The following is a 72,089-nucleotide window of genomic DNA, read 5'->3' on the forward strand; positions in this document are numbered from 1 at the left end:
TTACGAAATCTGCATCGACTAAGTTGTTCGAGTCTGCACTAATTTCCTCATCCACTAAACAAAAACAAAACTAAAAAATCTTATGAGAAATATTTGAAATACACCAAAAATCTCATGAAAATTATTAGCATGGAGTGCATTATATAATCAAAAAGGGGAGGATGTAGTTAAGGAATAACCAGTGGACTATTTAGAGGAGGGGAAAGATGTCTTTCTCAAGTCCATCTTCAACACTAGGGATGAACCTTTAGAAAAGTTAGAAAGGATATAAGGCCTATATCAAGGAGGTATGAGAATGTGAAGGAGAGCTTTAAGACAATTGGAAAACCTTAAAGAAAATATCTTTGAGTATCCTACAGATGTGTTCATTAATTGTCAATGAAGGGGAGCAAATATATCAAAAGATATCAAAGGAGGGAAAAGAGATATTTTAAGTCTACAAAAGTAGGAGGAAAACATATTAGGGCAAGCATCAATTCTACTAGGTTAAAGGAATGGAGCTAATTAGTAACATTAGTACAGGGGGGAAGAGTTGAATTTTCCTTAGGCCCTAGATCTGGTATGAGGATAATCACGCACACAAACACACTATAAACACACAACATTCTAGGACTTTGCACAGTGGAAATCTTCAACAATGAAATCATTTTAGTACACAGAGATTTGAACCCAAAGCTCGATTATTTTATTAATCCATCAATAAAAGAATCATGGGGCTCCCATGCCCGGGATCATGGCCCTCGATCACTAGTACAACTTGAATATCTGTTGCTTCATATCTACAATATGCCCACAAAATGTACAAGGATAAACAATCTGACTGACTTACTTGTTGGAGAATCCTTTCTCCTTCAATACTTTCGGTCCACATTACCCTGTGTTACACACAACTTCTCATAGTAGCTTGATTCATCAAATGGACTATGTATTAACCCATAATATCTCTTCTACTCAAAGTGGATTTGCCCTTCATATCACTGACTATTAGCCCTCCAACAATCAACTTACTCACAGTAGATATTGTCCATCAACCCACTGCATACTAGCCATCGAAATGCACTCTATTCTCAACTTCATTTGTGAACAAACTTTAGGACAAGCTCAGCGTCCTTCTAAACTTCTCCTGGTAGCATTCTTAGACATGGGCTAAACCCTTCTGCCCATAGATCTCTTGCTACCCATTAATGTCTTCCACATCTAGAGTTGATCAAACTTTCGAGAGACCTCATAAGCTAGCAATCTCACAAGTCTTTTTAGCAAGCTCCTCAACAAGACTAGCACATAACATATCTCAACAAACTTTGTCCTTGCCCTTGTTCTCACTATAGTCTTCCTTTACCACTCTTGGATTGCACCCACTTTTTTTGACCTTCAACTCTAGGCCTTGACCTTCACAAATCTACCACTATTTAGGCTACAAGTAGACTTTTCTTGGATTGTTCAAGACTCAGCTTTACTTTTGGGATCCATTACATTCTTGAACAAGCCCTTTACTACCATTCACACCTCGGCGATGTTCTTACTAGCTGTGACTCCTCGAATTTGTCCTTAATACCCTTCGTTCCATCCCTTAGCAGACCTCCCATAGACATTGCCTTCTCCCCGTAATCTCTTAGGTCCTCGGCTTAACCAATAGACCCCTCTTTCTAGTGCTCAGCACCTGATGTAGGTCTCAACTGTTAAAATCTTAAAGTTCTATGCATAAATTTTAAAAGTCTTTGCATAAACTTGAAAGTTCTATATATAAAACTGAATGTACTTGCAGAAAATTGAATGTACTTAGCAGAAAATTGAATGGAACTGAATGTACATTGTAGAAAGCTTAATGTACTTTACAGAAAATTGAATGTACTTTGCAAAAATTTGAATGTACTTTGCAAAAAATGGATTGTTCTATGTTGTTACGATTACTTAGAATGCAGATTTCTTCTTCACAACTTTTCAAATCAGCAATTGTAGATAGAACATATAGTTAAGGATCATATGAAGAAAACCAAGCACAAATATGAAATGCTGAGAGTTAGGTCCCATGAGCTGGGCAAAACCCACAAGGGTAAACCCCAAATGATTCTTCTTCTATTAGATTACTTCAATTGTTCAACAGAATACAAAGAGAGAGAGAGAGAGAGAGAGAGAGAGAGAGAGAGAGAGAGAGAATGATGTCACAAATGTCTTATCAACTTGTAACTGAGTGTTCTTGTTCTTTGCTTGAAGATCTCCTTCTCTTGATCAGATCTTGTCCTTCACACTTGCTCCAGCGCTTCCCTTGCTCTTACTCTTCACTTTCTCTCACACTTCTCTTGCACGCACTCAACATTAGCTCTCCTTCTTCACAATGAACATGCTACTCTCAACGCTCACTTGATCTTGCTTAAATAGATGAGAAATGAGAGAAGTTACAATACGAATTCATTCCTTGAACCAATAATAGGAGAATCGAATTCCATGAGGGCAAAGTTACTTGAGGAGAAGTGTAACTCATCCCAAGAGTAGAAAGAAAAGTACACTTGTCTTGAGGAGTTAGAATTTGAATTAGGGAGAGAGAGAGTTACACTTAGACATGAGAGAATATTTGTGAGAGTTACAAATCGAATTAAATGAGGGAGTTACAAGTGCATTTAATGAGGAGGAGTTACACTTTTGCGAAACATTGAATCAGTGAGGGAGACTTACATTCTCTTAAGTGTGGAGTTACTATTTTATTCCAAAAGAGATTTGATTTGCCAAGTTAGAGATTCTCAATTCAATTTACTTATTCCATGAGAGAATTTGTTTTTATTAATCCATTAAAGGTGTATGACTTTAGACTATTTTATAAATAATAGTATCATAATAATAATAATACTAGTAAGGATAAAAATATTAATTCTTGAATTGTATAATCATGATCGATTTGATTTTAAAATGGATTCCTTGTGTCGAGATCATCCTTGATCATTTAGACATGACTTTCTATTTTTGGAAAGTCATTTCCCAATTGAGATGTGACTCCTTTTGGAAATTCATATTAGAATTGTCAGATATGAAATTTTATTATAGGTGGTTCAAACAAAACTAAAAGATATAATTTCTTCTAGGAGAAATTCATCCCTGAGCTGCCAAATTTTAACATCAACCTACACATCTACGTCATGTAGGTCTTGGCCCTTCATTTACTGCCTCGAATCAAGTCTCTTGTCATCCGCAGCTAGACCCATTTTGCCCCTTTTTGCTACAAGACAGGCCCTTTGTAAATTGCGGCTAGGATCTTGATCTTTGTTGCGGCCTACCTCTGATTTCATCCATGGATCCATCTTCCCTTGCACAGAAGATACATGGTCCTTACTATAGAAACCCTTGGCCTCTTTCATGGATAGACCTTGGATTCTTTTCCAACCCTACTCAACCTCTGACTTGGTTGCTCTATGGCTACATCCTTTTAACCTTCACGCACAATGAAGTCCTTCTCATTGATATGTCTCATGAGCCTTGTAACACCATCCCTTGAAGGACTAGATGTGTTAAGCATTTTAAGTCTATGGACACAGAGCTAATGAGCTAACGTGATGTGCCATGGGTACCACTTTGCCTTCTCCTTGTAGTCCTCCTTTACCACTCTTGGATTGCACCCACTTTGTTCAGCCTTCAACTATGGGCCTCAACCTTCAAAAATCTACCATTGTTTAGGCTACGAGCAGACTTTTCTTGGATTGTTCACGCCTCGGCTTTACTTTTGGGCTCCATTGCATTCCTAAACAAGCCCTTTACTACCATTCACACCTCGGCCCTGTTCTTACAAGCTGTGACTCCTCATATTTGTCCTTCAAACCCTTCTTTCCAACCCTTAGCAGACCTCCCACACACTTTGCCTTCTCCTTGTAGTCTCTTAGGTCCTCGGCTTAACCAATAGACCACTCTTTCCAGCCTTGAGCCCCTAATCTAGGTCTCAACCTACAAATCTACGTCATGTAGGTCTTGGCCCTTCATTTACTGCCTCGAATCATGTCTCTTGTCATTTGTGCAATGCTGCTAGACCCTTTTTTCCCCTTTTTGCTATAAGACAAATCCTTTGTAGGTTTCGGCTAGGATCTTGATCTTTGTTGCAGCCTACCTCTGCTTTCAGCCATGGATCCACCTTCCCTTTCACAAAAGATACATGGTCCTTACTATAGAAACCCTTGGCCTCTTTCATGGACAGCACTTCGCTTCTTTTCTAGCCCTACTTAACCTCTAGACTTGGCTCCTCCATGGCTACATCCTTCTAACCTTCACACACAATGAATTCCTTCTCATTGATATGTCTCATGAGGATTTTTGTAACACCATTCCTTGAAGGACTAGATGTGGTAAACATTCTAAGTCTATGGAGAGTAAGCTAATCAGCCAACGTGATGTGCCACAGGTCCCTCCCTACCCCATAGATAATGGCCTTAGATGTCAAATGGCGATGACCATGTTGAATATGTGAAAGTTGCCTTGCATACTAGCAACTTTCCTTCTGTCTACATGTAATAAACAGAGGGATTCTCAAAGCAAGGGGATTGCCTTATAATGCCAATCCTACCTGGTCATTATGCATGCAACCCATTTTTTTATATGATTTCATGGGGACTGCTCTGAAATCTATGTGAAGGATAATTATTTTTCTGGTGTGTTTATGCTTTGGGTAGTTGCACTAAAACCCTCAAGCATGGCCTTTGGAACCCTTGTTTGGGTCTGAAAAGCTGTATGGCAAACCTTCCCCCGTAATCTAAAACTTTTGTTATGAATTTCTCTCCAGTTGTCAAGGGTACCTATCAGCGTATCAGTATGGTGGTCCCTCTTATACACCTTAATCGTAGAATTGTCCTTCATGGCCTCATTATCCTCAGTCACTAGCTACTTAATCTGTTGTGATGACTCTATTTGCTTGTGGAAATCTGATTTTGGTCTGCTTGGTTGTGACAATGGTGGAGTTAATTTATTTGTACCAAAAATGGTTTATGGCATCCATATGGTGGATATGACTAAAATATCAACCAACTCCCCTCATTGTAAGAGAATATGCCACAGAGTTTACATCTAATACATTAACAATCTGACCTCTGATGAAAATGTTATATACTAGCAATGCAAGCATCCTCAACTAGCTATCTTTCCCATTCACAGGATCACATTTCTTATGGATATGTTAAACACCACCAATGCCTCGACCTCGTTTTTTTTTCTAGGTGTATTAAATGGTTTGGTCCTCTCTTTCGAGTAGGTTTCCCTTTATACCTGGGGTACTTGCCCTGTAACACCATTCCTTGAAGGATTAATGTGTTAAACATTCTAAGTCTGTGGAGACTAAGCTAATGAACTAGCATGATGTGCCACGGGTAACTTCCTGCACCATAGATAATGGTGCTAGATGTCAATTGATGATGACCATGTTGAATATGTGAAGGTTGCATTGCATACTAATAGCTTTCCCTCTACCTACGTGTATTAAACAGAGGGATTATTAAAACGAGGGGATTGTCATTAGTGTTATAGGGTTCAAATCGGACCGGCTGGTTCAAACCGGTCCAACCATTTTGGGGTAAAAAACGGTTCAAACCGATGACTTGAACTGTTTTTTGTTCGATTCGGGACGGTAAAGCCACGTAGAATGCAACAAGTGGGTCTTGTTTCGCTTTTTTTCTTTTAATGTTTGTCTTAGTTGGGTACTAGCCCATAATAGGTGCCTAATATTCAAGCATATTGATATGGCCCTACTATTGCTATGCATTTCATGGTAATGTTTAAGATCCCTTTACTTAATTTTTTATCATTACCATGATATAACTCAGGGTGTTTGAGAGTGGTTTTGACTTCATTGGATTTCATGTGGAGAAAGTAGAATTTTAGATCTCACTCAAAATCTAGCAGACTTAACAGTTTTCCAGGATTTCAGGATTGGGGGGATTGCAACGCTACATTGGATTTTCTCATGTACGAGGGTATGGAACTAGTATATAATCAAGAGCACCAATCCCTCTATGCACCTTGATGTTAGTGGCATTGGTTGATGAACTCCTCTATCATGAGCCTACTAAAAAAATACACATCACTCAAACTAAATCTTGACTTGACACGTTATGATTTTTCTATCTTATTTTAATGCTTAGAGGGTGACTGTGATATTGATGATGAAGATCCCAATATATTCAATGATTTTGATGATATGTAGGTATTTGTTGTAGCATAATTTTTTTTAATGCTAGAGACAATGTGGAGCTTGTTTGTTGATGTATTTTTGGTTTAGAGATGGATTGCACTTGGTGTTATTTTGGTTATGTGCACCCTTACATGCTATATAAATGAGAACTTTTTCTTATTTGTGTATAAATGGTTTGGATTCATATGGATGCACATGAATATATATGTTTTTCTAAAATTTAAATATTTTGTGTTTTTGGTTCACCGTTTATTTGGTCCAGCGTTTTTATTGGTTCCCGTGCGGTTCTGACCGACTCTAGTTCTAGGGGGTCTACCAGTTCAATGACCAATCTGGTTCTGATAGCTATGATTATCATATAATGCCAATCCTACCTGGTCATTATGCATGAAAACCATTTTTTATATGATTTCATGGGGACTGCTCTGAAATCTATGTGAAGGATAATTTGTTTTCTGGTGTGTTTATGCTTTATGCAGTTGCACTAAAACCCTCAAGAATGGCCTTTGGAACCATTGTCTAGGCCTGCCAAGGCTATATGGAAATGCAATTTGAGGCTACAAAAATTGCATAGTCTTGAGTTTCTCTTGTTGTCTATGTAAGACAGTCAAGTATAGCTACAAACATTAATTTGGTATGGTCTTCTCTACTCTGTTGTACACATATGCAAGAGAAAACTAACCACGGCAATGTCCTTAGAAAAGCATACATAGATAGAACAAAGTAACAAAGCAAATTATCAGTTGCGTCGTCCTTAAAGAGGGCATAGCATAATTTCTAGGAACAGTGATAACATAATCTCTGGGGACAGTGGTAGTAATAGCAGAACTTATACAAGGAAACACCAGAAGCATACTTATAATAAGCCACAGTCATAGTATAGGTCAACATAGCATATACAAGGAAATACCATGAACAGAACTATAATAATCCACTATCAATAGTATATGTCAAATTTGTGCATAAGACAAGCAATGTCACTCTAGATGACTTCGATACACTGGGCATTCTTCATATGAACCTCATGAATTGTATTTCAGGCTACTAGGGAAACTCCACCATGACATTATGAGGTCTTTCAGAGTGCCAAATCGTGGTACTCGGTGGCTCAATCTTAAGGAGACCTGAGGTCTTGCATCATATTAACGTTCCCTAAGAAGCATAATGTCCCAAAGGTTGAGTAAACCATCCAACTTGTGGAAGTACCTTTGGCATATGGGTTAATAACAATACCTAAAGGTATAGCATTATCCATGACTACAAGATCCATTGATTACCTCCTACCATACAATTTAGGAAGCACTGCAATCTTGTAAACCTAGTATATGGTGAATCGTTCAAACAACTACAGTCAATAAGGTACCTCATAATGGGCATTGGGATAAAGTTCAATATTTTACTCCCAACCATTGACACACTACCAACAATGCAGCTGCTACCCCTTAGCTTGCGAAACCTATCCCAATGACCAGACCAGGGATTCCAGAGATTTGTCCTGTTGTTTTTTGACGATCTTGGTGTCTGGGATAGAATCATAAATCACTGATGCTACCAAACCAAAGATCACAACGGAATGTAAATAGCAATGAATCTACTAGTGCGCAAAATATGTACAACTTTTAACAATTTTCAACCCAACTTCGTTATATTAATCAACATATAATACAACAGTCTAGGGCTCTTGTACCAGGGATAATGGCTCTCGTACATCCACTAGTACAAGAATACAAAACTAGGGCTTGGTTTCAATCCATCGACAACCAATCTACCCTCAACAAGATACTCTGACCATCTGGCTGATGTAGTCGACTTCACAGCTTCCCTCGATCGTACCTTGTACCTTCCCAGTCCTTCGACTCCCGATCTGCAACACTGCCTCTATCAACGATCCAAGTCCATTTGGCCACTGAACCTCGGCTATCAATCTGCTCACTAGTTGTGACTTAGTCTATCAAGGGCACAACACATCGAGACCTCTGTCTAGTTGTTCACAGCTCCACTTGTGAACAACTCTCAATCTGCCCACCACTGCTCAGCTACTCAGGGACTTCAACCCACTATGAAGACTAACATAGGGAACAGAGGGTTGCCACCTATCACTGCAAGATGTCCATCTCCCACAATGAACATGGGCTAGGAGGACTGCCCATCATCTTTTGTAGATGTCCTTCTCCACACGACAAGTCTTGGGCTACTCAAACTACTACTGGTTGATCAAACCTTGAGCACAACTACTGCCACTCTAGAAACCATCTAAATCCATGAAGATGGTGCACACCGGGCACCAACTTGGGCACTATCATGCTGTCCTCCAACAAACCATAAATGCCCAATCCGCGTCCACACTTGGTCCTCTCACACGCTTCCCTCCAACAGATAACGAGTGACCAATCCTACTGTAGCATCTGCTCCTAGTTAGGGCATCCAATCATCTAGGAAACCTCTCCTCTTGGCTGCCTATAGACTCCACCAATCAATCCTCTCCTAGGACCCCCATCCACCTAGCATCCAATCATCACCAAGAGACCATCTACAACCCCATGCTATTGCTCTCTTGCCTAGGGTTCTATGCATGTACCAAACTGGTCTGGGCACGCTAACCGCCCTAAACTTCTCCAATCAGGCTATTTCCTTCAGCTATTGGTCGCAAGGTATCGAAGGTGTAGTTGTGGGCCTTGGGCACCTCCACAAGGCCTCCTACAATGCACAGCTTAGACCACAACTAATATGCCTACTCCAACTCCTGCAAACAAGCCCAATACAATAGGAGAATACCCATGTTTTCCTTCACTGCCCTTAGAGGAGACTACGGCCTGGTTAGAAGAGCCTTTTGGCCCTACTTCACCTCCCAACTGTTGTTGTAGCAGCCCCTCACTGCGGCCTTGTAAACAGAGATATACACACCCAAAAACATACACAAAACAGTCACATAGCTCACTTAAATTTTGTGATCTGATCTGCAAGGTAGGATTGCACCATTGTGGTCACAAAACTTCCCTCAAGCCTCCATACTGGTAGCCTTAGAGCTGCGGCTCCTACTAAGAAACTCGCACCCAAAACAGAAAATGATCTCCACAAAAACTCGACTACCTGCCTCAGCCTCTCTTGCCACAGACTCGCACGATAATTAAGAGCTCCTTCTGATGATTTTATGCACTTGTGATGGCCTCAAATGACCTCACATATGACTTATATTTTTACATGTGTTATGTGGAACTCTAGCCCACTCTTGGGCTCTCCAACAACAAGGTTGACTTGTATTATGGTGCCCAAACCCACATGTAAACTTCAAAAATTAATTTATCTTCAACGACAACTCGGAATTGGACGATTCTCTATGCGTTGGATTCATGTCATCATCTATGATCATCCTCATCCATCACATGTTGCAAACTCATCACGGTTTTGGCCCAACAACTTTGGGTGCAAAACCCCAGGCTTTGGGTTCAAGCCCACAAGGCCACTTGTGGAGCTCCTTCCTCCAAACCCTCGATCCTCAAGACTTGGAGTACCTCCCAAGCTACAAAAATCAACATGTCCCACCTCGACCGTACATATAGGTGTTCAGTTGTATGTTTGTACATGGATTCCAAATGTAATTCTCCTTCACCCATCAACCAATGAGGGACTCTAGAGACGAAAATCCCCACACCTCACTTATTTTAGGGATTCCAGGGATTATTTTAGGGATGTTGGGAATCCAAAGTGTGCTAATTTTGAGCATTCAACAAGGAAACTAGCCTAGGGCAGCCAAAGGCCTCCGCCCTTTAGCTTCGAGGGACTCCAAAGATGGAGATCTCCACCCTTAGTCAATTCAAGTACCCCAGAGAATTTAAACAATAATTCCATCGACAAAAATAAGGAATTTAAGTCTATAGTGTAAAGTCATGAGGCATAAAGGTTGACCCAATTGTTTTCCCACCAAACCAGCTAGAAATTAGTTAGGTCAAATGGACATGACTATAAGTCTTTGCTCCCTCAATGGTAGTGACAGTCAAGCAGTAGCATTAATACTAGTCTACTTGCAAAAAGGAATTAACTATAGGGTTTTCGCCCTCTAAAGGATAAGGACAATCAAACAATCATTTTAACAAAGTGTGTACGCAGGTATGAATACCCTATAACCAAGTTACATCAGGCAATAAAATAGCAATAAGGGATGACATCACTCTGATAGCTTAAGTCGTGTTATTCACTACCTGTTTCTCAGTTAACCTAGTTTCAAACAAAGCAGTCTCCTAGAATACACACTAGCCTCTAGACACTAAACTATTCACAACAGATACCTCGGTTAACCTAGTTTCAAACAAAATATTGTCTGCTAAAATAAACCCTTGCATTCAGGTACAAAAACAGTAATATCACATAATTCTCCGCGGGTTCACTGTGACTAACCTCCAGTGTTGCAGGTTCCCCCTGTTGCCCTCGTCAAGTCGACCACCCAATTCCAAACTCGTGCCTCTCCTTCCTTGACAATGAATGCCCTGAATTATGCTCTTTAGATGCTTATTCAATATTGACCTTCTCTCCTTGTTTTTCCTGCTATTGTTTTCTTCTTTTCCTCTCTTACTGCACTTCCATTGTTCGCATCTTCTAGTTCTCTATGTATTCTCGTGTCACGTCCTGGTTTGATCTCCCCTTCTTTTCTACCGTCCAAACACTCCCCTTGGTTGGTTAAGGCCTAATCCCTCTAGACCACCCAAAGGTGTTCCCCTGTCACTACAACTGAGTTTTGTAGGCCAATTCGTTTCCTGCCATTTGCCAACCTCCCAGAGCCTTTTCTAGAATCAGCAAGGTGTGAAGAAAAATCTCCTCAACCATGTGCTAATAATCTCGTAAATATCTACGAATGTGTTTGAGGGATCCTTGAGTACTTACATATTCACTTACCATACGAACATCAATGCCTATAATCATATATGGGTTTATTTGGTCTCGTGTAGCTTCTTCAGGCCCAAAGTGTCTCCACTGTACTTTAACCTGCTCCATTGCTCGGTTCCGGAGTGTGAACTTCCTCTGTTCTAGGATGCGTAATGGTTCTGGCTGGAATTCCCCCTCTGGCTCCACATGTAGAACAAACCAATCAATGACATGATTAGGATCATGCACATATTTCTTAACCAAGGATTCATGTAAGGTATCACGAATTTTTACTGAAGGAGGTAAGGCCAATTTGTAAGCCACCAGCCCAATCCTTTCTAGTACTTCAAAAGGTCCTCAAAATTGGGGTGCCAACTTCGCACATAACCCAATCTTTAGTGAGCTCTTGTTGGGTCTAATGCGCAAATATAGACGTTCCCCAACTTGGAACTCCTTATGCACTCTATGTTGATCCGCGTAACTCTTTTGTCAATCATGTGTCACATTCAAATTTTTCTTAATGGCCTGCATTTCACGTTCCAATTCCCTCAACATTTTAGGTCCAATTAAGACCCTGTTTACTAGGTCAGTCCAGCTAATAGGAGTGTTACAACACCTCTCGTATAATGCCCCAAAGGGCCTCATCTTCAGAAATTCCTGATACCCATTATTGTATGCGAACCCTATGAGTGGGAGGTATTCTTCCCATTTCTTTGGCTAAGGCATCACACACATCCTCAACATATCTTCTAGGATCTTGTTTGTTCTCTATGTTTGTCCATCTGTTTCGGATGATAAGTTGTGTTGAAGACCAATTTTGTCCCTAGCCTACGAATAGTTCCTTCCAAAATCTTGAGGTGAACTTAGTGTCTCTATTAGAGATGGTTTTCTTGGGAATCGCGTGGTCTCACAATTTCCCAGATGAAGATTTGGGTTATTTCGTTCGCTGAATTCATGAATTTGACTACTAAAAAGTGAGCCACTTTGCTCAATTTGTCAATTACCTCCATGATTGCGTCATATTGCCAGGATGTTCTTGGAAATCCTGTAATAAAATCCTTGGATATCACTTTCCATTTCCATTCTGGAATGGGAATATTCCGTAATAATCCTGATGGGTGTTTGCATTTAGCCTTTACCTATTGGCATTACATACATTTTGCAACAAAGTCTGCTACCTCTTTCTACAAATTAGGCCAGTAATAAAAAAAATTGATGGTTGTGAGGGCCTTCTGATATCTTGGATAGCCAAAATATGGTTGGCATGGAACTCCTTGAGTATGACCCTCCTTAATTCACTGTTATTTGGCACATAGATCCTATTTCTGAATTTGATCAAACCCTCTTTTGTGAGGTCATATTCCTCACTCTTCTCTCCCTTGTCCGCTTGTTGCAACTCTTCCTTTATCTATTGGTATTGCTCGTCATATTGTCTTGCATCTATAATTCGTTCTCCAAGGTTACTTCCATAAGAGCTAATGGTCTGTTAGGTGGTTTATTTGCACTTTTCTGCTAAGCGCATCAGTGACCATGTTCTCCTTTCCATTATATATTGGATCTCAAAGTCAAATTCACTAAGTATTGCCAGTCACCTAGCCTTTCTCGCATTCAATTTAGGTTGGTCAAAAAAGTATTTCATTCCTCCATGATCAGTCATTAACGTAAATCTTATGTTGAGGAGGTAATGTCTCCACATTTTTAATGCATAGATAATAGTGGCTAGCTCCAAGTCATGCATCACATAATTTAGCTCATGTTCATTCAGCCTTTGTGACTCGTAGCAAACCACTTGTCCATCCTACATTAAGACCCCACCGAATCCTTTCCAGGCATCAGTGCAAACTACAAAGTCTTTGTCTAGATTAGCAATCCTTAAGACCAGTGCATTGGTGAGCAATCGTTTCAACTGATCAAAATTGGTTGCACATTCAGTTGTCCACTCAAATTTCTTCCCCTATTTTTGTAAGACGTGATTGGATGCCCAATCTTGGAGAAATTTTTAATAAACTGCCTATAGTAGACAACCACTCCCATGAATGATCTTACCTCGGCTACATTTCTTGGTGCTGGCCACTCCATTATGGCTTTGATCTTTTCTGGATCCACTATTATCCCATCCATGGAGACTGTGTCCCAAATAATGGATCTGGGATTCAAAGAAATAACACCTGCTCAAATTTGCATAGAGCTTATGTTCCCTTAGTAGTTGTAGTACTGCTACTAAGTGTTCTTCATGTCCCTCCTTAGTTCTTGAATACACCAATATGTCATCAAAAAAGACAATCACAAATTTATACAGATAAGGGTGCAATACGTTGTTCACTAGGCTGCAGGCACATAAAGTTGGTTGGGGCATTTGTAAGCTCAACGAGCACCACCATGAACTCATAGTACTTGTACCTTGTTCAGAAAGCTATCTTATGGATATCTTCCTCCTTGATGCGCACTTGATGATATCCTGATCTCAGATCGATTTTGGAGAAGACCGCTACTCCTCTCAACTGATCGAATAAGTCATCAATCCACAGCAAAGGGGTTAATTATGATGGTCATTGTTGTTGAACAAACTAGCTGGCCCAGTTTGCAGGCTAAAGCTAGAGGGCACAACAAGAATTTGGGACTAAGGCCCACTGTCACCACATCTTGCATCCCCTTCTCTTTTCGGATTTTCACCAACGGGAGGAATCCTAGTGTTGAGGAAATCACTTAGGATGATGGATCAATGATGTGGTCTATAGTGATTTCCAAGTGCCATTCGAATGAGAGGCTCAATATAAGGCTCTCTTGCTTCAATGAAGCTTAATGGCTCTCCAAGAAAGAGATAAAGGCAAGAATCAAGATCTAGGAGTTTATGATGTTACAGTGAGGTTAGGAATTCCTAGAGTCAATATCTCCAAACAATATAGGGCCTCTCAAATAAGCTCATAGAAATAAGGAATTGTTTTGGGAAATGTGTTGCCTAATTTGAGAGACCTAGGTTGGGTCCACACAAGACCTAGGGTTTATGGATAATGGCGGGATGAGGTCCTCCAAGGAGCTCACTAGGTCAAGGTGGGTAGAGAAAGGGTTTAGAATGACTTATTCAACCGAACACTATGTGCAAAACCCTCAAAGGAGACCACTAACCAAGATGTTGAAGATGATTTTTAGATATATGACTAGGGCTTGATTCTCTCCCAATCTGACTGTGGGAACGGACTCAAATTTGAAGGATCAAGAGGCGAAACAACAATGTAGTTATCTATCCATACGGTTTTCCAAAGTCACCCTTCCAAAGCAACTCGCATCAAGCCCTAGATAGCCATAAAGAGTTAGGGGCGAAATTTAGAAAAAGGAGAAGAAGAAAAAGAAAATGATTTTGATCGCCAAGATTTCTCGGATCAGTGCCTTGACCTTGGGCTATGGAGTCTAAGTGATTCGAAATCTAGCCAAAATATTCTTCAAGGAGGCTAGAAAATAATGCCCTAGCAAGCACTCTCTAGCATTTACCCACCCAATCTTTATGGACTTTCATGGAAAGAAAACAAGTTCTACTCCACTAGGAACATTCATCTACTTGTTATCAATGAGTAACATGCACAAATTTGCAATCTAACAATCCTATACAACGATATTCAATAATTAAGGCACAAAAAGAAAGAGCTAGATACAAAATTTCCACACATTAGACATTTTATGAAAAATATTTCACAAGATTACTTACAAGACAACAAGAGATACATCCAAATCCATAATCAAGAAGATGGCTCCAAGAGAACGAAAATTCCAGCTCCAAAGATATTGAAATGCATCAATTGATGTCCAATAGACAACCAAGAAAAAGTGTGAAATTCTCTTTAAGAGAGCTAATCCAAGTCAAGTGATGATGATCCAATACAAATGAGGCTCTCCTTTATTTATATGAGCCTTCACAAGTTCGAATTAGCCTAATTAGCCTATCTAGGCCCCAAATAATATTTCAATGTGCAAATAACATCTCTCTTGGTGAGAAGCGCACCAAATAGCTTAATAAGTGAAAAATAAGCCATCCAAAGCTAGCCAAAATGATAGAATAATGGTCAAGAGGGTCGTTAGAAGGCCATAATGAGTCCTCTTAGTGCCATGATGAAGAGGAGGGCTCCAAAATGATGATTAAGGGGGTGGCCCCTTGATTTCCAAAGAAAACACCATGTGGTGCTCCCAAGTGGTTGTGGGGCACAATCAATGGTCTCATGGGTCTCCAATGGCTCAATACAAATCAATGCTCCATCAGTGAGGGATAGAAGGTGATGCATGCCCTCTCGTGTCTCTCCAGATGAGACAAAACTCCATTTGGGCCCTAGATCAACAGCCAAGTTTTGGGTGCAAGTGTGTGGTCGGCTGAGCAATGTGGTCCAAGTGCATCATCATCTTTGTATGGTTGGGGCATGAACAAGCAATGTGCGATGTTGAAGAAGGCCATGGTGTGGCAATCAATGCTTTGTTGTGGTGGAGGCTCATGGCTCTCAATGCTCACCTTACAAGTGCCATTATGACCCTCTAGAGGGCTTGGACCCCGTATAGGGAGACCAAGTCCAAAATGGAGACCCACTTGCAATCTTGTATAAGATCCAATGTGTCTCCTCACCTTCCAGTACAACAATCATTAGTGCAATTGAGTAAATAAGATTGCTAATCAAGGGCAAAAATGGACACTTCATAGTGGCATTCCCTTCCAAATGGGCTTTAGAATGTACAGGTGTTACCAAGCTTGATAAGAGAAGTTAATAAAAGACCCTATTAGGTGGTTTCAAGTTTCAACCTTTAAGGGAGTGACAAGTCCATGGTACATCCATCAAATGACAAGGGTCATGTGATATAATGATGGAACGGAGTGGGGGCAAAGGGAAGGCTCCAAGCCACATGCCATGGTACAAGGGTAGCGATGATGAAGAAAGCCTACACATTGGGTATATGGATGTATGAGGGAACAATCGTGGGACATGAGTTACCTGGGCCTTTGTTTTTCCACTCTTCTTCATATGCCCTTTGCCTTTTGTTGATTGTTCTTTCTTTTACTACTTTGGGCTCTAGGGGATGAGAGCATGATGTGTATGATGAAGCAGTGATTACCCCCTTAAGGTCGAGTAGTTCATCGCCCACCAGGGATTGGGACAATAATGGATTCATTAATGATACAGGGGGCACTCATAGGGCCCTAGGAACCAGGGTGATGGCCATAATGATAGTGGGTAGAGCTCATGTTTAACTTTTTCCCACGCGATATTTTTTTTTATGTCCTGGCCATCTTTTGCATTTTATGGTACATTTCCTGTTGTAAGTGGCCAAATTATGCTTTAACTTTCTTTTAGTTGCATCAACCTCTAGGGCATTGTTTTAGGCCCAACCCAAAGTGTGGACAAAGGGAGGAGGAGGCTAACTCCTTGTGGAGCTAATGGACAAATGTGGACCTGAATGGGAAAAGTGTGAAAAGGGGTTATAATGAATGGCAGGAGTGAAAGATATATGGTGTTGGGAAGCGGAACCACGCAACCAAAATTAGGGCTTCCCATGTAGAGCCACTCCTAAAGCTAGTAGCCAATAGAGGAGACCCCAGGGGACTAGGATACAAGACTAACCACCAAGTTGGGACAAGGAAACAAGAGTATAGTCCCAGCCCATTCTTTCCGTTGAATCCCCCCACTAATCCATGTCCAAGTGTGCCCAATAAAAGTAAGCATAAACACCCAATTACGTAATGAAAAGTCATACCTTCAAGGTTGGAAGGCCCACCTTCAAAAATACGATCATAACAAATGGGCGAGGGCACATAATGGCTGGCTCAGGTGGCAAATAATGGTGGCATATCGAGCTATCCAATGGCTACAAGGGGCTGTTGGTTCTTGGCTGAAGACAAATCTAGGAGAAATTTTCTCCTATAGAGGTCACCCACAGGTGTTGGGTAACAATCATATTATTTAATTGCCTGTAATTAATGCATAATCTGAGTGTGCCATCTTTTTTCTTTACAAATAATATTAGTGCCCCACATGGAGACACGCTTGGCCCAATGTAGCCCTTATCAAGCATCTCCTTTAATTGTAATTTGAGTTCTACCAACTCAGGAGTACTCATCCTATGTCGATGTTGCTCATGGCATCAACTCGATAGAAAATTATACCTCCCTATGAGAGGGTAGACCAGGGATGTCTGGAGGGAATACATCTCAGTATTGTTGTAGAACAAGATATCTATCCAAGACCTTGTTGTCTTCTTTTCCTGCAATGTTATTAGCTTCTGCATTTCTGGAGATGTGTATGGCAAATAGGGTACACCCTTTTCTGTGGATACGCTTAGCTTGCATAGTTGTGATAATTCTCACTAAGGTAGGTTTTCTTTTTCCTTGTAGCATCCTTTGTTCTCCAGCCTGAGCTAGGCATTCAATAGCCTTCTCATAACAATTTACTTTTGTCTGATGGGCGTACAACCAATCCATGCCCAATAGCATACTATATGCACCCAGGGGAAGAAGATTAAGGTTGGTTATAGTTGCCATGTCATTAGTTCAAATGCACACGATTTCACCCATTGGGGAGAAATTCCAGCCGGGGAGAAATTCCAACTGCATGATGTGATCATCATAATCCCGACAACCTATCAAGTGCATCTCTACTTATCTCTACTTGTCTCATCTCATCTCATGTTGAACATTCTCAAATCTAAAGAAAAATAATTGTTGCAGGGGAGTTCCAGCTACCACCCTGTCTCTATCATCACCAGGTAGATTATGCTACCACCTGGAATCATCATCATCAGGGAGCCATGGCTACCACCCAGAACCAAAGACAATGGACGAGATCAACTTTATCCCAAAGTCCTTAACAATAGGTGAGATCAACTTACCGTAGGTAAGGATCACACTATACCCTATTGTCCCTAATCATTCATCCTAACCCTAAAGAGTCAGATGGTAGAACACTTGCATCCACCAACTTCGGAAAGCTCCACCTACTGCAAGGGGTAGGGATCACACTCTATCCCAAGTCCCTCATCCCATTGGCCAGATGGGGAGGTTATCCCACAGAGTGGGCAGGATGCTAACTGGGGCATACTCTGACTAGGGGAGATCCTAGGTCTCAACATCCTATCGCTCAGAGGTCTCCCTTCCCCAGGAGCTCTATAACTCCATTCACTCCCTCCCATCCCAAGAATTATTGAATGAAGTTATCCCTGGTAACTGACATTAGCGTAAAAAAGTAAACAGTAAGAATGAATGAATGACACATAAATTGAGGGCTATGTGGATCCTCAGACATATATGAAATGGAATGGGGATGAACCACCCTGGGATCTCAACCATGTGGGAAGAGCACTGCTCGGTGTTCTTGATCAGCTAAGACCCTTATTTGAAAGGGTCATCTCAACCAGTCCAAGTTGCTCTTTGAAGACCAAGAACTTCCCTTTCGGCAAAAAAGCATTAGTGAGGATATCAGCTATTTGCTCATTCGTCGAAATGTGAAGAAGTTTCACAGCTCCTCTTTGCACCATATCTCGGATGTAATGATATTTGATCTCTATATCCCTCGACTTGTCGTGGAACACATGATTCTCTGATAAATGAATCCCACTCTTGTTGGCGCAATAGATAATTGTTGTCCCCAGAACCTGCTCAAATAGCTCTCCAAAGAAGCTTTCTCAACCAAACTGCTTCACAACTTGCCAAGCTAGCTGCAATATATTCGGCCTCAGTAGTACTAAGGGCTAGGAATTTTTGCTTCTGACTCATCCATGATATCATGGCAAATCCCAGACTAAAACAACATTTGGAAGTACTCCTCCTGTCGACAACGCTACCAGTTCAATCTGCATCTGTATATCCATATAGTCTAACATCTACAACGATATATCTCAGTCCAAGGTTAATAGTCCCATGTAGATATCTCAATACATGCTTGGTCATAAACAAGCTTAAAGTGTTAACTGCAAAGCATATGTTGGGGCGAGTGTTCACGAGGAACATTAGAGCGCCAACCAATTGTCAATACTCAGAGGGGTTTGCTAGCTCTGGTCCAACATCCTCTCCACATCACTTCTTAAAATTCATCTCCATAGGTGTAGGCAAGGACTTGCATTCTACCATGCCAAATCTCTCTAACAGTTTCACAACATATTTTCCTTTGAAGGAAAATCTCACCCAACCTTTGCCATACTTCTAGTCCCAAAATATAGTGCATCAAACAAAGGTCTTTCATCTCAAATTCAAAAGCCAACTCCCTCTTACATTCTAGAATGAGAGGGTATGCACTTGTCAAGAATAAGTCATCAACATATAATACCAAAATGAGAGGCATACCTTGGACCACTTTGAAGTACAATTTTGGATCAACACTGCTCTTAGTGAATCCTAGCTTCATCAAGTAACTGTTGATGTGGGCATACCAAGCACGAGGGGCTTGCTCCAATCCATAGAGAGCTTTCTTCAATTGACATACATGTGTCTTCCTATCATGAACTTCAAATCTTAGAGGTTGTTCAACATACACTTCTTCTTGAAGCAAACCATGTAAGAAAGCAGTCTTCACATCCATTTGATGAAGAGTTTATCCTTGACTGGCAACGAGGGCAACTATCGAATGAATGGTTGTATATCGGGCCATAGGAGCAAATATGTCATCATAATCTTCTCCCTCTTTTTGGGAGAATCCACGGGCTACAAACCTTGCCTTGTATATTTCAATGCTTCCATCAGCCCCAAGCTTAATCTTATAGAGCCATTTGGAGATCACCATTGATCTACCCTTAGATCTCGACACAACATCCCATACCTCATTCTTCATAATAGATTCAAATTCTTCAGCCATAGCATCCTTCCGGACTTGTTCCTTCAAGGCTTCTTCAAAGGTATGAGGCTCAGTTTGAAGCATATTGCTCATAGCTATAGCATATGCTTGGTACCTGCATGGCTTCTTGCTCTCCCTGAATGTTCAACGAGCAACAACATGTCTCTCGGCATCTTGTAGTGTGTCTTTCAGCCAAAGTGGTATTTTCCTCGCTAGAGGATCACTTGGAGGAGGATCCAAGGGGTCCATAGGCTCCATGGGATCATCAACGATATCCTTCTCAGATTTAGGCACAAAAGGACCTTCTAGAATATCCATATCATCACTATTTTCTTCAGGAGGAGGTGGCGGAGGGAGGTCCCTTGATTTTCCAAGGGCAACATCTTCATCGAATGTTACATCCCTGCTAATTTTAACCTTCCTTTGACCAGAAATATATATTCTAAATGCTTTAGAATCTTCACTATATCCAACAAACTTACATTTTTTTCTCGTGGCTTCTAGCTTGTTTCTTTTGTTCTTCGACACATGGAAATATATGGGGCAACCAAAAATCCGGAGATGACCAATATCAAGCTTGACATTTGTGAATACTTCCTCGAGGGTCTTGTTGTCCAAAGCTTGATGAGGCACCCTATTTTGAACATATATCGTTGTGTTTGTTGCTTCAACAGCTTTTGATCATAGAGCATGGCTCAGCCAACTTCCACAATGGACCTGTTCTTTCTCTCAGCCACTTCATTTTGTTCGGGATTGTAGGGCATAATAGTGTCCTTCTTAATTCATTCCTTGTTGCAAAAGTTTATAAAATCATTTGAGATGTATTCCCCACCGTTGTCAGACCTGAAGATTTTTATTTTCTTCTTTGTATGATTTTCAACCAAAGCCTTGAACTTCCTTGAACATTTCGAAGGCCTCATCCTTGTGCTTCAAATAATGTACCATCTCTTTCTTGAGAAATCGTCGATGAAGGTGATGTAATAGAGATGGCCACCAAGTGAATGTACAAGCATGGGACTATATACATCAGAATGAATGAGATGAAGAATGTCTTTCGTCTTTTTCTTGATAAAGGGGAATGGTCCCCTTGCCTTCTTTCCACTGGCACACCCAAGGCATACTCCATAAAGTTGAGCTTGAACATCGGGGATCCCGCAGACCAACTTCTTCAATTTTGGAAGATCATCATAATGTAGATAGGCCAACCTTCGGTGCCACAACTCGCTTTGATGATTTGTATCATGGACCATAGCTAGAAAAGGTCTTCTATTGACTCTATAGAGTCCTTCAAACCTAGATCCTAATGTGAAGGAAATTCACATATAAGATCCAACAGGGAAAGTATTTTTCCTTTGGTGAATACAACACTTATTCCTTTATCCTCCAAAGCAAAAATTGATACCAAATTCTTCTTCAATCCCAGCACATACATCACATCATGAAGCAAAACAGATGTCCCAGAATCCAAAAGAACTTTGACATAACCAAAGCCCTTAATGAGATGAGTGGAGTTGTCTCCAAGAATAATCTTCAAATTGGACTCCCTCTTTACCAAGTTAGAGAGAACCTCCTTATATCAAGAGAAATGATGAGAGACCCCACTATCAACCAAGTAACTATCCCAAGTATCCGAAGGAGATGAACTAGATAATTTGGAAATAAGAATGTATTTGGATTGATTAGTAGCATTACTTTCATACTTGTAATTTCTTGACCTTTTTAGTGGACGATAGTTATCTTCACGATCATCGAGAGGGTCTCTTCTTCTTCTTTCATTCCTTCTTTCATCTCTTCTTTCATATGACCTGTTGTTGTTGAAGACACAGTTATTGTTTTAAGACCTTGAAGAGTTTCTTCTTTGAGCATCTCTCTTTTCGGGACAATCTCGACCATAGTGACCCTTTCGATGACAATTGTAACATTCAACATCCCTATCTCACCTTCTTTAATCCATGGAATCTAGATTGGTTTGAGGAGGTCTTCTTGATTTAGATGGCTTTCCATTTCTTTTCTTCACATTCTTCTTATTCCCTTGAGCAACGAAGGAAGTGAACAAAAGAAGGGATATTTTCCCTATTGTTGATAGAAGTAATGAACATGTCCCATGATGAAGGAAGACCACTAAGTGTAGTCATGATAAATTCCCTATCAGGTATAATTTCTTGAGCGGTTCGGAGTTGATCCCTAATTTCAGTGATTCGCATGAAGAATGATTGTATAGTCTCTCCCTTGCTCATATTAGATTCCTTGAGTTGATTTTTCAAATCCATAATATGGCTCAAATTATTCACTTCATACATGCAAACAATCTTATCGTACATTTCTTGGAGGTCTTCAAGGATGAAATATAAACAAGTAGATGATCTCTTAAGGAATCGATAATGAACTTCTTAGCTTTAATCTCACCTTTCTTATACTTGGATTTGGCAGCTTGAGGAGCATTTTCTGGTGGTGATGAAATCTTTCCTTCCACGTATTCCAAAACATCATACTCATCTAACGTGACATAGATCCTGGTCTTCGATGTTGCAAAGCCAGATGATTCAGCTAGCTTTTCATTGTCCTTGAAATAAGAGGTAGACATTTTTACCAAAAGATTTTCCCCTTTCAATCAGCTGCTTAGAAGATGGATGCTCTTGCTCTATGTCTCTTGGGTTTGTCTTCACCTCAACTCTGATACCATGTTAATTTTTCATCAATTGCTCTATGCAGCAACTATGACTTCAACAATATCCAATAGTATACAATTTAAAAAATTCCACTTCTTTAATTAACCAATGACAATAGAGCAATAGTAGATAGAACAATTATTCAAATTCACAATGAAAGACAGCCAAGAGACAAGAGACACAATATTTGGTCAATGACTAGGGGAAAACCCCACGAGGGGGAAACCCTTTGCAAATCTTCTTCCATTAGATTGTCTTCAAATGTTTAGCAGAGAGAGTACGTCATCCAAGAGTCAACATCAAGCTTTGCCTAGCCAATGTCCAATATTTGATAAAGTCAAAATGCCATGCTATTTGTCATATTAGAGACAAGAGAGAGAGAGAGTCAACAAAAGTCAACTCTTGAGCAACTACAAATCTGCCCAAGTCAACAATAGCAAAGTCAGCCTTAACAAGTCCACAAAGTCAAAGGTCAACTCTCCAAAAGAGCTTGGTCAAAGAAGCAATAAATGTGGCCTAGAATGTTGGTCAAAGTTAGCCCAAAATAGTCCAAAAACAACCAGTCAAAGTCTGCACTTCTCTACAATCAAACCTATAGTCTCTTGAGAAATCAATGCAAGTATATTAGGGTTTGATTCCTCTTTCTTGATAATTACTTGTGAGTTATGTTGGCTTCTTTTAATTATTTATTATCTAATCTTTCATCAAGCAATTACCATATTATGTGTGTATGAAGATCACAAAACAAAAGACACAAGATGTAGGCACTATGCCAGGGCAAAACCCCCGTCGAGGGGAAAACCCAATCAAAAAATTATCTTTCTTCAATAGTATTCTTTGAGACTCTTCAACCTAGACAATGACCAAACCTTCCCTCTGCACCAAGTCAACCTTCTAGATTTTCAACTCCTTTGCAGCAGCACTTCCACCCCAGCAACTTCGACTATGCAGCAACTTACAGCATCAGGCAACAACAACACTTGGAAGACTTCAATGTCCCAAACTAGGACACGAAACAAAGAGAGAGTAGCTCCAAAACTTTGATTTTCTTCTTCTCCTTAGACTTGACCCAACTCGTACTTCCTTTAGGCTTCTTTTACCCACTTCGCATTTCTCCAGCTTCCTTAGAGATATCAAACTAGCTTGAGATGAGATGCTCCAAATGATTTCGACTTCCTTCTATTTATAGGCTCCAAGTGATGTCAAATTGGTGTCCTTAGGCCGACTTGGTCTAGAAGTTACATAAATTACATTTGACTCGATAATAAACCTTTTTACATGATTCAAAAGCCCAAGAAGGGTCTCTTTAAATGTCAATGACTCTATTGACTCAATATTAATCCTAGGAGTCCACAATGGGGACTTTGACTAATATAATGATGACCCAAGCATGAAACCCATGCTTTAATAAATCATTGATACAATAATAAAAATTATTTTCTTTATGCTTTTGACAAATACATTTTATGATGACTCAAATACATTAAAGAAGACCGAACCTAGTTACATTTTCCAACATAGTCAACCCTGAACTCAACACCAATCAAACTGCCTAGATTTCCTCAATGTGTGTGCCCTCCAAAGCGGCCTAGAGAAACAAAGATATTCCACCCAAAAATGCAGTCAAAACATGCCAAACACACCAAAGTCAACATTGGTCAACGCATTGCAACAAGTCTGAAATTCAACCAATCTGAAATAGACACTTGTCCCTTCACATGTGTGAGAGATTCCATACAATTTTGAGTTGTACAAACCAATTAAATGAGGAGAGAGAAGAGATGTGTTGAGTTGATGAGGTGCCAAATGAGGAGGACTCAACTTGTGTTTATATGCAACTTGAGGGGTGCCATCTTGTCTTTGAGAGGTGCCATTTGACTCAAGGCCGACCTTGACAATTTTGTACTTGTGGGCTTGACCTCAAAAAATCCACTTTCCCTTATCCGAATTGAGTGCTTCAAAAGTCAAAATTGGTCCTCTTGAAAAGAGGAATCTAGTCCAATGGTTGGAATTTGTCACTGCATTGCCAAATTAACACAGCCTCTTTCATGGATAGACCTTAGCTTCTTTTCCAACCCTACTCAGCCTCTAGACTTGGCTCCTTTAAGGCTACATCCTTCTAGCCTTGACACATCCTTCTCATTGATATGTCTCATAAGCCTCTCCTTAGGCTCCTTATATACTTTTCTCTAGGGTCATTTAGGAAACAACTAGAACTTAGGGTTTTAAGTTTTAACCTCTTGACAATTACAATAATTAATTATTTCTCTTTTGGTCCTAGAGCCACACTTTGGGTCCAAAACCCCACCTTTTGGTAAATCGCCCAACAACCTACTTTTTGGTGGGTTGTCCTCTCTCCAAAATACCTTTTGAGCTACCCAAAATCTAACAAAGAAAATATTACAAAAAATAAGTTGTAGCCCTGTTATCCGGCGATATAGATAGGGGAGGACAACAGGGAGAAGGAAAACCAGGTAAAACTAGGATTTCTAGGGAGAAAACATAAGAAGAAACACATAAAAATCAAAATGGAAAATGTGAAACTAGTTCTTGGAGAGGATATGTGAATGGAAAAAATCGCTTCCTAAATGGAAAAATCCATAACAGGGCAATTCATGAGGAAAAAGTTTCGAAAGGAACATTGCATGCATGGATAGAGAGAGCTTGGAATGGAATATATGGTATACTTTCATGTTTCATTTCCTCGTTCGAGTTTGGATTGCATTTGAACTCCATTCTAGGGCATGTGCAAAAAAACACATTAGTGAGGTGGTATTAGGGACTATCCTTACTCTACTTTAAGAAGTGAAGATCAAGGTTTGATCCTTGAAACGAACCAATGTATGTGCAACCTATATGATTGAAAATGTAATCTTCACATGGAAGTTTCCTCGAAACCTAGATAGCTAGAGCATTTCACTTAGGTGTACTAAATTGTCATGAGATAATGCATTTATGGAGAGGCTACCCTAGGTAGAACACAACATAGATTTGGAATAAATAAGAATGGTTGCTAGCAAATAAGAAAAAATAAGATAAGATCAATGTCTAACAAAGTACCATAAATAGGTCAATGGGACTACTAGGTACAATTATGTCAAAAAACTACATATAAGCAAAACTAGACAATGTTATAAAAGCCCTTAAGTCTACAAACAATTCTAGTATAATGGAAGAAGTTGAAGGCATCTTTGAACCCTCAAGGGCATAAGGTTTCACTATAAAAGTGGCTAAAGGTGGCATGGGAGCTACAAAAGAACAAAAAAATGCCAATACCAAGAACATGAAACTAGTCAATAGGGTTTAACTCAAGTGGTTGAGAGGAGTGTCATCCTCCCTACCCAAGTTCAATTTCAACAAGTGACATGTTGAGCCCTTAACAAGTGTATTGTTGTAACAAATTAAATCCTTATCTTTGAACTAGGCTTATGCCGTAAAGAATCTAGGGTTTACCCTAGGTATCATCCTCAAAATGAGAGAAATGACTAACATTCCTTTGTATTTTGTAATGAGGACCCTTGTAACAATTAAGATATTGAAGGCCATTGTGAAAATACCAGTCTGTGGACTCATCATCCTTGTGAAGATGTATCCATTTGCAAATTTCCTTGGGCAGAAATAATAAAAAATAGAAAGTGATAAATAAATAAATAAATAAAACAAGGAACAAGTTGATAAGGGTCCTAAATGTAAAGGAATGTGCATTAATCATGGCCTAAATATGGACAACATTGTGTCCTACAATGATATTTCCACACAAAAGTTTGGTAATACTAAGAGTATTAATAATTTTGAGGTGTGTGAAGGTGATGTTGATAGTATTTTATATCATTGATGGAAGCACCACAAATTTGGAAAAAGATTTCTTTTATAGGGAGAATTTGTTTATTGCCCCTAAGAACAATGCATACAACTCGATGTTGGATAGAATATGTGACAACCTAATAATCTAAAATGCAACTAGCAACATAACTAGTATGACAAAACTCCTTAGTTGAAAATTAGCAGCTCGAGGATGAATTTCCTTAAATAAAATCTCATTTCCGACAAATCTGTAGTGAATTTCTGAAAATAGAAAGTCATGTCTAACATCTCAAGTATGACTTTACAAAATTAAAAAATCGCCTTAGATCAATTGGTAATCAAGTATAGTTGATGGAAAATCACTTAAATTATCATTAACCAATCATAATAGTTCAATCTTGACTTGATATTTTATCATCAATATTATCCCCTTTATGATACTATGATATTATTATCAAAAGGATATAAAAGTCACCTTTTCTACATGACACTCAATTATTTCATACTTCATACCTCTCTCCTTGATGACACACATGGCACTACGTTACTCTATGTCTCTTAATGGATACATTGCACTCTCTCTTACACTCATTAAAGGCATGGCATGCAAGATTCTTGTTACACTCTCATTAGCATATGTTATACTCTCCTTATTTATGCCATGTGTTTCTCTCCTCAATGATGACACTCATGTGTTGCCTCTCCTTAATGGCATAAGTTACACTTCTCTAAGGCATGCATTGCCTCTCTTTAATGGCATAAGTTACACTTCTCTAAGGCATGTGTTGCCTCTCCTTTATGGCATGAATTCGTTGCACCTCTTATATATGTATCACATATCATCTCATCTTATTACACATGCATTATGAATGAAGAATTCGAATTTAAGACACAGAGAGAGTTGGAGAGACTTGAAGAAGATTTTGAGAGAGAGACTTGGAAAATAAGAACAAGACTTGGTGAGCCAAGGTTGATTCAGCGTTTCATTATTTCAGTGTTTCAATGTTGATTCAATTGAAGGGAGAAGTCAAGGTTGATTCAATGTTTACATTTGTTGCTACTACCAGTGATATTTATGTTGCAACTTGTTCAAATTTGGTTGAACTTATTCATTTTCTTGATCTCTCATTGTATTATGTAACTATGTTGAACAATTGATACCTAATAGAAGAATCTGGTTCAATTTTCCCCTTTGAGGGGTTTTGCCTTGGTCATTGGACCTAAATCCTCTGTGTTTGATTTTTTTCTTGGTTGTCTTCCATTGTACATATGGTTTATGTGGTTTATGCTCTATCTACAATTTCTTAACTGATATTGCGACAGAAAGAAGTTTGTAATAAGTAATTGTTGCAACATAGAAAATCAATATTTCAACATCCTTGGCCAAATTATGGTAGCCCAGGTCATAATGAAGAGGATGACCATCCTTCCCAAGAGGTAGCCTAGGTCGTTTTGCAGTTTGTTGAATTTGCACATTAAAAGCCAAAACCTTGAGGTTATAAGAAAGGTTGAGAGCAACAGCCTATAACATGGGAAATGAATGTTGATGACAATGTTGACGAATTAAAACTGGAACAAATTCCTAAGGTTGAAAGGGAAAATTTCAACCATAATGATGGGCCACGAAGTAAGCAAATCCCTCAAAACTCTGATGGGCACAAAAATGGAGTACAAGATGAGCTCAAAACCAATGAGAAATGTGCTACACATCTGAAGCTTTACAAAGGATCTAATGACAACAACCTTGATGGCATCATTGAAAAAGTTTTGTTGCAGGAATATGGTAGTAAGTAATAAGGATTATAACTTCATTCTTTGAAATTGAAAAGGTTGAAAAAGATAATTTTCCCAAGTGGATGGAGAAGAAGATAATGAGATTCATTTGATAAAGCAAGTGCATGGGATAGACTTTGGGCATCCATTGTATTCCAAACTAAAACTATAAATCTAATGAGAAATATTTTAGAAACATGAAGAACTTGTGAGAAATCTTAACCTTAGTCAAAGAAATTGTATGAGAACTTAGAATGATGTTGAAATATTATGAGATATTAACCATAAATTGTTAATTATATATTAAAAAAAACATTTAACACAAATTATATGCAAAAGTAACTACATTCAATGGTTAACGACTCCTCTTCTAATGGTTCTTTAAAAATCGCTCCATCCAATGGCATATCAAAAATACATTATGCTTATGTCGCAGAATAGGAGCTAAATTCAACCAAAGATACCTCCTCCTTTGCCTTCCCCTACCCCCACTACATCTCCTCCTACCTCCTCCTTTAACACTACAGTTGTTTCTGCACTTACTCTTCTTTCAGATTCTCCAAAAAAACTATGTGTTGTTTCACTTTGATAACAAATCATATCTTCCTCATTGCTTTCATTCTTGGGCAGAGTGTTTATAACAACTTGTCACTGGCTTGCAATAGCCACCTATTTCATCCATTCGAACGCGACCACGCAATTGACGCACAACTATTTTGAATCCCTTATCACCTCTAAGGCCACAGTACCCATCAATGATACTTCCCACGTAACTTTGGATGTGTGTAGTTAATGACAACAAAACCCACCACATCCTAACTCTATCAGACTAGTCAAATGCTTTTTTATGTTGTCAACTTGTCATTCATTAGCATTCAATGCAAGAGAAAGATGGAATGGAATTGTTATAGATAATTGTTCTCCATAAGTCAGGCATGAGGATGTTCAGACACCATTGGAATTGCACGAGTGACTGGGTGACCGAAAAGTTCCACCTCCTCCACTAGCCCAACTAACTTGGAGAATGAAATATTTGTGTGTGCAATCTCTATATGTCATAGTGGTGGCCCCCAGTTTGCGCTTATCATCATTAACCCCAATTGTCTCGTTGAAGATGAAGATATTTCCTATGCCAACTAGTCCCTATTTTACCACTTAGCGCATGCAGACTCTTATCCATTTGATGTAGTTCACATGACTATGAAAATATTGTCTAACAAAGTAGTGAGAATTCTTATATCCATTTGATGTAGTTCACATGACTATGAAAATATTGTCTAACAAAGTAGTGAGAATTCTTATTATTCATCACAATGATTTGCACTCCGCATGATTACTTTAAAATCTCTTATGCACCAGCAAGGTGGTGTGTGTCACCAGGGGTAGATTCATTCATTCATTGGCAACGAGATATAAGTTGAGATAGGTTTTGAGCTAGGTAGATAGTAATGTTGATTATGAGCGATGGGAGGTTCATCATTAGCTTGGAAACAAGGAGAGTTCATAAATAGTTCATAGCTTGAAAATGGGAGAGGCACAAAAGTTCATAGTTTGGAACATACATGGTAGAGTTCGTAGTTTAAGTAAAGTGTTAAGAATGATGGAGAGAAAGGAGAAAAAGTCTTATTATACGACACATCCTACGCACTTATTTGGGATGAGATCAATGGATAGTAGAAAAGAAGAAATGACTAGTGCCTCCTGGAGATGAGATTGTTGAAGAATCTAGGGCATCTAGGTTATAATAAGATTCTTCTATCGATGATAACAATTTGTGAAGTACTTTTACTTTTCTTATTAGCACAATCTCCTCTGATTATTATTATTAGTGTGTGTTCTTATTACTTCATCAAACAGTTACCAAAAACAAAAAGACAAGAATACAAGATGTTGGCTCTCTGCTAAGGCAAAACCTCTCTCTCCTAGAGAGGAAAACCCTTCTTGCAAAATTTCTCTTATTGAAGCTTCAATTGACAAATGCCAAACCCTAGACCCTTGACAAGTAGATCCTCCAAGCACAAGACACAATCTTTCTTCTTTGCTTTGCACCTTGATCTCTTCCTTCGCACTTCTTTCGCCAGCTAGTAACTCTTTGTCCGACAACTGCAGAAACCCTAGGTTTCCTTAGAGACCTCTTCTTTGGAGTCTCCCTTTCCTTCTCTACCTCGCTTAGCAATCTTCCCTTTCCTTGACACTTAGGCTAGAGAATGAGACCTTCCTTGAGAGATATTTCCAAGATGAGAGGTTGATCCTCTTACCTTATTGTAGATCTGAATTCTTCGCATGTGTGGTTGATCTAGGCTCGTAATTGACCTCCTTTGCTTCTCCCTTCCTTCGCTTGAGATGGCACCTACTTCGCTGGAGATGGAGGCCTATTTGGAGCCTCTCTTTAGCCCAATCGAACCCCTTTAAGTTGCTGCACTTCTAGATCTTATATGACTGCAGAAATGTCCTTCCTTCTTCGCATGTGTGACAGAAAAGAGCCCAAAAACAGTCCTCCACAATTTGGATTTCTTTCTTCTCTTCTTCGCTGCCCTAGAAGAACTCTTCTTGCTCTTTTTCGCACATTTTTCTTGCCTCTTCTCTTCGCTGATTTCAGAGATCACTTAATGGTCTAATGGTGAGGTCGTACTGCTCTATATATAGGAGTTTGTCCCTCTTTTTAGGCCGACTTGATCACCTGGTGAGGCCGACTTGACATTTGTGCATAAAAATTCATTTCTTGAGCCGACTTGAAGAGGAGACTTGCCTTTTCTTTGGAGGATCATTCTAAACATATTTCTTTGCCTCTAATACATATGTTTACATAGTGTAACATGCCCACATGGGTCTTCAATAATTATATTGACTCTTTGACTTTCCTAGAAGCACTTAAACATGTGCTTAACCTGTCGAATGGACAAGAAATCCATTCTTGATAATGACCAAAATAATAACACTCTCTCTTAACTAGGGAGGTATTAATAAATCATTACAAGGTGTTTGGACATTTTCAATCTGAAAAATTCACATAAGAGAAATCGAATTGGCAATCCATCTGTTATAGCATCATAGTAACCAACATTGTTTCCACACCAAGGCCTTGACTGACAGCTCTATCTCTCAATAGATCAGAGCATAATGTTGGCAAGACCAATAATTATAGACACCTTCATCATTGTCTCTCAAGGTACATACCCACCCAAGTGTTCATTAAGTATGACCTTCTAGGACTATTCTTATCTTGGGTTCCCAACCCTCAAAGAATATCGGTCCTCTTGCCTATTCTTATCTTGGATGCCCTACACATCCTCAGAGAGCATCAGATGCCAAATGATTGCCCAATCCTTCATTCTATCTTCCCAAGTGAAGACAAGAATGTTGTGTCTATCTCTCCCTCTCAACTAGGGAAGATATGCCCATTCCTGTGAAGGAATGTACCCAAGCTCCCTCTGACCAAGAACTTGCCCAAGCTCCCTCTCAATCGGGGACTTGTCAGAGTTCCCTCTTAGCTAGGGACTCTCATCAACAACTTCTTCTTATGGGTCCTTTATTTGCTTGAACAATTTCTTTCCTTGATGTCATGAAGTTCATTCGAGCTTCTTCCTTGTAGGGCATCAGCCATCGATCACTTTCCTTCTTGGTTTGTCATGTCATCCCTTTCTTCATGGAAAGTGGTCTTCTTGATACACATCTGGAACCTTCATCATATGGCTACTTCCTTCTTCATCATGTTTCTTTCAGGAATTTCTATCCACCACATGAATGCAGGTTGTACTTGCACTCACAACCCTTGTTCTAGTAGCCCTGCATGAACTCATACAGATATTACTCAAGAAAAAAAAAGCATAGCATTAAATCAAATAGTACCGTACGAGATGGCTTTCCATCATGACATCTTGTTGGCTTGAATCATCAGCATCCTTTGATCTTTTTCTTCCTTAGTCAGAATTCTCGTGCCTTCTTCCAAGAGATGCCTTCAACAAATTTGTCGGATGTTGATTGCTAGTGTCTATGGTGTCCTTTTTATCCCTGATCTCTTTTCTTATGTGCTTCTTCATAGGTTTCTTAGTCAACCTCCTCATACTCCATATGAGGACATTTCTCATATTGACCTTCATCAGTGTGTGAACCATGCCTTCATGCTCATTTTCAATGAAAGAGATCTATCCTTTTCTTCTTGATCATGCTGCCAGAGCAATTCCCCATGCTCATTAACACAGGTGATGACATGACTTAACTGAAAACATAGATGCATACATACCTCATCTTGGATCTTTACTTGATCATCTCAGCTTCCTTTGACAGCTTCCTAGATTGAGATTACCTCAATCCTCTTTGCTTTGCTACATCTTTCCTTGCCTACATACCATCCTTTCTTGAATCCCTATAAGTCGAATTCCTATCGAGACATTTGCTTTTCCTGAAAATCATGAACCTTCCTAATGGCTACTTCCTTCCTACATGAATATCTTTATCTGAGCTATCTCTGCATAACGCTCCTATATTCCTGAAGATGCCATTCTCATAAACCATGCATTCTATCCTACTGTTGCATGTTCCTATAATGCCCAAAACTTTAAAAGAAGACTTATGTGAAGAAATTGATCTCAATCATAGTAGAGATCCGACGGGTCCTCCTTCTGCTTCTTATCTTCTTCTTTCACTTCTTGGGTAATGTCTGCTCCTTCTCGTTTCCTCTTATTGTTGTCCTTCTTGAACTTAAGACAATCTCTCTTATAGTGTCCATATTCTTGGCAGCCAAAGCATTGGACTTTGGACATATCTCTTTTACCCTTTCTCTGTGGACCAAACTTGCCGAATTTCCCTTTTCTCTTTGCCATAGCAGCAAATGCATGCTCCTTCGATCCCACATCATCTTTGGCTTTGAGTCTAATCTCCTCAATTTTGCATAGAGACCAAAGTTCATTCAATGGGGTGGTTTCCTTCTTGGCATATATACTTGATGTGAAGTTACCCCATTCCTCTGGTAATGCATTGAGCACTACAGTTGTCATCTCTCTGTCTAACATAACTTCTCCTAGTTCTTGCAGTTAATCTCTCATCTCAGAGACCTTCATGAAGTAGGGAGTTATTCCTTCTTCCTTGGATATCTTCATTTTATATAATTCATTACGTAACAATATCACTTCTCTAGTTGTACTAACTGAGAATAGCTCCACCAGCTTATCATAGATTTCTTTAGATGTTTCAAGTTTGGAAACATAAGGAATGAGAGGGTCCTTGATGGATTCTATAAGAATCCTTTGAGCCCTTGTTTCATCCTTATTATACTTTGCTAGGGCTTGAGTCTATTCCTTAGGAGGACCAGTGACACTCCCTTTGACGTAGTCCAAAAGTTCATTTTCTTTGAGAAGTAGATCAGTCCTCTTTTTCCACGCAAGGAAATTAGCAATCCCAACCAATTTGTTGCTTTCCTTGCAAAAATACATTTTGATATTTTCAGAAGAGGACATAAAAATACTTACTTGAGAGTGTTAGTGATGAGGAGATCTTGTTGCTTCCTTGATGAATGAAGTCTCAGCTTCTTGGATCTTGGAGTTCTTAAAGATGCTTCCTTCAAGGTGTCTTGTGAGAGATTTGCTTGTTGATGAAAACTTCTTTAATGTGTAGATTTGGAGATCTTCAATGAATGGCTTGGATCTGAGTATCTTACATTGAAGATGATGAGCCTTTGATGTAAACCCTTCTTGGATGAGCCTTCTTATAGATGCCTTTAGATGGAAGGCTTCCTTCTTTCTTTTGTCCCAAGAGGGTAATCCTTCTTGATGGATCTAGGAGAGGAGATGCCCTCCTTGTTTTTGATGGATCTGGAACCTTTGCTTGTAGATCTAATTCTTCAACCTTTGTGTGCCCTTGCTTCTTAATCCTGATGCTTCAATCTTCTATGTGCTCTTGAGATGCCCTTCCTTGATGTGTCACCTTAGCTCTGATACCATGTTGAAGAATTTAGGGCATCTGGGTTATAGTGAGATTCTTCTATCTATGATAACAATTTGTGAAGTACTTTTACTTTACTTATTAGCACAATCTTCTCTTATTATTATTAGTGTGTGTTCTTCTTACTTCATCAAACAATTACCAAAAACAAAAAGACAAGAACACAAGATGTTGGCTCTCTGCCAAGGCAAAACCTCTCTCTCCTAAAGAGAAAAACCCTTCTTGCAAAATTTCTCTTATCGAAGCTTCAATTGACAAATGCCAAACCCTATACCCTTGACAAGTAGATCCTCCGAACACAAGACATAGTCTTTCTTCTTCTTCTTTTCACCTTGATCTCTTCCTTCGTACTTCTTCCAGCAGCTGGTAACTCTTTTTCCAACAACTGCAGAAACCCTAGGTCTCCTTAGAGACATCTTCTTTGGAGTCTCCCTTTCCTTCTCTACCTCGCTTAGCAATCTTCCCTTTCCTTGACACTTAGGCTAGAGAATGAGACCTTTCGTGAGAGATATTTCCAAGATGAAAGGTTGATCCTCTTACCATATTGTAGATTTGAATTCTTCGCACGTGTGGCTGATCTAGGCTTGTAATTGACCTCCTTTTGCTTCTCCCTTCCTTCGCTTGAGATGGCACCTACTTCGCTGGAGATGGAGGCCTATTTGGAGCCTCTCTTTAGCCCAATCAAACCCCTTTAAGTTGCTGCACTTCTAGATTTGATATGGCCGCTAAAATGTCCTTCCTTCTTCACACGTGTGACAGAAAAGAGCCCAAAAACAGTCCTCCACAATTCGGATTTCTTTCTTCTCTTCTTCGCTACCCTAGAAGCACCCTTCTTACTCTTTTTCACACCTCTTTCTTGCCTCTTCTCTTCGTTGATTTCATAGATCACTTACTGGTCTAATGGTGAGGTCGTATTGCTCTATATATAGGAGTTTGTCCCTCTTTTTAGGCCGACTTGATCACCTGGTGAGGCTGACTTGACATTTGTGCATAAAAATTCATTTCTTGAGCCGGCTTGAAGAGGAGACTTGTCTTTGCTTTGGAGGATCATTCTAAACATATTTCTTTGACTCTAATACATATGTTTACATAGTGTCACATGCCCACATGGGTCTTCAATAATTACATTGACTCTTTGACTTTCCTAGAAGCACTTAAACATGTGCTTGACCTATCGAATGGACAAGAAATCCGTTCTTGATAATGACAAAAATAATAACTCTTTTCTTTTGCAAGTACAAAGATCAAAATTACATTTATGAAGACCGAACCTAGTTACACTTTCTTCAACAGAGATAAACATTATTCTATGCTAGAATTGAGATTGTTTATTGGCAAGGGTGTAGCATGGTTTCTATATCTTGTGTTATGACTTCAAATCCAGTGCAAAGATGGATGGTGCAAAATAGTGTCCCAAAAGTTCAAACAGGGGTAAACTGAAATAGGTTTTGGGCGTAGAACGATGATGTAATAGTGCATAAATGAAGAGTTGTGATGAGTAGTAGATCAGTAGTTCGGTAGTACATTTGTCGTGTAAGTTGTGATAGAAGAATTGTAGATAGACGAAAGCCTGGAGATGACCAAGATTTTACCACCTACCCACTATAGGATTAGGGGGTAAACTATTAGTGTAGGGGTCAGCTCATGAGTCGAGAGAGTTCGCCAGTGGTTGGGGGAGAATTCATTGCTTGTCCTTCACATTGTAGCTTGTTCCAACTTTATGCACATCATAGCCAATAGTCACAGCTTCACTTCTCTCCTTTCTTTTTATCTCTATATACTTGGCATGCATCGTTAAATAACAACGAGACTATTTCTCTCTCATAGTTCAAGATTTCGGAGTTAAAGATCAATTTTATAACATATTCATTAAGAGAAATTGCATTGGTGTAGGGTGTAGTTTTGTTATTACTTATGTTCCTCATATGTGTTACAGTGGCACTTTAATAAATAGAACCCTTCCTAATGTTCAATGAACAACACCTTCTGTTAGTAGTGATTCCAAGTAAAAGAGCTAGATCAATAGGTGGGTAGGCCCCCGGTAACAGATCAAACGGAGGTATGGGTGCAAAAATTCATCATTTCATACCCACCTAATTTCTTACCTTGATGCAGTAGAGAATTTGTGTTGCACCCTTACCAATGATAGGATCAACTTAGCATACATAATTTCACAATGGTTGCACATATCTCATCTAAGGGGGCATCTTTCTCGCTACATCACCTCTCAGTTAAATGAAAAGTTCAATGGTTGGTCAACCATATGGTGTCTCCAACATGTTGCTTCAAGTGTTGGATTTAAGTTTTAAACGAAGGTGTGGGTGATGACCCAATCTAAAAATAATAGAAGACATTTGGCAGATGGGTGTTGGTTCCGTTATCAGAGAGGATAGGTCTAGTTTGCAAATAAGTTATACATTTTGTGAAAGAAAGCCCACTTATGATGAAACAAGGATAAGCAAAGTGATCTTTTATAGAAAGCTCCTCTTAGAGATATAGACAACCCTACAAATAGAAGTTGCTTCTTCCTTCACTTCACAATGTTATGTGAAGTAATAAATTCCTTATATAAGTGTTTTTGCAAAGTATGGTTATTCTTCGAGTGTTCATTAACTATCATTTGGAGCAAGGGGATTATTATCTAGATAAAGGGGACTATACTCACATGTTCCCACTGCTACAAAGTTGGAGAACATACTCTAGAGCTAACTATTTCCCAATGTTACTCCCTCCGTTGCAAACAGAAGGTAGGAGTTCCCCTACATTTGAGTTTCAAAGACCTACCAATAACACTAGGAATATGACACCCCATCATTGGTGGCTCCTCATATGGTCACGTCCACCGTACTAAGCCTACCTACACTGAACATGGAATTACTAGGGAGAGTTAACCTTTGAATGAATGGGAAGCAAGATTGACAAATGAAGGGGGAGCGGGATTTGATCTTGGGGGGAGGCTCTCTCTCTCTCTCTCTATCACTATTTATCTCTATGATCTGAATGGGGCAAGGGTTCTATTTATTTCTATGTGCATCAAGATGGGGGGAGGGTTCTATTGATCTTTTAGGACTTGTTGGGTGGAGCCACATGGAATTTCTCCTCATGTCTCAATGCATACATAGTAAATCTTAGGTCTCATCACTAACAAATGTCAGGAATTCCTCGGATGAAAACAAGCACAAAACATAGGTGTATCATAGAATTCTTTGTCCTACAGGGATTGATATTAGTTTTGTGGCTAAATCAAAGAAGAAGCTTTGTCCTTCTTAGAGATCAAATATCCCTCCTAGAGGGTCTCTATAATGGTGCTTTGAGGCCTTGTTGATGCACTAAATCCTTAAAATATTTTTTATACAAATCGAGACCCTTTAATTCTTCTCCTAACCATAGTTAAGACCTTTAGACTCATCCTTGGTGCAAAAAAACACCTAATGGCACCCATATCCCAATTAGAGGCCAAATATCCCTTCTAAATGGCCTCTGTAGTAGTTGAAGGGTTTCCTCATGGTTCATGAGTTCATTAAGGACCTAAGAACCTATATTTTCTCCCATGAGTGTGGTCAAGCTCTAAAGACCCATCCATTGTGTCCAAAACATTCTAATGGTGACAATATCTCATTTAAAGGCTAAATATTGTGAGCCTTAAAATACTAATTTACATCATATGGCCTTTTCTTTCCTTCATTGACCATGATGAGGGCTTGAGACCTATGTCTCATACATAAAATTTCTTATTAATGCCCATATCCCACCAAGAGGGCAATGATTCAAGTTTGTATGGTGGTTTGAGGCCTATTATGGGGACAAAGGCCCTAAAAGCTTCATTTCGAACATAGGGACAAAGGCATAAGAAGTTCTATTTGGAACATAGGTCCAATAGCCATCTCTTGTGTGCAAAGCGTCCTAATGGTACCCATATCACACTGGAGGGAAAGGTACTATCTAGGGGGGGTTTGTAGTAGTTTAAGGGATATTTCATGTCCCATAATAATTATGAGATTCATTTAGGGATTAAGGAATTTATGTTCCTCCATCAATCATGGTCAAGGACTTGAGACTAATCCCTACTATAAAAAAAATCTAATAGCACCTTTATCCTACTTGTATGCAAAAGATTCATTTTAAAGAGCTTGTGCTATCATTTAAGGCCTTGATCAAGGCCCATCATCCTAAAAATATTCATTTAGGATCTAACTCTTTGGATTTCTCACTCAACCAGGGTTAAGGTTTGAAAGCCCATCCTTGATGTAGAAAACATTTTAATGGTAACCATATCTCACTTAAATAACAATGGTGCTCTATATAGGAGACATTATGTGGTTTGTGGCATTGTTTTTTTCTCCTGGTTATTAAAGGTTTCATCAAGGACCTAAGGCCATTATTTTTCTCTCTTGGCCACGACCAATTCTTTAAGACACCCATCCTTATTGCACAAGGCTTCACAATGGTAACCACATTCCACTTTAAGGCCAAAGATTTCCTCCAAAAGGCACATGCTCTAGTTTGAGGCCATGTCCACAATGACTGAGCATTAAAGATCAACTTAAGGTATAAAGCCCTTGTTTTCCTCCCTTGATTATGATCAAGGAATTGAAATCTATGCCTGTTATGAAAAAAACTCTCGATATTTTCTGCATCCCATTTGTATATGAAATGTCCACTTGAAAGGATTTATGTTGCGGTTAAAAGTCTTAATCATTACCCATTAGCTTGAGAATCTTATTTTATGGCCTAATTCCTTTTATTTATCCCATAAGATAGTTAATGCCTCAAGACCCATCCCTAGTGCACAAAATCTTCTAATGACACCTATATCTAACTCTAAGGATAATGATCTCCTATAAATGCATGCTTTGTGTTTTTTGCATTATTTATGGCCCTTGATCCTTATAAGCTTCATATATGACCCACGAGTCTCATTTTCCTCTCAAATTAATTGGTGAGGCCTTGAGACCCATCCCTACTATCCAAGGCATTATAGAAGCAACATATTCCACTTGGAGGCTAAATAATTCCTTTTGAAAGCTTATGTAGTGAGTTAAAGCCTTGATTATGCCCATGAGATTTAAAAGTATCATTTATAGCCCAATTCCTATGTTTTCCTCCCCTTGCAATCATCAAGCCCCCAAAACCTACCTCTCATGTGAGAAGCTTTCTGCGAGCCATCACATTACTGTTGGATGCAAAATATCTCCATTAAAAATATTGACGGTATATATATATATATATATATATATATATATATATATATATATATATATATATATAGAGAGAGAGAGAGAGAGAGAGAGAGAGATGAGTTTTAGATAATATCATTTAAAATACACTTTAATTGTTCCTTAAGTGGGATGGATACACAAGCAAAAACAGTTTGGGGGGGTTCCTACCACCCCACTGACTCTGCAGATAATTAAAGAGGGGGGTTTCGTGGCCTACCACCCCCATGCACAAAGTGTGCGATTATAATTCTATTTAACACATGGAGTACCATATTTTGGAGAATTCTCTTGTAGCTTCTATGCAGTAGAGAGGTCTTATACGCCCGTAGAATAGAATTCCCTCGTTTCTAGTGGGATTCTCGCATACCCTTCAAAGTTCAACATCCATGAGATGTGAGGCTGGGAAACCGAATAACTGGGTAGTGAGTTGGAAACCTATGGAATGAACAAACATGCCATAATTCATGTAAAGTTCGTGTTTTTTAATAATTCTAATGCCTTTCTTCTATGGGAGGATGATAACGAAGGTAATCTCATAGAAGTGGAGAAGATTGGCATGCTTGCTTGGTTGAAGACAACATATGGAAGTGAATTGGCTCCTTTAGATGGGAGGAAAAGCTCCATCGATGAGAACTCAGTTGATGACATCCGTACTTGCTCAGTGTTAGTTCCTCTTCATGGTTACTACCAGGTATTACTTATCCCCTGGCTGCATGTGTTAAGTTTTTTGGGTCTTGCTTTCCATTGGTCAGGTATGGGCTATGTGGTAGTATATTTGTTGGGGAAGGTGATTATTTATATAATATGAGCCTAAGGGACTTATTATTTTGGGGCCTGGTTGTTTTGTCTAGTGCAGCTAGGCCTCAATAAAGTGGTACATTTGTTGGCCATCCTATGTTCATAATGGTGGCTTTATGTCCTTCTTCATCCCAATTTGGCTTGATCATCTGTTTATTTTGGTGCAAAGTAGTTCTCTGGTATGGAGAAAGAGTTTGGGGAGGAAAATCCACTCAGCTTATGATTAGATGTCCTGCCTCTGAGGAGTTGTTAGTTGCTTGGCATTGAAGGGGCTAGTGGATATTTTATTTTTATCTTGTGTAGCTTCATTATTTATGTGGGTTAAAATGTTATGTCAATGCATGTGCGACCATCATGGGGTTGGGGGTTGTGGACAACAAAGTTGATTATGTGTGTGAAGATGTAGGCTTATGAGGTGGTGGTTGGCTATCACTTTGCAACCTCTCCTAGTATACGAGAGGAAATTTAGTGGCTACAGAGACAACTTCAGTAAGGCATACAAGTTTTTTAAAACTTGACACTACTGGATGAAGTTGTTCACTGACTCCCTAACCCTAGCCACACCATGGGAAGGAGGAACCAATACATGCATGTTATTACTCTCCAATAACAGTTATAGACTCCGTTGGGACAAGTGTTAAAGGAGAAGCATGAGGATAGGAATGGCATTATCTCCTTTCTGAATGACATTCAATAGAACCAATGGAAAATGCAGGCATGATTGGATAGGCTGGAAACTCAAGTACCTCACATGGATAAACATATTCAATGTGATTTTAAGCCCTTTGTGCCTCCCGGTGTGAGAGTGAAGGACCCGACTCCAATTACATCATTAAACTCTTGATATGGATACCATGTTATGGATTTTTGCCAACAATTTACTTTTTGGTTGCATAATCTTTTATGTCTAGTTATTATTTTGTGGTATTTTGTAAAAATTTATAACTACCATATGCATGTTAATTTGTGTAGCTCATACGGGTATTCTAGTCTTAGGTTGTGTCTATAAGGCTATGGAACACATTTTCTCCAATACCGAGAAAAGGTTTCGCAAGAAAAGGCCTTAATTAGAATTAATTAGCTAGTTAATTATTTTTCCTAAGTATAACTTAGGAAAATGGCTTAGCTAATCAAAATTAATTGAGGTAAATCAATTTTCATCTAGAGACTTCCAGAAAAGTCATGAGAAGGGGTCAAGATGATCTTAGCCATTGATTGAGATTAGATCATGGTTGTTTATTCGTCAACGAGAGATTATAAGAGGAAATTGATGGGCATTTGGAGAGCATATCGGTGAGAGATCGAGACACAGTATTGCAATGTTAGGGAGGGCACAGAGGCAATGTATGGGCATCAACAGAGAGAGATCAACATTGGTTGGAGACAGGATTGCTGGAGGACTTTATCACAATGATTTCTATAGAGAGTTAGGGATAGATTTTTTTGCATAGAGAGGTTGATTTTCTAGTGGTGTGAATTGCACCAGACAGGGGAGTGAATTACCCTAATTGGCAGTGAAAATTTCTCTAGGAGGACAATTTGTAGGAGCAAGGAGAGATTGATTTCCACAGGAAGGTCAATTTTCTAGTTGAGGTTGAATTCCGGAGGAGGTCAAGTTATTTCCTTAGCATTGCGAGTTTTCCAATGATGGGGTCACATGTGTGAGATGAGCAAAATTCAGAGGGAGGCCAAATTTCTTAGAGGAGGTTGAGTTGATTCCTGTAGGAGAAATCGAATTGCAGAATCGATAAAAATATTTTTCCAAAAGTTTGCTAAATTTTGGCAAATGATTTTGTAATTTTCTCCATCGCAGTTTTGCTAAAGAATAATAAAATTAATCATCTGTAGTATTGGTTTTCCCGCAATAGGGTTTTCCCAAGGTCATTTATCCAAAAATATTGGTGTCCATTATTTATGTATGTGTGCATGATTTTCTCAGTTACTGTGGTTATTTATTTTTTTATTGAAGTTTCAGTTGTGTTTTATTTGATATTTGCCACAAACAATTTGCAAAAGACAAATAATATAAATTGATATGAGAATAATAACTAGCTAACTACAACAATAATTAAAATTTCACATGGTATCAAAGCAGATCTGAGGGCAGAAGGAGGATTTGCATAGGCACAGGAAGAGAAAAGCTGAGGATTTTAACCTAGTTTGAATTCTTCAGTTTATTCTCTAGTTTATTTGAGTTTCCAATTTTTTTCCAAAGATGGTGGCAACATGTTTGAGAGATCGGGACAAATTGGATGGAGCCTCCAACTTTGGCATGTGGAAAGCCAAAATGGCATTCCTATTGGATGAGTTTAGACTAAAGGAGTATGCGGAGAACATTATTGTCATGTTGATAGATCCACAACAACATGCCACCTATAAAAAGGAGAATGTAAAAGTCAAGATGATTATACTTGATGGAGTCAAGGACCATATTGTTCTACATATCATAGAGAAAGACACATCGAAGCAAATGTGGGATGTTATAGTGAATATGTACTAGAATCCTACAAAGAACATGAAGTTAATTCTTAAAGAGAAGTTAAGGGTCATTAGGATGTAGAAGAGTGAAGATGTCGTTTCCTACCTCACTAATGTTTGACTTGCCAAAAAAGAATTAGTTGCAATTGGTGAGAAGCCTAGTGATGAGGAGTTAGTGTGAATAACACTAAATGGGTTTTCCAAGGAGTGGAGCGTGTTCACCCAAGTGATCAATAGGCGAGAAACACTTCCAGGATGGGATCAGCTATGGAGCGATTTCACTCGGGAGGATCTTAGTCTCAACTTGGTTAATGAAAGTAGCAGTAGCAGCAGTAAGACTCTGAAGTTTGAGAGGGAGTAGGAAAATGTGGCCCTAGTAGGAAAAGGGAAGGTGAAGAAAGGGTCCAACAAAGGATCCAACTTAAAAGGGGAGAAGAATAAAAAGGACCTATCAAAGGTTAAGTGTTATGGTTGTCATGAGTTTGGCCACTATGTCAATGGTTATCCTCACTGGAAGAAGAAGGGAAAGAAGCAAGTAGCAGCTTCAAGAGATGCATATTAGCTCTCCAGCTAGATGGATCACAAATTTGCATTGATTGCTTGCCTGTATAGCTCAACTTCACAAGGTGTCTAGTATATAGACAATGGAGCTTCATTCCATATGATAGGAGTTATAGAGTACTTCTCCATCTATAAGGATGAGGGCATTAGGGATTGTTTTGTTTCAGAGGGAGAATGGAAAGACAATTCCTATCCATGATGTATTGCATGTGCCAGGATTTGGGATGAATTTGACCTCCATATCCATCCTTCAAGACAAGGGATACAATGTTATCTTTAGAGGGGCGAAGGTGTTGTTAAACCACATGGATTGGAGGTCACCTATAGCGATTAGGGTGAGGATAACGCAATTGTATAAGTTGCAGATGGATACTCCTAAGGCACTAGTTAGCAACAGTAGTTTGAAGGACCAGGGCGAGATATGGCATAGGAGGATGGACCATATTCATCATGGAGCACTTAGATTTCTTCACAAGACGATGACAAGTATTCCAGAGGTGATCAAATAGCACGATGATGTGTGTTGGGGAATTTCGTGAAAGAAACTTTTCCATGGAGTGAAAACAAATATTAGGGGATACTTGACTTTGTGCATTCAGATATATGTGGACCGATGTCAACAAAATCTCTCAAGGGTTACAAGTACTTTGTGAATTTTATCGATGATTTCTCCAGGAAGACCTAGATTAATTTATTGTGGACCAAGAATGAGGTCTTCAATCGCTTTCATGAGTTTGATGGATGAGGTGGAAAGACAGGTGATGAGCTAGAAAGAGCATGTAAACCACATGGATTCTTCCTAAACTGAATAAAACACAGACTGTAAAATGACTATCCAAAACAGAGCATAAAAGTTGTGGTTTCTCCCTTTAAGACTTGTATACATTCACATAAAGAGTATGAAATGATGAAATGGAGTCAATAATACATTTCAACACATGAAAACATAAGAAAAACTAAGCTAAACGTCATACCACATGGATCCCAAAGAAATAGCTGCAATTTTTCATTAATCTCCTGTTGTAATTGGTACAAAATGATGTCTATCAAAGCTTAAGAAATCCCACTGAGTCCAGCCCTTTACAATGAGAAAGAAAAGGAAGATATAGACATTAATTCAACCTCCTCCCATCTTCAAGGGTCGAATCCCTAAGATGAAGAACTAATCCATCAAGAACTAAACAAGAAACTGGAATCTAGGCAACCTAACAACTTGCCTCTAAAAGGGAGGAAACTGATTCATTTGTCCTCAAGATAACTTTTGATATAATGAATCTTTCCAGTAACTACTATCCATCCTATTTACATGACTAGTCACCATTTACATTAGTAAAAACATAATCCATGAGAGATAATCCAAAATCACAGTCCTGGCACAGTAAAGTGAAAATTCAACACAAAATTGTCCTATGCGCAACGCTCAAGCTCTATGCGCAACACTTTTTGCAGGACCATTTTGGAGGTCTTCCTAGTGTCCAAATTGAGCTCATGATAGCTCATTCAAAAGCCTGTCTTGTCTATTTCCCAAATCTGCCTTTATTTTCCCATTTTGAGTTGATTTGACCACTCAAAAACTGAATCTCCCAAGGTTGCTTCTGTGCGCAGCGCTATGGGCAGAAAGGTCATTTTTTGGGTGTTTTTTGACCTTTTGTTTTACCATTTTTGCTCCAAAAGCTTAGAAAATGCACAGGGTGCATGTACTCATAATTATGAATCCAAAAATTCTGACCATTTCCTGTTTGGATGCCCCTAGGAAAAGCACAGCGCGAGTGGCGCTGCGCATAGAGCCAATTTTTCTGAGTAAAAAATTGCAAAATTCTTCAAAAAGGTAAAAATTATCAAAACTTACTCAAAATTTGTGGATAAGACCACCATCAAGTTTCTGGGTTAGCCAGGGAAGCTTCAGCAAGCAACCTAAGACTATCACCCTCATTTTTGCCTTTGATTGCTTGTTTTAGCATTGTCTTCATTTGCTTGACTCTTATGTTACTAATCTTGTTCCGGGTCCTGTAATGGAGAGCCATGTGCTTAATGATTTGATTGTCCTTGTTGGCCCTTTGTAGCAGCTTTTCCAAATGCAAATTTACCCTCTCAAGCCATGTTTCTTTATCCTCATCAATCTCCTTTTCGAGCCTTTTTTTTGTAGTCAAGGTGGTTGGGGTTTCTTCCTCTTGCATTACTGATTTTCCTTTGTCACCTTGCCTCTTTGCTTTGAGAAGTTCCAACTCCATGAGGACTTGTTTGTCACTTAGCTGCTTGTTCTCTTGGTCAAGGTATGAAATGACATATTTAGCTCTCGCAAATTTGTCCATTAGTGCTTGGATATGTGCATCTTTTTCCCTTATGGTTATATTTTCATTAGTTGCCTCATATTGAACCTCCAAGTCGACTATCTCAATGCCATGATGAATGTGTGGCTATTCTGATCCATCATGTTCCATAAAATCAAATTCCCTTTCCTCTTCATCATTGAGGCTTTCCTCCAACATCTTTTCTTTCCCTTTATGCACCTACTGCACCTGTTGTACCTATTGTGTTTATGAAGAAGGCAAAGCCCCTTCCATAGTTTGTGGAGCAAGCATGTTCCTATGAGATGATGAAGAAGGCAAGGCCCCTTCCACATCAAGTGGAGTTAACACTTGCCTATCCGCTGCAAACAACTTTCTAGCCCCTCTCTGATATGTTTTGTAGGTTTCTGGTTTCTCAAAAACTTTAGTTTCTTCAGCCTTCTTACTTTTCTTTACTTTGGCACTGCTGGAAGGCCTTTCTGCTTCTTGAGGCACTGGTGGAGGAATCTGAGGACTATTGAAGATGTCATTGGCAATAAATGTATCCCAGGAGATGTTGAGGAGGTTGAGATGATGCAGCACAATCATCTTAATCAAGGAATAATGATAAATACTATTCATCTGCTGGGGCTTTGGATTTTTTTGTACAATGTAGGCCATCTTCTCAATGTTCATGAATAAGAAATACTGGATGTTCATCATTTTCACTCTTGTGAAGTGCATAAGAAGCCTAATATGATAGGTGTATAATCTGGAAAATCTGCCCTCACATGTAAAATAATTCATAATGATCCTGATCATAGGGGCATACTTGTCGTTAAGGAACTTGAAAGGAAAGGTCCTCTTCTTTTCATTCCTGTACCTGGGTTTGATGTATGGCTCATAGTAGTGCTCATCCAAATCTTGTGATTTATACCATTTTTCCCCCACATTTGGAATCCTTGTAGCATCAACAATGATGGAGGATGAAACTGTAAATGTCACCCTGGCAAGAGTTACCTTGTTATCACGGAGATTGGCTACAAAAAGCCTGGTCAACTCAGGATGATGTTGAACTCTTTGTACCTACTCACAAAACTAATAACACCCTAGATGCCTGAAACAAGAGATATTCATATGAGAATCCTGTAACTCTGTGATGTTTTATGGTTCCTCTCTGATAATTCTGCCTCCCTTATGTGGTTTTCTCTGATGCTAAGGTTCATCTCCCATGCTTTCACTGCCACTGTTTTCCTCCTCCTCATAATCTCTATCCTCTTTATCCATGTCTTTTGAATTTGAAACTTTAGAAACCCTAGAGAAGGTAATCAAGAAGTGAGTTATGGTGAATAGGGATATGGGAAGGGGAGAGGAGTTTGTGCGATGTAGGATGAGATATGTATGATGTGAGAGTGATAAGGAGGGTATTTTTGGTAGGGACTGTTTAGTAAATAAGGGTTTAAGGATTTTGTTTTGGGGATTAGGGTATGTGGGATAAGTGGAAGGGTTTGACAACATAATGTGGGAATAAGGGATATGGTAAGCAGGGAGGGTTTCTAGACAACCTAGGGTTTGAAAATTTAAAGAACAAGCAAACTTCAAAATTGTGAAATCAATGCTGGGAGGATGGTTTAAGGAGTGCACATACTTGCTTAGAGGCTCTAAGTAGCAAAAGAGCGATTTAGATGGTTGTTAGGGTAGTCTTGGTGTTTGCTGGCACTATGCGCAACGCTTTGTACAGGTGTGCAATGCTCTGGTTGTATGTGCAGCGCCGTGAAAAAATGCACTGACACACAGGCTCTATGTGCAGTGCTTTGTTTGTATGTGCATCGCTCCCTGCTCTATGCACAACGCCCCCACAATCTGCCTTGTGCGCAACGCTCCCTGCTCTATGCGCAACGCCTCCACTTTGCTTAGCCACCAATTTGCTTCAACTCCCTTCTCTCCTTCAACTCTTTTCTCTCTCTTTGCCAAATGAATATGATGAATTTTGAAAAAGGATTTTGAAATCTTATATAGAGGGTGATTTTGATTTTTCCTTATAAAAAACCCACTTTATAATGTTTTTTGGAACTTTTACTTTGTCTTCAAATCTCTATTTAATGCTTTTCTTTCTTTGTCTCTTTTCAGGTGGGTGATGCTTTGACTGAACTGATTTCTTCAATGGCTTCATTTTCTTGCAGCAAGGAGAAATGCTTGGGCAGCTTATGGGAACACTTATTACATAAAATGACTTGAATTACTTCAAAAAATATGAATCAACTAAATACTTTGTTTTCATATCAAAAACATGTTTTTGAAATGAAAATTACATTAGTGAAATAAGATCTTTGTACAATAACCATGACTTACTACCAATCACTCTTTGTTTATTGGTCTTCCTCATACCTTTGTTGCCCTTTATTTACACTAAAACTATGCTTTTGACCTTGGAAATGAACCATAAGACCTAATGGAAACATAACTACCTTGACCCTAAAAATAACATAACTGAAACCATAGTTGATGCGGCATAGAGGTGGGTCAACAAATGTATCTCATGAGGGAAAATTTGATTTTCTGAGAAGAAGACAACCATCAGTGGACCATTTTGGCATGACCTAGTGGAATGATAAAAAATTCAGTATGAGACACCTAAAATGAAAATGCAAAGCGCAGATTTGATCCCTAATGGAAGTATGCATATACCGACACTAACAAGTAGCTCCCAGTTGCTTGCCATCTGCTTGAATGTACTAAAGAAAAGAGTCGTTAGCCAATGCTTCGTGTAACCATAAAGCAACCCCCAATAATTCATCTTGGTACATGCTAAAGTTGTAGTAAAGGGGACAAATTGTTGACTTGAGGTTGTGACTATAAGTTTCCCTATATATGTCTGCAAAGATGAATGGGTTTAGAAGTGCCACAAAATACATAGAGGGGCAAGCATAATAGTTCATGCCTCCCATAGACTTCCATCCTTTCATTCCCTTTTTGGAGAAAATGTTGTGGAATACAAAAGCAAGATTTGAGATCATTGCACGCCTAAAACCTTTCATGTTAAAATTCAATTTGAAATTCAATTCCGTAGTTGCTTCCAATGAACAACCCCCAATAATGGGAATTAGTGAGAGATAGACTGGAATTGAAAATATTTCTCCCTAGTTATGTCCCCGTGAGTTCTTTATGATCTAGTAGGGTTGATCCTCCATTCTAATGGGAGAAAAGCTTGTAGAACCATATCCTACTAGGAGCATAAAGTGATCCAATTTGCGCTTGTTGCAAATGTATGGGAAAGATACACCTCCTACGCATGTTTGCATAAATGAAACATTGATTCCCAATGATAGAGGTCCATTCTTCACCAGGTTTGCAACGATTTTATCTTCATCAATAGAAACAACATTGAAATTCAAAACATGTGTCACAATTTTGTCCCCGTTAAACCCGCAAGTGCCATCTTTTCGAGTATATGGATAGTCCTCTTTCCTTTCCAGCCCACTGGATTTCAAAGCATACTGATGGGCACTTATCATAAGACAACCATTGCAAACTTAATCACATGATCTTGCATCTGAAGGATGGCACTCGTGATCACAACTCACTAGTTGTTGCTCACTCAGGATCACCAACTCCATTGTCTTCAGGAAATTCACACCCTCTAGTGCCCCAGTTGTGTTGAAATCCCATCACGAACCACACAATCCTTGATTTTTGACCTCTGTCATGGCTCCTTCTCTCCAATCAAACTCTTCTTGCAGTTCATTCGTGGGAAAAATTGGAGCATTGTGGGTGTCTCAGAGCGATGGTGCCTTGAGCCCTAGATACTATCGTTGAAACTCCTCTTGTGTCAAATCAAAGAACTTAGTGATGCCATGGGAGACATGGGGGTAGAGCTTCTGGTGCTCCAAGGATCTTAGCATATTTATCTTGAAGACACCGAAGCGGTGCTCATGCTCTTTTGGCCTCGAGTATTTCTTACCATATCACCTAATGAAGCACTTGAAGTGCAGTTCAACGTTGAACAGAGCGCTATGAGCATCGAGGATTTGTGTATCTAAATCTATTTCATCAGTCACTTAATGAATAAGATCATTGTTAGGACTTATGGCCAAGAAAAGATAAATAACATAGGAAATAGAATAATAATGTGGAGGATCCCATTGTTTAGTAATTACATAAGGTGGGCCTTGTACCTATCAAGGGAAAGTCTCGAGGGTTTCAAATTGATTCCCTGGAGAGATGTTGAAGTGTTGAAGTGTCGAGAGCATGTGTAATAGTGTTGTAGTTTCACCTCGACATATCACAAAATATACTCTCGATGCATTTGGAATTGAGGAGGGAAATGTGATTCTTACATGTTAATTGCCTCACGAACCCCCTTTTACTCCTTCTTAAATAATGTCTCCACATCTATTGCCTAGAAAACAACACCTATTGTTGACCAAACAAAGGACTGGTGAGTGCAATCATAACATGTCGTGAGTATAAGAGAAGCAAATTATGAATATAATTTATCACTTTATATGGCTATTGATCAGAGCAAATCTGTATGAGAACCTTAAAAACTTGATTTCCATGGAATCATAACCCATCCTGATACCACTGATTCAGATCTTGGGGAGTTAAGATTTGGAGACTTGAACTATGAGAGAAAGGAGAGAAACACATAAAATTACCTAAAATAAAATTAAAACAAAAAAGACGTAAAAGAGCACATCCTTCTTTATTATATGGAGAAATTATTTTTCGCTACATCATGGTGTACTGATTTGTCCTTTTACAAAGTGAGGCTTTTTATTTATATCATTTTTTTAGTTACAATACCCTAAATAAATACCATGGGTAAATACCATGGTTGGATTCCACTTTCCATTCGGATCAAGCACAATTAGTTATGGTTTGAGATATGACTTAAATAGTGATGTACAACTGCAAGGATACACAAGATTGTGACCAAGCAGGGAGTGCACATTACAAGAAGAGTACTTTAGGAAGATGCTTTAGTTTGAGCTCTGTTATAATTTTTTGAACAAGCAAGAAGCATAAATTTGTCGCACTCAACACTGCAAAGCAGAGTATATTGCAGCCTGTGAAGTTTGTACTGAAGCAATGTGGCTTAGGAAGCTGCAAGGATTCACAAATTCACGTTGGAAATGAGTGTTGAAGACATAATGAGTTTGTATATTAATTCAGTTTGGGCTCTGATCTCATGGATGAGCAAGAAGTGTCAATTGCACTCAGAGGCCAAGTATGTTGCAGCTTGAACGGGGAGTTGTGAAGTAATATGGCTTCAATATTATCAATAATATTGTCCTAGGACAATCTTGGAGTGATTGAAAATTCTCTCTTAACAAGAGGGAGTGATGAGACAACAACATCAAAGGATAGTTATTTTGATGAAGAACGGTCCTATACCTCTTAGTGAGAGAGAGTATTGATATGATAACATCACAAACAATCATTCTCCCCATGTCAAAGTTGGTGACCAGTTAAGGAGGATGGTCTAGTAAAGGATGATTATTCTCCTTGTGTCAAAGATGTCAACCAATTGGGGAGAATAGTCCTAGAAGCCCATGATCACTTAGTTGAGTGCATGGCTTTCAACATCAAGCTCAGTCTCTCCAATTTGGAAGAGGATATCATTTAGCATCAAACCCATGTTCTCAAACAAAGTCTGGCCTTGAGAGTTTCACCATGAGTCAAATTTGTTAGGATGGTGAAACAAGACTAGCCAAGGTTAGGGGTATCAACTAGTTGGGTTAGTGTTATTGACCTGAGATATGATGACTTGTTGATTCTAAATGTTGTGCCACATGTAAAAAGTACTGACTAATATGGACTAGTGGTACTGAAAAGTGTGGGTTAGTGGTACCGACCAATTGTGTTTACTAGTTGATGCCGACAATGTAAGATATTCCAACTAGTTGATTTTAATATTGGCGAGATGATGCTAATAATGTCAGAGATGTTGACGAGATGAATTTTATTATGTGAGAGATGGTGAAGAGATGATGCTCATGACGTTAGAGATGCTGACAAGGTTGATAATGATTTGTTATAACCTTTTCATAAAGAAATTCTATCAACATGAGAACATCAAGATAGTCATTATGAATACCTCCCTAGTTAAGAAGGAGTATTGAATTATGCAATTATGGTCAATCTTCATAATTATTATTTTACTCTTGATATATTTGTAAAGCATGTTCTTCATGTCCTTTGAAAATTAATAAAATTTGAATTTTTAGAATTGAATTTAGTAAAATTGTTCGTCCTCCTAGTTTAAATTGGCTCCACGAGATCAAGTCAAAACTAATGTAAATATGCATCCATTCATCAAGATAGAAGGATATATATAAAGCTTTTCTTCTCACCTTTGACACACAATTCATATCATTTTTTAAGAGCTCCTGAGGGAGAGATAGGGACTAGTATGAGGCAAGAAGACAAGGAAGAATCTAAGGAGAAAAAAGGACGAATTTGATCTTTGTGGTCGCTGTATGTTGAAGGTCGAATCTCTATGTTAATGGACCAAATTTCTGAAGTGATATTTTATGGATGAGCCAAAATTTCTGGGAAGTAATGTTTGTTGAAGGGAGCAAAACCAAACTTGTCTAGAGGCCAAATTTATGTCCTTGCTAAATCAAATTAGAGCCAATTGACTTAATTAGGAGGATGGACCATGTTTGACTTAGTTATTCACTAATATGTATCTCTGTTGATATGAATAATTTCTCTATTGAATAAGGTAGCTGGGTTTTTCCCCATATGGGTTTTCCCAAGGTAAACTATTGTGTTTATTTGTGTGGTTGTCTCTTCGTGATATTGTCAAAGATGTTAAATGGTTGATGTCTTATATGTAATTTTTTATTATTGAAATGATGGATAAGAATGAGAAAATAAGTAAATGATTATAAACAATTATCAATATAAAAGACCTATTGAAAAATCAACACATTCTGCACTCTATCTAGTCACTTGTTGAGCACACTTCCCTCGTTGTTCCAAGTCCTCAACCAATTTATATGTGTCTGACACAGTTGGATAATTAAGCGTCAATTTGGTTAGAGTGCATCCATTTGTATAACTGATTTCTCATCTATCCATTTGACTCTTTTTTTTTGTGAGCATCCATCCTCATCTCAGCCAACTTGCTCATCCAATCGTATCACACCCATAACACCAATAACACACCTAACCAACTCACCTCTCTTGTTCGTGTTAGATCCTTACCAATTAGACTGTCTCATCCCAGTTGCAATGCACTCATGCCCAAACTCATAAAATCTTCTGCCTGACATATCTCGTGCCCATGCAAAGTCTTTAGGATATTGCTTTGTCTACCTAACTTATCTATATTGGTCAGCCCATGTTATATCTCTAGTTGGCCCATCATTGTTGCATGGCCCAACTCGTTGCACAATGGTGAAAACAAAATTTTTGGAGTTCCACTATACACTATCTCGTGCAAGGACCCAACCGCTCATCTAGGTGCACCCATGCCATGAAATGTTTCATTACAAGTCAATCATGGTGCCCAACTTGTCTCATCATCTCGCTTCACCAAGATGTTGTGTGGGTGTCACCTAGGTAAAGAAACCTCAATTTGTGGACAAGTAACCAAACCAAGATTCCCATCGTTGATATGCTATGTGTACTCAAGCACTTTGTGTATAAGCCTAAGGATCTCACATCCTCCCCCACTCAAAATCATTATTGTCCTTGGAAATCCTCTAATCAACATCCCAACCTCTCAAGTCACCAATTGAAGAAGTATCATTGCCTAAAGTACAACTCATTGATCTATCACCATACACCTACTCCAAATAACTCTCTCATTTGTGTGATGGATCCATTTGCGTCTCTAGTTAATTGGTTAGCTAGTCTAATCACCATGCCAAAATCTATAAGATCTCATTTCCCCATGAAAATGCGCTCGTTTCTTGTAGTGTCCATCCTAAGCATCTCTCTAGTTCTTCATACTCATCTCAGGCACCTACATGGCATGTAAGAATAATGACTCACCATCACTCCTCTAAATTGTGAGACACACTCCCATGGCTCAATAATATGAAACGATGGGGAAATCCTCATGAATACCACCTGAATCTCCATCTAATCTCAACTCTACTAATCTTGGTAAAGTCCCTCCATACTTATACAACATGTATACCAATAATGGAGCATAGGAACCAATCCCACCCTCAACTTCCTCTACGATTACAATACAAATGATCATATGAATTGCACATAGGTTTGTTTGATCTCAAGAATGATTTCAAACATAAATTATATAAGAAGTGTTAAAGCAGAGATTAAAACATCAGTGGATAAGGAAAATGGATCTCAAAAAGATCGAAGTCTAATCTCTGTTGTGCGAGATTTTAATTGGATAAGTTATCTCCAGAATGAAGGAGATGAGTTCTTGAGAAGTTAGTCTAGTAGAACTTTGAAGGTTTGTTTCCATACAATTACATGAGATTTATGTGATAGTACAACAAGATCAGTGAAGACATTTATTGCCTTAATCTAGAGACACTGTACTCAAAAGAAGAAATGACAAGTTTAAGAAAAAGATTAATCCCTCAAGGTCCAAGGTTGCAAAGATCTAAATCTTTTGACGTCTGAAATATGAGGTATGTGTTGCTATTGTTCTTCAAATGAGATATGTTAGTAAAGACCTAGCAAGACTTGAACTAAATATTTGATGAAAATTCCTCAATTCTAAGAAGAAACGTCATCACTACAAGTCATAGCCATTTAAAGAGGAATATGCCTTATGTTTTGAAAGATTGAAGTGCTTTGGGAATGTTACATTATATGCAAGATATGTCACATCATAAAAAAAATGTTTATTGGGCACTTTGAAATACTCACTTTCACTAACATGCCTTTGAAAAGAGTTTAGAGGGATGAAGGAAGTAGAAAAAAGGTTGACTCCTCTTCCATGTAAAAGGCTCTCTCTCTTAATCATTTACAAGAATCCTATGACATAAATGGCATGTTTATAGAAGAAATTTGTTTTTATATCTCTAAAGAATTCATATGTGGATCCATTCCTTACACTTGAAATGAACAACATGATTATGAGAAAACAAAATTATTTGGACCAAGGACAATCACTAGTACAAAATGAAAAAATAGTTACTAAAAAAGGACTAAAATTTGCATATAAACGACCATTTTTTAGTCGGTGACCAGTAGTGGCTAATTTACAGTATCTTATAGCATGACCAACTTTTAGTTATGTTTGGTTTAATCATTAATTTGTTGTTTCAATTTTATCGTATAGTAGTATATTTAGTCATTAATTGCCACCATTGATGACCAAATATACAATAGAATATACTACTATATGATCACCTGAAAAAACCAATTAATGACCAAAATGTTGGTCGTGTTACAAGATACTATAAATTAGCTACTAATAGTCATATATATGCAAATTTTAGTCATCATTTGTGTTGTCACCCTCTGCATTATTTGTTGTTTGCTGTATAAAGGATGCAAAAGAGCAGAGAGGTTTGCAGCCATCTTACAAGCCATAGAAGCACTCAAAGCCAAATTGGACCCCCTCCAATGGATGATGCTCAGAACTAGCTTTCCAACGGTATATGGAAATCCTCAAATGGATCCCTAAGTTAGAAGTTATATCAGATCGAAGTTGCCCTTGAAAACCAGAAGCCATGGAGAAAATTCCTTAAGGGAAAATCCCAAAATTGGCGATCAGAGGTCCCGGCGGTACGTGATTCGACCACTACAAAGAAATTGTGGGGGCAAACAGGCTGATAGGCTAAAATGTAGGGATTTGCCTCAAAAAATGTGAAAAAGGAATTCAATGCAAAACCAAGGGCAGATCGGTCTTTTCTCTCTCCTCAAACTGGACATGTGGCCGCATCGAGTTTGCTCTAATGGGTGACACATGGAGGTACGAAGGACACATAGCATGTTGATATGGAATTTTCAGGGTCCTATGGGGGCATATCTGGGTGACACATGTCACCACTCAGGAAGCAACACGTGGAAGCGATGACGTCACCAATTGATAATCGGCGATTGACGACAGCAACGCATTGTGCATCAAATGGATTTTGACAATGGAAAACCTCTGACTGGGGGGCTCCGATATGGGAGCTGGCCCATGGTCACAAGAAGAGCAATCAATCAAGGTCTAAGCAAAAGAGGTGATCGACAATCAACGATCGTGGGTTTTTGGAGGTTATACCAATGGAACGGGTCAGAAAGTGCTGATTGCGATATTCCAAGTGGGCCCAATCAGAGATCAGAGTGCGCAGTGTCTCAGAGATGGTCCAGTGTAAAGGTCGATGATTTCGCCAATGAGCAAAATTTCATGTAATAAAGGAAAGGATCTCCCAGACGTGCATCCAAAGGCTTTATCTCCCCACGATTAAACACCTGGTTATATCCTGGTCATATTGTGAAAAAGGGGAAGGGCTCAAAGCACAAAGGGGCTAAAGGGGATCATAAATCAGGGTTTTGCAAGGTTTTTCAGTGTAAAGTACCAGTGCGGGAAAATCCCTGATATTGCACCATGGATGTTTTAAAAGGCATATAGGGCTCCGATAGTATTATACATGAAACCCAAAGGGATGAATGTGTTAGGGTCCCACCCTAAACCCCTTATTTATGTAATAGGATCGAGTCATAGTTATAGTTAAGTAAAGAGTCAATAAAGCCCATATTAATAATTGTAAGTGGTTAACCCGCATTTAATGATGGGACCACAGTTAGTTGCAAATGGGCCATGGTATTAGATAGATGGTATTAATAAGAACCATGGTATTGCCCCATGGTATTGCATGTATGAATCCTATATAAAGGATAGAGACTCCCTACGAGGAGCATCGTGTCTTAATTTATAATCGAGCTCAACTCTATTGGAGGTTTCCCCCTCGAAGAGGCAAGTGAACTTTGCTTTCTGAATAATAAAATACTTGTTGTTATTGCTCATTGTTCTATGTTCTGGGTATATTTCTTCGCATATTTGGTATTCTGGTATCGTCTTGCAGGTTAAGAGCATAACAAGTGGTATCAGAGAGCTTTGTAGGGCTAGTGGGATCTCCAATTTTTAGCAATCTTTTTTTTGGTTAGAGACGTGTTCCGGCGTCTTTAAACCATGGGATCTGTCGTTGAGCACATAAACTTGCGGATTTGGGAGACATGCACGTAGGAAATACAAGAGGTGGTCATGCTTGTTGGACTCCCTTGTAACCCCTATGGGTACCCCTTCAAGTAGTAGCGCATTAGACAAAACCGCGCACGGATTGTCTTCCAAGTACCCTATGGGTATATCGAAAGCCCCCTAGCTCCCTTGATAACCTCACCATAGATAACCGTCGGCCGTCTTGCTGCTACAGTACACCGAGAACAGCACTCGGGGAGATTAGTTGCACGTACGATAAGGTAGTCGGGTTGTACGGCTAAGGGTACAGTTGATCCTCCTTAGTTAATGCCCTGAAAAATTTGGCTGAGTACTACTGTCAGACCCTTATGTATATTGCGATCTGTAGCACCTGACACTCCTGGAGACCATAGTTCCCTGATATATCTCTGGATCATACATAATCTTTTCCAGATCAGATCTTGCAAGTGGGGTTTTTGCCACCGCAACAACAATCAGTTTCGTAGTTTAGATCTATTTGATCAGCCATTCAGATCTCTCAGATCCATCAGATCCACAGCAACAATCAGTTCCGTCGTTCAGATCCATAAGATCCACCATCCAGATCTGAGTAGTTGTGTGGGTTCCTATACCTGGGCGTGATTTTCGCAAGACTTTTGGCAGCATTGACATTTCTGGCATTCGGCTACTGCAGTATTACTAAGGAGTGAAAAAAAAAGAGGTCTGAGACCCCCCGAGGCACTTATTGGTGACTTAGCCCATAAGAATCAGGACGACAAGCTAAGCAAGGTGGTACCATTCAACTGTTAGTGCCAAAAAATTCAGGCAGTCTCAAATTTCAAGTAAATCGGCTCGGTACATGGTACAAACTAGAAATCAAGCTATGGTGAATGAGAGGATGGACAACCTTGAATCACCCTTGAAAGAAATCCAAGAGAAGCTGAAGGCAATAACTACAACACTCTCTATAGGCAAGGTGGAAGCCCGCGAGGAGGCATATATTAGCACTGAACACAGTGAGGGTGAGTCTAGCCAGTCTCTTCACTTCTTGGGCACCCACCACCAATCCTGCCCGCGACCACCCAAGCTGGACATGTATAAATTTGATGGCTCCCATCCGGCAGCATTGATAGCACAAATGGAGCAATATTTCAATCTGAATTACATCCTAGATAATGCCACTCAACTTAGTGTGGGGATCATGTACTTGCACAATGAAAGATGGCAATGGTGGCAATGGCATTAATGTTGCTATGGAAGACCCTTGACTTGGGACACATTCAAAAAAGCTCTTATGGATCACTTTGAACATGACTCTGCCTTTTTGGGTCATCTCACTAAGCTCCAAAAGACTGGAACAGTGGATGAATATATTACAACCTTTGAAGCCTTAGCTTTCCGCACTTTAGGTCTACAAGATGAGTTCTACACGGAATGTTTTATCAGTGGTCTTAAAGAGGCCATACAAGCCCACATCCGACTACACCACCCTCCCTCATGGCTGGAGGTTTCCAGGATAGCTCGTGAATTAGAACATGCGTTAGCGACCCAGTCCAATCGCCTAAATATCACCACCAAGGGTCGCCCCCCACAGGCTCACAGCAGTACCCAAACACTCAAGGTTCAAAAGGTGTCACCTGCAAAAATGGCGGAAAGAAGAAAGCAAGGATTATGTTACTATTGTGATGAAAAATACTCCCCTGGGCATAAATGCAAGGAACCCAAATTCTTTTAAATTGATGCTACTGATCACAGTTCATCGGAGGAAGCCCCACCACTTTAGGAACCAGAGGAGGAAGAAGAGGATAACCAGAAAGACAATGTACCTGAAGAACCAATTATTTCGTTGCATGCTTTGGCAGGGATTTCTTCGCCTCAAACTCTCAAAATCAGAGGATTTATTAAGCATCACCCAGTAGTAGTCATGATTGATAGTGGAAGTACACATAATTTTATCCATCAAAGAGTTGCGGAAGCAGTGCATTGTTTTGTACGAGCAGTTTCTAACTTCCAAGTCCAAATTGCTGATGGGGGAACAATGAAATGTGAAGGCCGCTATGAAAATGTCAAACTTCAAATGGGGGATTATTAGTTAAAGACCCACATGTTTGCCATACACATGGGAGGGTGCGACATTGTCCTAGGTGCTGAATGGCTTCGCACACTTGGCCCAATCACAATGGATTTCCAGGAGTTATATATGAGCTTTAAGTAGAACAACCACACACATACCCTCCGCGGACTCCAGGTGGGCGCTCCCTCTATCATCAGCTCACATCGGATGGAAAAATTGTTAAAAAAGGGCCATCATGGAGTTATAGCTCAATTTAACTCCATCCAGGGCTTCGAACCCAATTCTCTCCCAATTCATCCTGAGATGCAACAAATCTTAAATAACCATCTGCCAGTCTTTGACAAGCCTCATGAGCTTCCACCCTCGAGAGAGGAACATGATCATAACATCACTTTGGTCCCGGGGTCCAACCACAAAATGTGCGCCCATATAGATATCCGTTAGACCAAAAGAATGAAATAGAAAAAATAATCAAGGAACTTTTGGAAGCAGGCGTCATTCGTCCCAACATTAGTCCTTATTCATCCTCGGTGGTCATGGTGCCCAAGAAAGATGGAGAATGGCGTATGTGTCCAGACTTCAGGGCCCTCAATAAGTTGACAGTCAAAGATAAATTTCCCATCCTGGTTGTTGATGATTTGCTAGATGAACTAAATGGGGCTCAATTCTTCACTAAACTTGATCTTCGCTTAGGCTACCACCAAATTCGCATGAAATAAGTCGACATTCCAAAGACTGCTTTCCGAACTCATGAAGGCCATTATGAGTTCCTGGTCATGCCATTCGGTCTTTGTAATGCCCCATCCACTTTACAGAGCCTTATGAACCACCTGCTCAAACCATATCTCAGAAAATTGGTCCTTGTTTTCTTCGATGACATCCTCATCTACAGTTGCACTTGGGCCGCACATCTTCAACATGTAGATCTGCTCTTGCAATTGCTCCGTGAGCATAAATTATTTGTTAAGATGTCCAAGTGTTCTTTTGGCATGGAATAAGTTGAGTATTTGGGCCACATTGTGGGGCGTGAAGGTGTCAGGGTGGACCCCAAAAAGATCCAGGCAATGCAGGATTGCCCTCAACCTAAGACTTTGAAGAGCCTGAGAGGATTTTTGGGTCTCACAGGCTACTATCGCAAATTTCTCCGCAATTATGGTCGTATTGCGAGGCCCCTCACTCAACTCCTCAAGAAAAATTCATTCCTTTGGAATGATGAAGCACAATAGGCCTTTACAGCTCTAAAAAATGCCATGTGTTCCACTCCAGTCTTAGCACTACCCAACTTCACCAAATCTTTTGTCATTGAATGTGATGCTTCGGGTATGGGTATTGGGGCAGTCTTAATCCAGGAAGGTCGACCCTTGGCCTTCACAAGCCAACAACTAAGTGGGAAGAATCTGGGACAATCTACCTATGAGAAGGAGATGATGGCCATCTTACATGCAGTAGATACCTGGTGACCATACTTATTGGGGTGACGCTTCCAAATCCGCACAAATCATCAAAGCCTTAAATATTTCTTGGAGCAGCGCCTATCCTCACCACAACAAAATAAATGGCTTGCCAAAATGCTGGGATATGATTATGAGATAATTTACAAGAAAGGTCGCAAAAATATTGTAGTATATGCATTATCTCGCCAATTTGAGGAGGAAAGTACCGTGCTCGAAATCTCCCTTCCCATTCCCAAATGGATTGAAGAGGCTCACAAGGAATGGTTTTCACATCCCTCGCTCTCCAAACTCATTACTCAATTGTAGGCGGATCCAAATTCCACTGAGGGCTACTTGTGGCAGGATGAGATTCTTCGCTACAAGGACAAAGTCGTAATAGCACCAACATCCACCCTCAAAAGCCACATTTTGGCGGAGTTGCACTCATCTCCCACTGTCAAACATTCAGGCTTTCAAAAGACGTATGCTCGCACTCGAAGATCTTTTTTTTGGACAGGCATGAAAAAGGACATTCTTACTTTTGTAGCTGAATGCGACCTCTATCAGCGCCACAAAAGAGAGATAGTCAAAGCACCAGGCACATTACAACCATTACCCATCCCGACATCAATATGGACGGAGGTTTCTATGGAGTTCATTACAAGTCTTCCAAAGTCAAGAAACAAGTCAGTCATCATGGTGGTTGTGGAAAGAATTTCTAAGTATGCTCATTTTTTCCTCCTACCCCACCCTTTTACACCGACTTTGGTCGCTCAATCTTTCATGGATCAGATCTTCAAATTGCATGGCATGCCCAGTTCCATTGTGTCTGATCATGACCCGGTCTTCACCAGTAACTTTTGGCAGGAAATCTTCTGGCTACAAGGTACCCAACTACAACTCAGTACTTCCTATCATCCACAAACTGATGGTCAAATTGAAGCAGTCAACAAATGTCTGGAAACCTACCTTAGGTATTTCACTTCAGAAAAGCAACATCTCTGGGTAGAGTGGTTACCTCTAGTTGAATGGTGGTATAACACCAACTATCATGCCGCCACCAAAATGACTCCATATGAAGTAGTTTATGGTCAACTCCATCCTTCCCCTACTTCTTATATCAAGGGGTGCTTAAAGGTACAAGCAGTGGATCAACTCCTACAAAACCGCGCAACCATGCTGGCCCATCTTAGAGAGAATCTTCATCAAGCTCAAAACCACATGAAGCAACAGGTATATCAACATCGCTCAGAATGCCAATTTCAGGAAGGGGATTAGGTATTTTCGAGTCTGCAACCCTATAAGAAAACATCCCTCAAAGACAAGGGTTGTCAGAAATTATCTCCAAAATTCTACGGACCGTATCAAGTACTTCAGCGCATTGGAGAAGTGGTCTACAAGCTAGCTTTGCCACCCACTGCAAAAATCCATCCAGTTTCCCATGTCTCATGCCTCTAGAAAGTGATTGAGAACAATTGCAGAATTCAAACTAGTCTGCCTGAATTGGATGAAGAAGGGTCAATCTGGCTCCAACCTGAACAGGTCCTGGACACACGAGAACGACACATGCGTGGCCACATGATCAAAGAAGTCCTCGTCAAGTGGAAAGACACCTCTCCGGAAGATGCAACCTAGGAACCAACCACTATTCTTCAACAGTTTCTGCAGGTTCGGCCTTTAGGACAAGGCTATTCTTATGGGGGAGGGCATGTTAGGGTCCCACCCTAACCCCCTTATTTATGTAATAGGATCGAGTCATAGTTATAGTTAAGTAAAGAGTCAATAAAGCCCATATTAATAATTGTAAATGGTTAACCCACATTTAATGACAGGACCATAGTTAGTTGCAAATGGGCCATGGTATTAGATAGATGGTATTAATAAGAACCATGGTATTGCCCCATGGTATTGCATGTATGAATCCTATATAAATGATAGAGGCTCCTTGCGAGGAGCATCGTGTCTTATTTTGTAATTGAGCTCAGCTCTATTGGAGGTTGCCCCCTCGAAGAGGCAAGTGAACTTTGCTTTCTGAATAATAAAATACTTGTTGTTATTGCTCATTGTTCTATGTTCTGGGTATATTTCCTCGCATATTTGGTATTCTGGTATCGTCTTGCAGGTTAAGAGCATAACATAATGAGTTAGAATCTACGATCCATGAGCCGAAAAAAAACCATCACGATGATCGATCTCGGTCCCTGCAAGTGGAAAATTAAAACTGTTAAGACTGAAAGTGACAGGGAACTGACCTGGAGTGGGTAAGACGTGATGCAAAACAATGTGGCTAGATGAGAGGCCATCCGAGGAAGCGGCAAGGAGGTATTCTCATGAACCAACTTTTAGTTTTCATGATTGTTATTTAGTTTGTTTGCAAGTCTGTCATTCTGTTGATTTGTAACCAACAATATCATTATGTTGTAATAATTTAAGGCATTAGAGACTGCACGCCAAGACAGTTGGATGCTCAGGCTAAGATATTTTTGTAATGGATTTTCAATTTCTCCCTCTCCTTATAAAAGGAAGGAAGAAATACTTAAATGAGGTTCAAAATCTTGGGAAATATGACTCTTCTACGGAACCTTTCTTGTTTTCATAAAGGCCTTCTTGAAGCTTGTTTGTATTCTAGTTTTCTTGAAGATCTTAATACAAAGTTTATGGTGATTCCAACTGATCTGGACTGTAGTATGTTCTTCTCTCTTTGTTTTTCATATATGTTAATTATTCACAGATTGCATGTCATAGTATCAACTAGCTTTGTTTCCCTTTAGATAAAGATTCATTTAAATCAGAAATGCTGGTGGATAATCCCTGTTTCAAGGTAGAAATCAAGTCTTCAAAAGGCACTCCATGCATCTCAACAATTCATAACATATCCTCTTTCCCGTTTCTCTCAGAGTCTTGATCTATAGGATTCTTATGTCTTAAGCCCTATATGACAGATTCCTCCTTTGTTATCTCCCTCCATTTACATATGTTTCAACAACTAATTTGCTGCAAATTCTGGGTCTTATTTGGCCACCTTAAATCAAAGATTATTTCCTAAGTACTCTTGTATATCAACTGCATTCCATTTGGTATCTTTATGAATGGGTCTAGACCAAATTCATTTGTATTTGTGTGACATAACTGATGTGTTGCAAGCCTCTACTCTGAAATCTGTCAAGCACTCCCTTAATATGTCCTAGGCACTGGTCTATAATCAATCGAGAGGTTGTATCTAGGAAGATTTTCTATCTCATGAAGTAATTGTGCTCGTAGTGCTAGAAAAATATACAACACTTTTTGGTGCCATTGAAGGGGAATGAAATTGTGAAATATTTTTCCCTGGGTACAAAAAATATTTACATTCCCTCTGTTAGGTGAGAAAGGGAAGTGTGGGTTGAAGATGGCTCACCTTAGTGACTCCACTGTTTCAATATTATGACAAATACCTCGGCGACTCCACTATCTAAAATTCTAGCTAATCATTCTGGCTTATCAGAGACCCCATACTCGCTCAGATACCTCACAGCAAAGTACTCCCTTCGTATCTGACTGAGAAAGAATAATCTCTAGAATAATTTGGAAATAAAAGACTCCAAATACCTTTGTGACTATCGCTTCATTTCCTGAAACATCTACATCTAGTTCAGAGAGAGAAGTAATCCATTATTATGAACTTCCTCCTAGAATTCTAGTATATCCTCTAGAAGGCAGTCATATGATTAGTATTGGGGCCATAAAGGTCAAGTAAGAAGTTGAGTGAATAAAATACACACTCCAAAGCAGCCTCACCCACAATGTGAACAGTTCCTCATTCCACTATCAGTCTGTTGTCTTACCATTGTTTATCCCTTAAGCTCCTCTAGTAGTTTAAGAAGCCCCTCCACCTCTAATCCAAATGGTTGTCTGAGGCTTCTTGTTAAACAAGTATGCCCCCTTAGTTATTCCTTAACCCCTAAATTTAATGGCACGAGACTATCTCAAGTTCCTGCCCCAGTATAATGAAACATAGAGATATTCAGTGCCTGTTACACAACAATTTGTCACTGTCTCCCTGTCAGTCACCCTGCTGTGTCAAGAATTCACAATAATCAAGTTCATGCCTTCTGAACTGGCCCAAAACCCATTTTTCTAAAGTTTTCCTCATCAGCGCGTCTGTTTCTAAAATATCCGCGCTGACCGGCGGCTCTTATTATATTTAGTGCACTGCCAGCGCGGAAGCACATCACTTTTCCGTGCTGGTCGCCAACGCATCTCTGCTTGTATTGAGTCGCGCTGACATGAATTTCCCAGTTATCGAGGTGCGACGTCAGCGCGTCAGTTGCCTTATAATCCGCGCTGATCCTGTTTGGGCGAATTTGTTCCAACAGCCAGCCTTCCAGATTATTCCAGGCTTGGTTGTTGGCCTTGTGAGTATCGACTCCCTTCTATGGTATGTCTGTTCGACCCTTTGCAACCACTTCCCTCAAGGATAAGCTCATCCTTCCACCCTTTTAGGAGGCACCTTCTCCTATATAAACTGCCACCATTACCATGAGCAGCTAGTTCGGAATAGCTTGGATTGTGTAGAGCTTATAGTGCTCAGATAGCTGCTACTATAGGTGTTTGGTGTGCTAAGTGTGGGAGTGATTGATAGCCTAGGGGAGGTTGTTTTGTGTTGCTAGTGTGAGAGAGAGTTTCTTGTCTTGGGAGAATCATTTCCAAAGGTGAATGCTTGAGACGCTTGCTGACTGGCCCCTCCTGAGAAGGATACCGACGTTAGAACATTTGGTTGTACTCTTCTCTATTTTGATTAATAATAGATGACTGCTACTATTGTTCCATTCTCATTTGTACATGCGATGGTTAAATGTGAATTACATCTTTTCTGACCGATGTATGGTTGCTTTTACTAGATTTCACGCTTGCGTTTGTTTCCTCTTCGTGTGTGCAGGTATCTATTCGCGGGGATCGCGGAGGATTGTGACCAGCCGAAGCAAAGGAACGAAGGCAACATCTCTGCGTCAAACGACAGCGCGGGAATCCAAGTAGGTGCCCTTTACCTCTTGTTTAATTGTAATTAGGAGCATGCATAGCAGCATTGTGTGATTGTTGCTAGACCCTTGCTGGGCTAGTAGGGATCGCCTCTATCCGTAGAGGGGATTTACCTCTCCAACAATTTGGTGACTCCGCTGGGGATCAGCCTTTTTGTCTCTCGAGTCCATCTTTGTGTTGAAATTTGATTGTTCTCTCTTGTCGAGATTCTGGGATTGTTTCTCTACCTGCAAACTTTCTGGGTGCATCTGAGAAGTGTTTTAACTGTCAAAAGGTCTTTACCTTTGGTTTGGGAAGTTTTTGTTTTGGCTTTATTGGTTTTTGCCCTCAGCGTGCTTTAATTAAAAACAGACGCGCCGACGTCGCGTCCCTTCTTCTGTGCTGCCTTTGTCATCGCGCCTGTATCATCCATAGTTGCGCTGACCTCGTTTTCAGAGACAACGCGCTTTATCTGTGTTCTTCCGCGCTGACGTCGCACACCTGCTTCTTTGTCTTCCCTGTCATCGCGCCTGTATCATCCATAGTCGCGCTGACCTCGTTTTTAGAGACAACGCGCTTTATACGTGTGCTTCCGCGCTGACGTCGCGCGCTTGCTTCTTTGTCTTTCCCGTCATCGCATCTGTGTGATTTATAGCCGCGCTGACCTCGTTTTTCCGAGACAGCGCGCTTTATCCGTGTATTTCCGCGCTGACGTCGCAAAGTTGCTACGGGACCCCTCCTGTCAGCGCCAAGTTGCTGAAGGCCACCCGCGCTGATCCTATAAAATTTGATTTTGTCCAGATCAGCCCACTGAACCTGCTCCTTTAGCTTTCCCCTCTTCTCTCCCCTTGGTTTGTGGCTTGTTTTTCACTATTTGAACCCTGAGCTGCTTGCTTACGAAGTCTTGTTCCACAGGGTTTCGTTTTGCTCATCTTTTCGGTTTTGCAAATACCTTCCTCTTTGCTGTCGCTGCTTGGTTCGTGTTTCCATCATTAATTTTATAGTTGTTGGATTGTGTTGAGTCTCTAATTGACTGGTTGTGACTTTCATCCTTCGGGTGTTTGCTTTTCTCCATTGATTTCGCACTCTAGCCCTAGGGCATCTAGAGGCCGTGTGTGTGTCAAGCCTTCCGTAGGGATCTTGTTTGCTTGTTTGACCAGCCAATTTCAGATTTGTTTATGCACTTGTTCAGTGATTGTTGAAGTGTTTTGGGTTGTGTTTCCGAGTGGTACTCAGTTCCTCCTTACTTGCAACCCTTGCTTGTCTTGCCGAGCTTAGATCACATAGCTCGTGCGGAAAATTAGTTTTCCTTTTGATTTGAAAGCTTTTGTTGGATGTTTTGGGAACTTTGTGTGCTTTCATTAAGTAATTTTCTTGGTGTTCCGGTTCCTCCAAATTCATTTAGATGCTTTGTGCCATTGAAAGGAAATCAAACTAGTAGCTTTGCTTTAAAAAATTGAAAAGGAAAAGAACATTTCATTGATTTGCATTTTGAAAAGAAAAAGTTTCCTTTCCTCGCTTTAGCTGCATTAAGTTGCTTGTTTGCTTGTATTTGTTTTGTTTGGTCAAGATTCTTTACCTTCTCATAGCTAGAATTCATCAAACAAAATGAAATTCTTTGGCATGTAGTTCGCATCTAGGTAATTGTGAGAGAACATACGATAGAACCTGAAATCGAAACTTAATCTCAAGATCAACTGTAAAATGAACCAAATGAATCTAAAAACGCATTGGAACTAAACGCAAATATCTAGAGGTCTAGGTTAGAGACGTGTTCCAGCGTCTTTAAACATAGTCACTGTTGTTTCACATTAGGTTGGGTGATTCCTCCTTCTGTGACTCGATAGTGGTCTAACATGGACTGTGCTCCCACGTACCGTCACGTATATAGGGAGACCCCACTAGGCTTTTATCCTTTATCCATAGGAAGCCGAGTCTGCCGCCTTGTGAACCGTAATGCACCGAACACCGCATTCGGGAAGAGTGACTGCAGTACGGAAAGTCCTTGGCTCTCATACGATTGCTGAGGTGTATAAGCAGTTTTACAGGTTGCTTGGTAAACCTTATACCTAGAGTCTCCAGAGCAGTCACTTTTGATCCTTTTTGGACTCCCTAAATGAAAAGGTGACTGTGAGCGTCTTGTCACTTCGTGCTCATTAAACATTCGAAGGAGACTGGAGTCATCTTTTCGTCCTTTTCTCGACTCCTGAAACATGAAAAGGTCAAGTTTGGTTCTTGTGTCTTAAAATTAATTCGGCCACGATAACATCACCTGTTTTAGATCTTGTGTGCGATAGTTTTGAGTAGGGTTTTATCGTTAGTTTCCTTTAGGTTTTCTAAGGGGTCTGGTCATCCTGGCTGACCCATCAACTCCCGGTCCAAGTGATCAAGGTTCTCCATCTTCTGTTGCTCCAGAGGTACCAGTTGTAAGCGGTACTCTCCCTATTGTTCCGAGTATCCAGCCTATCAACGTACGTGCCCCAGGCGACGAAGATTACATAGAAGATTGGAATCCTATCTGGGAGCCCGATTATACCCCTCGTACCCCTCTCGGTATGTCGTCTCCAATGTCTACTTCCCCCATGGATGAGACAGCTTCCAGCACCGGTGAGACGCCCGTGGTGACAGACATCGAGACCCCGATCCCGGCTTCCTCCCCCCTCCCTCCACGATATCAATCAGTGAGGGATAGGATAGCCGCTAGAACTACTTCTACGACTATATGGGATCCTAGTCTTATTGCCTCCACCGGGCCCTTTGTTTCGCAGCCCCTTAGTACACCCCTTACGTCAGGGCTTAACACGCCCGTTACCTCAGTTCCCACTAGACCTACCGTCTGTGTAGCACGTCCGACTCCGGTTGTCAGTGCTGAACCGGCATCCTCGTCTGCAAACCCTCAAGCTGGTCCCTTTTCTGGTGGCATTCCAGGAGCGGGGCCGTATGATGCTTTTGGGCAACCCATAACGGACCCAGATTACGAAGGTCCCCTCTTTTACTATGATGAAAACGGTGAGTACCTCGAGACCATTTCGGTCCTTCCTCATCGTCCTTTCGAAGAAAACGAGGAACCGTTGAACGTTACGTATGATCCCGCTACTCACATTCTCCATGGGAACCGGGATCCTCCCAGACAGCCCCAAGGACCACCCAATCAAGGCCAGCCACTCTATGTGCAAACCCCTCAGGGGCAACCACTTTATGGCCCGCCTTACCCAGGACAATTTGGGGGCCCACAGGGTCAACCTTACCAGGGACAACCCACGGGCATTGAAGGTCCATCGTATTCACATCAGGGTCAACCTACTGGACAACCAGGGTAGCCTTCCGTTCAGCAAGGCCAACTCGGTTTCCAGCAAGGGTACCCATCTGGACAAACTGGCTCAGTTTATAATCCTCAAAATCAACCAGTAGTCCAGCAGGGGTATCCTCTTGGGCAGGGGGGGCAACCTTACTTACAACAGGGCCAACCTCCCGCCCAGTCTGGTCATCTTCCTGGGCAGGGTGGACAACCCTATGTTCAACAGGGCCAACCCATTGCTCAGTCCATCAATCCTTCTGGGCAAGGGGGGCAACCTACTATACAGCAAGGCCAACCCTCTGCTCAGCCCATGCACCAAGGAGGGCAGCCTGCCATGCAGCAAGCCCAACCCTCTTCTCAATCTGTTCACACTGGGGGGCAAACGGGCCAACCGTCTATACAGCAAGGTCAACCCGCTGTCCGCCCTAATCGTCAATCTGGACAAGCTGGCCAACCTCGGCGTCAACCAGCTATCCAGCCAGTTCAGTCATCCGTTCCGCAAGGACAACCCTTGGTGGCGCATGGACAACCTGGTGCCCAGCAAGTCTATCCTGCTGGCCAACTAGGTCCATCTCAAATCCAACCAGGTCAACCTTCGGGACAAATGGTTCAACCCCAGCCGGTTCAAGGACATTACCATGGGCCTCAAACTCAAACAGGTTATCAACCTTCTTATCAAACGCAGCCTGCCTATCAGGCTCCGTATGGGGCCCAACAATCATATGGCTACCAACAACCCCAGGGGCAAAATCAGTTTGCTCCTTATCAAAATTATCAGCAACCACAGGTCACCCCTTATCAAAATTACCAATATGGTGCACCTGCCGGGCAAGCAGCTGGTACATGGGGAGCTGGGGGGAAGACACAGGGACAGCCGTCCGCATATGGCCAGAATCCATACGGACAGAACCCCTACGGACAAACTCCCTATGCGACAGATCACGGAAAGCATTTCCGTAATCACATGATGACAGAGCTAATGACCCAACTAGGCTTGCGCCGGGATAGTTCGACATCGTACTATCCACAATCTAATGGTCAAGTTGAAGCCGTGAACAAAGTTTTGATCACTATGCTTCAACGCACCGTCAATACGCACAAGTCTAATTGGCATCTGATGCTGTTCCCAGCCTTGTGGGCCTACCGGACTTCCGTGAAGGATGCCACTGATTTCACTCCATTTCAATTGGTTTATGGACTGGAGGCTACCCTTCCTGTCGAATGCGAGATTCCTTCGTTGAAATTAGCTGTCGAGTTGCTCCCCAACACCACTTCGGTGGAAGAATGACTTCTGTACCTAGAACGGTTGGACGAGACTCGTCGTTTAGCTTCTCTGGCCATCGAAGCGCAAAAGAAGAGAGTCAAAGCTCACTTTGACCAGAATATTCATCCTCGTTCCTTCGTTGAGGGAGATCTAGTACTGCTCTACGATCAAGCTAAAGACAAGCTGGGGGCAGGAAAACTCGAGTCCATGTGGCTAGGTCCCTACATCGTGAAAAGAGTTTTACAAAAGGGCGCATATGAGTTGATTGATTACGAAGGAAACCCTCTTGACAAGCCCTGCAACGGGTTGTATCTGAAAAAATATTACGCATGACTTAATGCACTCAGTTTGTACATACGCATGTTTAGTGTGTTTTGTGTGCATAATTTCATGTTCTGCTTTAATGTGAAAACATTTTTCCCCCTTATTGTGTTTCTTCTTCTCGTGCAGATGTCTAGTACACCTTATGTTGGTTTCGCTGATGGCGCCTGCCGTAGTACCTGCAATTTGTTTTCTGCGACATGGGCGATTTATGATCCTCACGGAGAGTTGCTAGATCTTCAAGGAGTCTGTCTCGGTCGCACCACTAATAATGTTGCTGAATACAGTGCCGTAATTGAGCTACTAGCCGAAGCAGTTGATCTCGGCATTCGAGCAATGATGGTAAATCTGGACTCCCAGCTGGTCGTTCATCAACTTAACGGGCGATATTCCGTCAGAGACCAACGTATCCTAAGGTTGTACCTACGTGTCCGATTGTTAGAAAGGAATTTCGATTATATCACATATCAACATATTCCAAGACGATTGAACACGTTGACTGATGCATTGGCGAATCATGTATTAGACAGACATTTGCGAAATAGATAACATCATACAAGAAGACATAGGAAGCATAATAGAGTAAAGCATATGTAAATATTTTCTCAAGCATAGTTCGCATGCGTGCAGTGTGTGCTTTTAAGCTTGCATTAAAAACATTAAAAATACATGGGTCATCTGTTGTGCAATTCATACATAAGATCACATTTGTACTGAACATTTGCATAACATAAGCAAAGCATCATCACATGTAAACAAGATCCATCCAAAAAATCGGTATGTATATATATATATATATATATATCGTGTGGCGCACTAAGGCGCTCAAAAAATAAGTGTATGTGTCAAAGTATAAAGTCACTGTTCTCCATACATCGAGACAGATGTCTCGCAAAACATCAAAAAGAAACCTAAGGTGAATACTATGCTGGGTTGTGCTCTCTATAGCACACAGCCGCTCGTGCCACCCGCCTCAACAGGCGGTGCACCCTGGGGGCTACCCCCACTGTATGGATCTGGTGCCCTATGGGAACCTCCTCGACTCCCTGATAGTCTGGCACGCCCACCAGCAACCCCTCAAGGTTGCGAGCTATGGTCTCGGAAGTATCTACTCCTGGAGGGACCAAGGCAAGGACATTAGCTCCCTGCCCCTCTCTCCGTGCCTCTGGGGCTAAGCCGACGGGTCTGACAGGTCCCACATCTGCACACGGCGACATTTGTTAAGACATATGCATTAAAATAAAAAACATTAAAAAACTCAGAAAAAATCAAAGTGTCATACCTCCATCATCCCAGTGGTCTCCCGGCGGTAATGGCATGTCTGGATCGTTGCGGAAATCCATACCTGCGTATGGCCAATCCTCAACGAAAACAATCTGATGCTCTAACCACTCTCGAAAAACCACTCCCCAATGAGCTGGCCGGCCACCACCCCCGCGTGGCATGATGCGAGCCCATCGAGTGGCCCGCGTCTCCTGAGGACTCCTGGGAGGATCCACGGCTATAGTCTGCAGCCGCATGACTGGTACCCGCTCCAGAATGAGTGGGAGTAGGAGCGACCCGTAGCCAAACTGTTTCGACTCTCCGCGTCGACAGTTGTTGAGCTGCCTCTTCATGCTGTTGGTCACCGCAGTGGCCCAATCAAACACTGTAGGCTGTAGACAGTCAAGAGCTAGCAGCAGGTGGGTCTTCGAGGCCTCATGGTTGGCCAAGCTTCCCGCTGCCCGGGTCACCATAAACAGGATGGTGCGAAGAACTATGTCTCTCACCGTGGGAATCGACACCTTCCCACTCCGCGTCTTCACGGCCTCTGGACATACTCGAGCCATGAGTTGGTCGAGAGTCTCGCCGCTGGGCCGCTGCCCCTCCAGAATGGGCCTCGCGCCCCGGCGTGACAAACCGGTCAAGAAATATATGTCCATGAAGTCGAACTCGATATCTTTACCACGGATGGTAAATTTACCGTCTATATGGTTCCATGACCGGATCAGGAACTCCAGTAAGTCGTGATGAGCTCTTAGGCGTGGAGTCAAGAAGAATTTTAAAAATCCACATGCCCGCATTGCATCTCGACAATCCGCTCTTGCAAAAGCGGCGATATCCTCAACATCATGAGCCCTCTCTTGCCACTGGAAGGCCATTGTGTCCTACATAAACAATAAGAACAATTAGAATGCTGGTAGATAAAAATTTCACGTCCAAATTATTAAAAACAATATTTAGCTGCGCCAGCGCGGCTGTTTCTAAAA

At 40.3% G+C, this 72,089-nt stretch overlaps 1 pseudogene; it reads right to left on the reverse strand.

The window, feature by feature from the left end:
* Window positions 1–19,578: 19,578 nt before the first annotated feature.
* On the reverse strand, window positions 19,579–49,470 carry LOC149240281 (putative cysteine protease RD19B pseudogene; annotated as a pseudogene).
* Window positions 49,471–72,089: the final 22,619 nt, after the last annotated feature.

Source organism: Pinus tabuliformis, chromosome 8 (assembly GCF_031772625.1).
Source record: "Pinus tabuliformis cultivar Carrire ecotype Pingquan chromosome 8, CPIR1, whole genome shotgun sequence".
In the NCBI taxonomy this organism is placed as follows: Eukaryota; Viridiplantae; Streptophyta; class Pinopsida; order Pinales; family Pinaceae; genus Pinus; species Pinus tabuliformis.